General features: G+C 40.5%; 2 protein-coding genes across 2 annotated transcripts; one reads left to right on the top strand and one right to left on the bottom strand.

The window, feature by feature from the left end:
* Nucleotides 1–1,856: 1,856 nt before the first annotated feature.
* LOC136863697 (uncharacterized) lies at nucleotides 1,857–31,497 on the top strand. The gene is made up of 3 exons (XM_068227845.1): nucleotides 1,857–1,925; nucleotides 29,548–30,787; nucleotides 30,890–31,497. The coding sequence occupies exons 1-3, from the start codon at nucleotides 1,857–1,859 to the stop codon at nucleotides 31,495–31,497; spliced, it is 1,917 nt and encodes a 638-aa protein (XP_068083946.1).
* An 817-nt stretch (nucleotides 31,498–32,314) lies between these two features.
* LOC137501009 (uncharacterized) lies at nucleotides 32,315–35,457 on the bottom strand (the record flags this gene model as incomplete). The annotated part of the gene is made up of 2 exons (XM_068227846.1): nucleotides 32,315–32,323; nucleotides 33,847–35,457. Coding segments are annotated over 2 exons (1,620 nt in total), but the record flags the coding sequence as incomplete, so codon positions are not given.
* Nucleotides 35,458–72,089: the final 36,632 nt, after the last annotated feature.

Raw genomic sequence — 72,089 nt, forward strand, 5'->3', positions numbered from 1 at the left:
AGAGATAATTTTCATGCCCTTAAGGGAAAGTTTGATTAAGTTAAGTCGAGGAAGACTAGGAAGAATTTATTTTCTTAATTAGCGAGATTTAAAAGGAAAGATCATCTCGTTACTTTATGAAGGCACTCGATTTGTAAATAAAATTATTTAACTAGCTCACACGTTGGTAATGCAAATTTCTAAAATTTGAAATACTTTAAGATTAATTTGAATAGAAATGAAATACAAAGATCAGAGGTAGAAATTTGTTAGCCGCATGATTAATTGGAGTTATGGTGAAAATAAGTCATTAATAATTAATCCAAAATAATTATTCTGAAATGCTAATGACGATCATTAGGTAAATAATGCAGTGGAAAATTAATAAGAACACGATCGTGTGACAATGAAACATGGGCTAATTAAATGATGAGAAATTAATAATAATAATAATAATAATAATAATTGAAATAATAATTAATTAATTTTGAGAATTTTGAAATCAATTTTCATTTTCTATTGAGGTTCATGTTGGTGTCATTGACTATTATTAAAGACTGTAAATGACGAATTCAGTTGAGTACATCTTAAAACCACGTGTTGAGACTACTTTGAATTGGTAAAGCTTTGAACACATTTATTGTAAAACCCTCGTTAGCAAGACAGCTGTTTATGATCTTATGAAGTTCTATGTTAATTTATTTAATTCTTTCAGCCAAATATTTTGATTTGAAAAGGCAAGAGGCCTAATTTTTCTTTGGTTTCATTACAGCACAGTAAGGCTGGAGATTAAGAACACGTGTCACTCTAAATCGAGGAAGAAATGCAATATTATGAAAGTTCTATTTTGTAAAAAGAAATATCAGCCAGAATGTTTTCCTTTGTTTGTTTGCTTATGTGAATAAATGTCAGAGTGTTGTTTTAACATTTCTTTTTATCCTGCTTGGTCATCAATCCCTAACAACCCTTAAATGCCTCTAGAAAGTGATAGCCAACGATCGAACGGTCCACCTTGGGATCTCTCGCTCGATGGCTGGGCTTAGCTCGGGAAAAATGGGGGCAATATGTTGCAAATTACAATAACAATCGCTGGTAAGAGGGACGTACTATATTATTTTAATTTATTTTGTACGTCCGGGTATGGTTCACATTCCACTTTTGAAGGTGGTGGCGTGTAACTAGTGTCTTGTTCCACCGTTTGGTAGCAAGACACGCACAGGGGCCAACGAATGCACTCGTCATAGCCATTTCATAAAAACACTGTCAGCGGTAGGAGCAGACAACATGGAAAGCAATCGTCAGGGACAGAGCTATACGACTTGCTTCCTATCGAAAGAAGGTGTGACCACTGTAGAAATTCATCGGCGCTTGGCGGCAATCTGTGGAGAACATGCGCCGTCACGGAAAACAGTTTACAACTGGGTGGAAGGTTGGAAAACAGGACGCGCATCAGTGGACAAGGGAACCAGCTCTGGAAGGAATATAACAGTGTCAACACCAGCCAACATTGCCCGAGCCGAACAGACCATCCAAGGAAACAAATGCATCACATTTACGGAACAGGAGACATGCACGGGAATTAGCCGAAACACCTTGCAGCGGATCGTGTACGGCCACTTTCAGTTGGGGAAGGTGCCATCCACGTGGGTGCCTAGACTTTTGTCTGCAGATGAAAAGCAGTGGTGTGTGGACGTGTGCAAGGAACTTTTGCAACGCCATGATTAAGATCCAGCCGACCTCATGGCTAGGCTTGTGACCGGTGATGAGACATGTCTCCATTACCATGAGCTGCCATTGATCAAATGGGATTCACGGTACTGCTACGCCCACCATACTGTCCCGACTTGGCACCAAGTGATTATCACTTGCTCGAAAACATGAAGAAACCTTTGCGTGGTCGCCGTTTGCCGGATATTGCAGAATTGGACACAGCTGTCAAGGCATGGGTACGCAGCACTCCGAAGGAATGGTTTCAGGAAGGTCTGAAGAGACTGACACATCGATGGCAAAAGGATATATAGTTACAAGGAGGTTATGTTGAGAAGGTGGACGTAACAACTGAGTGTAATGTACTTCAGTTGGATGGGAAAAATAAGGTGTAAAACAATATAGTACGCCCTTCGTAATAAAATGAAATAAATAGGTCATATTTTCCTTATAGTCTATTTTTTGGTTTTCCGTACTACTATAAGGTTTGCTTAGCGAAAGTTGGTCACAATTTCAGCATACGGTTTTTGCATACAAATACATTTCGTTCAATGCTATTAATAGTGATTCTAGACTCTTTGGACAGTCGTCCAGACTTGAGACTGCCTGGTGTTGGCTGGTTGGGTATTGTAAATACAATCATTTATCCAACATAAAGTCGTATTCCTCTGCGTGTTGATGGGATTTCCAGTCTCTGTCATACCCAGGATATCATTAGTTCTTTTGTCAACTAGAAAACAAGTTAATCTGAACACGAAGGAAAATAATATATATTCTATCACATCGCCTTCTTCAACAACGTTTATTTCCACCGTGGTCTAGAGCATCGACGAAATCATCTAGGATTTGAGGCTCAGATGTATATCGTTCTGGGAGGATCTGTTCACCGCTTTCAAGGCAATCAATTTCAAACTCTCTTAATACAAAGTGTAAAGGTACATGTTTAAAACAAGTATGAAAAGCCAAACTGGTTACAAAGGAAAAGAGTTTCATTAACCGTACACTGGGGAACTGTATGCCCCAAACACATGTTTTGATAAACAAGCAGTCGTTACTCGTTAGAAGTAGTGCACGAGCTTATTGAGTAGGAAGGTCAGAGATAAGTGACGGAGGTAGGATACTATAGGGGTTGCGAACACCAAATTACTACGAATTAAAAATTCCCTGTGGCAGTCAGTGTACGGTTCCAGGAGTCTTTTCTTGTTCATGTTTTCTTGTATGTAAATATGTATACAATTTATTTCTGTTCTCAATTTGATTGTATGGGCCATCCGCTAAATAAATAAAATGTATGACAACACAAACATCGGTGATAGGGCATGGAGAGAGAGGGACACATAAGACTCTTCCGCGGGGTTGCGGCACACGAGCTCAGTTGGCAGGCAATACCAATTTAGATTCGTCTCTAATACTTACTGCAATGGACTATGCATCACAATGCAGAACCACCAACATAATTTAGCACGAGCCGCCACTGGTTAGGACATAGTTCACTCATATGCGAATAAAAAGGCGTAATCATCTCCGTATAGGCCATGCAGGTCCTGGGAGGAGTGGAAGGTAAAAGCTTCCACTATCCGTAACCTCGGCGCTTGGTGGGGTAGAGTGGTTTGCTCTACGCCCGGCAGCCTTTGCCCCGAGGAATAAACGTGATACTCATTTTGGTCTAGGCTGTGTAAACCTCAGGGCCATTGCACCTCGAAATTGGACATCTCTTTTCCTAATTTTTTCGACCTCTTGACGGGAAATCGAACCCACGTCCCTTCGGGTGAACCTAGCACGCTTTTACAACCTCGGCCAGGCAGCACCTCTCATATGCCAGTCGATGACGTTAATTTTGCCATGTGCAACAAAACGACAATTGTATTTCCCTGAACGAGATGCATTTTATCGAAAAAGTACTAAACATGCAAATTTCTACCTCTTCCGGATCATATCTCTATACCTACAACGAGGCATCCACCATCACATCTTGTTAGATTTCACTCCCCAATCTAACCGGTAAAAGTTCCATCTCTTTCCTGTCGGGGGAAGTAGTACCGTTGCATACGCTAGGATGGTGAATATTATTCATTCAATTCACTAAAATGTTGATATGTGATGGTCATCAATGTTTTGTTCTTGTGACCTATATCTGGACCAGGAGGTTGGCCATGCGGTTAGGGACGCGCAACTGTGAGCCTGCATCCTAGAGATAGTGGGTTCCAACCCCACTGTCGACAAGTCTGGATATGGTTTTCCGTGGTTTCCCATTGTCCCACCAGACAAATATTGGGGCTGTACCTCATTTAAGGCAATGGCTGCTTACTTCCCACTTCTAGGCCTTTCCTATCCCATCGTTGCTGTAAGACCTACCTGTGTCGGTGCGACGTAAATCAAATATAAGAAAATACCTATATCTGGAGTCAATTTCAGCCTTCCAGACGTTTTCGTTTTGTCAGTACTGTTGTGGATGGCGAAATAACTTATTGTTCGGCGTAGTTCGAACTCACGTCGATAGATAGAACCGTGCGCGTCAACATGACGAATGTGACAAAATAGTTCTCTGAAGGAGACTTACTTTCCTAACATGGTCCTGAGAGAGGTTTGGTGTACTTTTCATGTAAAGGGAAAATAACAACCTATATTTGGTGCCCATTTCAGTTGTTGAAACATTCTCGTACCGGACGAGTTGGTCGTGCGGTTAGGGGCGCGCGGCTATGAGCTTGCATCCGCGGGATATTTGGTTCGAAACCCACTGTCGGCAGTCCTGAAGATGGTTTCCGTGGTTTCCCATTTTCACACCAGTCAAATGCTGGGACTGTACCTTAATTAAGTCCACGGCCGCTTCCTTCCCACTCCTAGACCTTTCCTATCCCTTCGTCGCCATAAGACTTGTCTGTGTCGGTGCGATGCAAAGGCAATTGCAAAAAAATAATAATAAAAAAAAAAATTAAACATTCTCGTTTTCTCAATACCGCTGTGAAGGACAGACAGAATAGGGATTATATAGGTGGTACATGTTAAGCCAACCAACGAGTCCTCTGGCGTAAAACCAGAACACCTCGTAACACAGACTCAGTCAGTACTCAGCACACAAACCCCCTCCCACATTTCAACCCGAAACCTCCACACAAACCGTACCTGCTAAAGCCCTCCTCAAAACCCGAACCTTATACACACAAACACCAACACGCACCAAACTCAGAAACACAGGCACCGACGCACCCCCACCCACATCACGACCAGCATCGAATCGCAAACACATCCACCCTGACCCACCCAGACCTCAGAGGCCCAAACTGAACCACTTACATCTCCCACCACCTCACATCAGTACAGAACCTGAGACTGAGACTGAACAGGTACTGAACCCGGTCTCAGCGCCCATTATAATTATTGTGTGGTCTTCTTCCCCACTTGGCTCGTTTGTAAACATCATTAAACACTTCTAAAATGGCAGGGTCCGGGTGGACTAAGGAAGATGTTAATGTTTGTGTGACGTTAAAATGCCTATGTATCACAACAAAAATGCAAGAAGGGAGGCGGAAAACTCAGTCGCCGAATTTCGGTCACAAGCTCGGCTTCAAGAACGCAACGCAGAGCCTATTCTACCGTGCCCAGTTCGCGGTTTGTTTGACCAAGTAGAGTAGACCTCAGCTTAACAGCGGTCTTGAGCAGAGAGAGGGTGTTTTACTACCCTAGCAGCTCTACATTCAGGAAGCGGAGCGGCTGGTCTCCAACGTCGGCTATCCTGAGAATGGTTTCCCGCGTTTTCCATTCTTCTGCACTTAGGAGAATGTCGGTATAGTTACTTTTTGGGCCACGGTCACGCCAATCTCACTTTCTCCGCAATTCACATCACCGAGACAAATCTCCCTCCCCTGGGAGGCCCGCCCTACCCCATCAGGGTACGGAAAGTAAACATTTACCAACCCCTCCACACCCTGTTTAACGGGACCTATACACTTCGTGGGAGGTGAACTCCGAGCTCCGTTCCTCAGGAGCTTTCACAGTCCAACCGACTGGTAGTAAATGTGCAAAAACGTAAACGAAATTCCGCAAAAAATAATTTTCATTACCACAAAAGATATATACCTCCTAGCACAGGTTCATGGAGTTGCATAGTACTGCTCCCAATCACAATCAGTTAATTTTGTTCTAGACTATGTAGGCCCTACTTGAGAACTACTGTATGTACAGGAGGTGAAATTGCTAAATTTCCCCTTAATTTATGGTCGAGTATACCAAAAGATCGATCAATCAATCAATCAATCAATCAATCAATCAATCAATCAATCAATCAATCAATCAATCAATCAATCAATCAATCAATCAATCAATCAATCAATCAATCAATCAATCAATCAATCAATCAATCAATCAATCAATCAATCCTGATCTGCATTTAGGGCAGTCACCCAGGAGGCAGATTCCCTATCTGTTATTTTCCTAGCCTTTTCTTAAAAGATTTCAAATAAATTAGAAATTTATTGAATATTTCCATTCGTAAGTTATTCCAATCCTTAACTACCCTTATTTTCCTATAAATGAATATTTGCCCTCATTTGTCCTCTCGAATTTCATATTGTGAGCTTTCCTAATTTTAAAGACGCCAGTCGAACTTATTCGTCTACTAATGTCATTCCACGCCAGATGTATAGATATAGCACATATCCTGGATTCAGGAGGTTAAATAGACTGTATCGCGATTGACCTGTCTAAAGCATTTGATAGGGTGGATCATGAGAGACTACTGACAAAAAATGAGTGCAATTGGAGTAGACAAAAGAGTGACTGAATGGGTTGCTATATTTCGAGAAAATAGAGTAGGCGAAACTTTATCTGTTTTTTCTTTGCTATTTGCGTAACGTCGCACCAACACAGATATGTCTTATGGCGACGATAGGAAAGGAAAGGCCTAGGAATGGGAAGAAAGCGACCGTGGTCTTAAATAAGGTACAGCCCCAGCATTTTCCTGGTGTGAAAATGGGAAACCCCGAAAAATCATGTTCAGGGCTTCCGACAGTGCGGTTCGAACCCACTATCTCCCGGTTGCAACCTCACAGCTGCGCACCCCTAACCGCACGGCCAACTCGCCCGGTAAGACCCCAACTAGAGTATGGTTCCAATGTATGGGACTCTCACCAAGAAGAAGAACTGAAGAAAAAAAAAAGTAGCGTTACAAAAATGTTGCAAAGTTTGGGCTGGGAAGACTTGGGAGAAAAGACGAGCTGCTCGACTAAATGGTATATTCCGAGCTGTCAGCGGAGAGATGGCGTGGAATAACATTAGTAGACGAATAAGTTTGAGTGGCGTCTTTAAAAGCAGGAAAGATCACAGTATGAAGATAAAGTTGTAATTCATCATCATCATCATCTATTTACCCTCCAGGTTCGGTTTTTCCCTCGGACGTAGCGAGGGATCCCACCTCTACCGCCTCTAGGGCAGTGTCCTGGAGCTTCAGACGCTTGGTCGGGGGATACAACTGGGGAGTATGACCAGTACCTCGCCCAGGCGGCCTCACCTGCTATGCTGAACAGGGGCCTTGTGGAGGGATGGGAAGATTGGAAGGGATAGGCAAGGAAGAGGGAAGGAAGCGGCCGTGGCCTTAAGGTAGGTACCATCCCGGCATTCGCCTGGAGGAGAAGTGGGAAACCACGCAAAACCACTTCCAGGATGGCTGAGGTGGGAATCGAACCCACCTCTACTCAGTTGACCTCCCGAGGCTGAGTGGACCCCGTTCCAGCCCTCGTACCACTTTTCAAATTTCGTGGCAGAGCCGGGAATCGAACCCGGACCTCCGGGGGTGGCAGCTAATCACGCTAACCACTACACCACAGAGGCGGCTAAGTTGTAATTCACGAGGACAAATTGGGGCAAATATTCATTTATAGGAAGGGGAGTTAGGGATTGGAATAACTTACCAAGGGAGATGTTCAGTAAATTCCCAATTTCTTTGAAATCATTTACGAAAAGGCTAGGAAAACAACACATAGGGTATCTGCCACCTGGGCGACTGACCTAAATCAGATCAGTATTAATTGATTGATGTATACCAACAGATGGAATCAGAACTACAAATGGTGCGGAGTCGTTTCATCGTGTTGCTACTCAATTGTGGGACAAATATCACCGTTGTGAACTACCGTTAGTGGAGTATGTAAAAAGAATTGCAAATCGTTTCCAGTCTATCCCGCTCTACGACAAGTGTTTCATCGGGGCAAGCAGCGTGCTGCGCTGCCAGTTTTAAAGGTAAGCTGCTGTATACTTTATATTTGCGGCAGTGATTTCTAATATTTTTAGGTAAAGATATATGAAACTTTGCGGTAATGAAAATAAGTTTTGCGGTAAAGCTGTGCTGTTTTGCGGAAATGCAATCCGCCGGTCCAGCTTCTTTCGCAGGTCCGCAGTCTGGCATAACTTTCTCTAATCAGTTTTCTGCGCCCGTTGCAGAGGGGGTGTCTGACGTTTAGCCGAGATGATGATGATGATAATAATAATAATAATAATAATAATAATAATAATAATAATAATAATAATAATAATAATAATAATAATCTATATATTGAAAGAATGTACTAAAAACAGCTTTGGCAAATCCTTTTGTCCGTTCTACTGGACCGGTTTGATTCATTTCTGTTGTATTCTCTCCGGAATTACCTGCCGGTGAATCATGAGACATTGATAGGTCTCTAAGTTCAGATAACTTTGAGTAATCGTGAAATCAAAGCATTAAATGATCACTAAAATAATTGCAGGCAAGGCTTATCCTAACCCACAATACATTATGTACTTAGCAGGTTGCTAAGCGACCAACACTTTAATTAATATTCCAATACAAGTGATTATCATCCTTCGTAATGTCATTGCATGCAGCCATGTTTGATTACTACCTGCAAAGCCAGAGAATATACACTTCCTCTGATCACGGTAGAATACTATTCCCTGCTAGATACTCTTTGATTCTCTAACATTTTCCAGCTTCCAAATATGTTCAAGGGATGGCAGAGAGTTTATAATAACTTACATTCTGCTAAGAGAATAAAAGTCTACGTACAAACAGACTCCAACATGACATAGGCATTACACATTATCTGGGAAGACCTATCGAAGGATAACCTAGCTAAACTAGAAAGAAGTTTCTGCCTGTCAAAAACCGCTTCTTTTTGAGACTAACCTATGAGTAGGGATGGCAACGATTTATCGGTTTTTATGAAATACCGATATTTTCCTTTCGATTTATCGATATATCGATATCGAAATTTTGATTCGATTTATCGAATAATATATCGGTTTTTCCATTAATATATCGTTTTTCTTTGAATTATTATTTTCATTAACAACATCCGCACTAGAGAACGCCGATAATTCTGCAAGAGATGGTGCTAGTGAAGGTGGAATTGCAACCTGGAAACATCCAATCTAATCAATACCTTGCTCTGAGCCTCTGATAGGCTGTACTATAATTCGAATACAAACGGTGGAATATGTAACACAGTTGCCTCCGCATGGCAGTTTACACAGCGCGAAATACGTTCTTGTTCCAGAGTCACCGCTAGACTTCGTGTTAGCCCTCCACCATTTAACAACACAGACTATATGGAAACTGTGAAGGAAAAAGGTAAGTTTAGGTGAGATAAGCCTTAAAATTCATTATAAAAGGCGTTGATTTGTGTATTCAGCTTGTGATGAGTATATGGTTTATATTTAAACGTAAAGTTATGAAAATAGAAGCCTCCGCGAGTCAGGTGGCAGCGCGCCAACTTCTCACCGCTGGGTTTCGTGGTTCAAAACCCGGTCACTCCATATGAGATTTGTGCTGGACCGGTTTTTCTCCGGGTACTCCGGTTTTCCCTACCATCTTTCATTCCAGCAACACACTCAAATATCATTTCATTTGTCAGTCATTAATCATTGCCCCAGAGGAATGCGACAGGCTTCGGCAGCCGGGAAAATATCCTATTCTCGCCGCTAGATGGGGCTTAATTCGTTCCATTGCTGACCCGGTCAAATGACTCTAAACAGGCTGTGGATTTACATTAAGAAAATGTTTTGTGCATATTGATAAATATACAAGAGCCGAGAGAGTATTTATTGTAAACATTCTATTCACAAATGTTTATTGCGCGTGATAAACAATGGTTTATTGCTGTGCACCATTCTGCAAAAGTAAACTTCAGAAAGGTAGTGGCATTTATTTCCACGAGCAAATGTGGAACTACGAGAAAAATGGGTCTTAATTATGTCATGTCGCGGTGACGAGAAAAATAGCATGTGGCAACCTTCCTCGAAGTCTGTCGTATGTAGCGAACATTTTGAAAGCACGTGTTTTAGCATTTCTACTAAAACTAGTCGCAATCAATGCCAACACTTTTTTTCAGGGTATTTGCATGGCAAGACTAGGTTACGTACTAATACTAAAATGTTTTAATTCCTCCCCTGAAGGAGGAGGCGGGCCTCTTAGATGGTGACGCCGTCTGTGAGGCCGGGAGATTTGTTACGGCGAAGGAGATGCTCGGAGATGGTGAGGGGGTTGGCGGCCGTGGCCTGTACTAGGAACCCTCCCAGCATTTGCCTTATTGCAGAAGAATGGAAAACCACGTAAAACCATTCTCAGGAAAACCGACAGTGGAGACCAGCCGTGAGGTCCAGCCCTGTCCAGTCTCCCGAATACAGAGACGAAGAGCCACCCTTCCTCTGCTCGGTTGGCCGGTCGGAGTGCAGAGCTGTTGGACCACGGACCAGCCGTGGCCACTTGTGGGCCGAGACCCACTCTGCATTCATCGACGAAGGCTCTGTGAATACTGCAGTGTTTTAAAATATACTATGAAGTATTTTCATTTTTATTAGGATGTGTACTTTCCGGTTGCAATTATACTACCTGATTCGTATGAGCTCATCTCGAATTACTCGGTGATACATTTATTTTTCTTCATTAAACGTCATAGAAATATCACTTTCCTACTCAAAACGCAATGTTTTTTATTTGTAATGTGCTTTTATGTGCAAGTTATTATCCTAATGGCAATTGGAATCGTGCTGAGGAATGGAGGGAAAACCTCACATCCAGCGGCGACATTTGAACTGCTGCTACTTTGTCAATTTAGTACTTCAAGAGACCGTGCTTGCTGAGGCCTTTACTTATCTCGTAGGCATCGATAACACCTAGGGACGTTCCGATATAATAAATATCGATATTTCATTCGATATCGACATGCCGATATTATCCTACTATCAAAACAAAATAGCGATATATCTCGATATAAAATTATTTCTTTTCCAAAATACAAGGATTTGAAATTATATTGAAGTTCTATAAATCGGGGATCTATTAACAATATGCAACTTGTTTGAAGCCATCAAGAAATATTTAATTTGTTTGTATCTATCTGTACATAATACTGAATGATTAAAAATTTTAATTTGTTTGTATATAATTCCGAATTTGATTGATTCCTTACTTTATAAGGTAAGGCGGCAGCTAAGAATTTAAGTCCGTTAAAATGTGCAGCATGCTTGAAGCCATCAACAATGTTTTGATTTGTTCGAATCTGCTTCTATGTATTACTAAATGATTGGAAAATTTCATTTGATTTTATGTCATTCTGAATCCGGTTTGCACGTAAATTTGAATGTTTCAACAAAATAGTTAACCAAGAGACGTAAGCGTGGTAAGACCTCTGTAGTGTAGTGGTTAGTGTGGTTAGCTGCCACCCCCGGAGGCCCGGGTTCGATTCCCGGCTCTGCCACGAAATTTCAAAAGTGGTACGAGGGCTGGAACGGGGTCCACTCAGCCTCGGGAGGTCAAATGAGTAGATGTGGGTTCGATTCCCACCTCAGCCATCCTGGAAGTGGTTTTCCGTGGTTTCCCACTTCTCCTCCAGTCGAATGCCGGAATGGTACCTAACTTAAGGCCACGGCCGCTTCCTTTCCTCTTCCTTGTTTATCCTATCAATGCAATGATAAAACCATAAATACTTGCACGCTAGATGCTGCATCATATTCTTAACTATTTTCAGCCATTTCTACTAATTTACGAGGTTTATATGAACATCAAGCATTACTGACACTACTTCTTTCACTCTAAAAAAGCTATTTATTCAGGATCTATGCCTCGACTGCTGTCTTGTGGCTGCGGGTGAATGAAAATGTGTGTTATGGAAGTATAACCCTAGCAACCGTGCAGGCTAGTGGTCATCTGAAATTAGCAGCCGTTGATGGATAATTTCCATGGATAATTAAACCGCGAATTCCAGTAGCAAGATAAACTCAACCAACCAGTCGCGTGCACAGGCAGAATAAACCAATATTGATATATATGCATTGAGATCTGGTGATGATATTGTAGTTACTCTTGGGTTACGATATATCGATATCGCTTGAATATACCGATATATTATGTGCAATAAATATCGATTATCGAAAATAAGTTTTCAATATATCGAAATATCGATATATCGGTATTTTTTTTAAAACTGCCATCCCTACCTATGAGCTCACAAGACAATCGTTCTATATAGAAGAACTGCGATTAAGAATACAATTGCCTTCTACGACACAATGTCAAGCTTTACATCAAGAAATGAAGGATGAAAAAAAGCGAACATATGGATAGATTTTTACCAGACAGAAGGCACGATGACGTCAGAATGGTTGAATTCTGACTGGGAATGGTGGCATACCATAACGCGCTTCTTATTAAAAGTTCATAAAACCATTCAAGAGGGCAGGCAAAGCAATACGACTACGACAGACATACCAAGACGAGTTATCTGACCTATTTATAACGAATTCTGCGGAGCAACACGGGTCCTCTAAGTAATAATAATAATAATAATAATAATAATAATAATAATAATAATAATAATAATAATAATAATAATTGTACACCTCAACCCTGCACATTTAAAAGAAACGCCTTAAGGAACTCTATCTACCGAACAAAACGTGAAACTGCTAATACATAAAAGTTTGGACATTAATCAGGAGATGGCACTACTGAATAACTAAGTTGTTATTTTACAGTTTCCTAAGCTGACTGGATTTCTTTTTCTTTGTTTTGGTGTACATCAAGAAGGCCGAACCTTTTTCCATATATGTCTCTACAAAAACTGAGGTCATGCACTCCGGTGCAAGATGGAAAAAATGAGTGATTTAAAGAAGTTTTTTTAATGTTTTCTCAAATAAATTAACTTTCATTTATTTTGGTATTTCAAGGTTTGCAACACTTCCTTCTCGTCCCGCCAGCTTTTGAGTCTGGCCAATCAGAAATTTTCTGTATTATTTTCCAACCAATAATAGGCTTCTTGTAATTTTATATTCTGCCAATAAAAATGAGAGGGTGTGTCCGGATTTAGTCCAGAGCCTTCTCGAACCCTCCCCGCGGGTATATAAGCTGCGGATTTTTCAAGCTACCTGGTCTTATTGATCGTCGAAGTTCTGAGTGTGTATATTAAGACAGGAGGCGGGGTGCCTCATTCTTCGGAAGGCAGAGCATCGGCCCAGGTAATGGCCACCAGGTTTCTATCTCTGTAGCTATCTCCGCAAACTTGCCCGAGGGGAAGGTCCTAATCTTCAGCTATGTAACTATCTGTTTTCTAAAATGTAAACTTTCTTCCTGCTAATGTAAAATATCATAAAGATTTAAACTGTAAATCGGGGATAGATAGTGCGTTACCCTCTGGAGTCCCCCTTCAATTTATCTTGAGGTGACTAAACTTTTGTAACTGTTTCTCTTCTTGTAAATAATTAACCTTCCTTCTAGTCACCTCAGTAGCTTGGGATTAGCTTCTGAATCATCGGGCCGCGAGCCCAAGTAGGGTTGTATTCTTAGTTTTCTTGGAGCGCAAGTGTACGCCTCCATACATTTTGAGTTTGGGCCAGTAATTTAACCTGTTCTTCCTTTCCACGAAGGCCCAGTAGTTTGGGTAATAGATACTCCTGTGTAAAAAATTGTAAATTTTAGGTTGGGCCTAGAGAGGCCAGAAGTGTCAGGATTTTGTGTAATGTTGCCTTGAGTAGGCTGTAAGAAATTGGGAGCAGAGCCTCCTAGGTTGAAGATGGAGAGCAAGGAAGCTCTTTTCTGTAACATTGAGGGGTGCCTCTGGAAGGCTGTAGATTGTAACGGTTGGAGCAAAGTGGGAGATTTCTCTCCTCGTCTATCGAAACGCTACATTTGCGGCGTTGTAAACTTGTAATTTGGAGATTGAAGCTCACAAACTGTAAATTTCGTGTATCAACATTGCTTTGTACATGTAACCTTGTCATTTCATTATGTAAACATTTTTGTTAAGTTTGAGATTTAAAAGAAATATAACCTTTAATTGAAAGTTTTAATTTAATTTTGATATCGTAGATAGACCCATTAAAGCCCACACTTTCTTTCACCTCTCTCTGTTCCAAGGAATCTCCGTATAATAATAATAATAATAATAATAATAATAATTGTACCGGGCGGTACACCTCCACTCCGTTAATTTAAAATGTGCGCCTGTTGGAACTCCTCTGCTGGAGGAGGGCTGAACTTTATCTACTCTATTAATTCTCTACCTTCTCAGAAGATGTCACCATGTGGAAAATTTTGAGTTTTAGAACTGTGTCACTTTTGATGTGTTTTTGTTTCGCTTGAAGTAAGAAGTGTGAACTTTCTCTTCTAGAGGACACTACTGAAGATCTACAATAGTGCAACCTAGTGCGGAGTCAAAGAACTATTTTGTTGGAGAAAATTTAATTTCAAGAGTTTGTTCTTTGTTAAATTTCTTTCTGTCATTGTTTAAGTTGGCAATATTTACCCCTTTCTTCCCCTTGTTATGAATGTAACCAATCCCGAATTTCTTTAATTAATTTCTGACCAATCAGGGGTATCTTCCCCCAACTTGAATCTGTTGCGGGGTCCTATCCAATAAAAACGTTGTGGGCGGGTGTTTTCTTTCCCCTAACGCCTAGAACCTTCCACGAGAGGTTATAAACTGCTGATTTTTGGGTCTCCGGGCCACTTCTGTTCCATCTTTCAGTGTGTTAAGTACATAGCAGGGGGCGGGAAGCGCCTCTTTCTTCTCCAGCCGTTCAACACAAGGTAATGGCCGATTAATAACTTCTTTCTTTGCTAGCTCAGCAGTTTAACTTTCGGGGCGGGTTCTAAGCGTTCTACCATGTAACCTTTTCCTAAATGTAACTACTCTTTTATATATTCTCTTTTAAAGCTTCATATTGGGATAGAGAGTGCTAACCCTCTCGAGCTCCCACTCATATTGTTGTGAGGTGAACTTAGTTTTCTCAACCTATTCTTCGATAACGTAAAACAAGAGTTCTCTTCTTAAGTCACCTCTTTAGTATGGGATTAGCCCTTGTGTTAACGGCCTAGTGCCAAGTAGGTCTTAATCAAAGTGTACTAGGAGTGCCAGTTTGCCTCCTCCCAAATTGTCATTTTAGAGGTCATTTAATTAACCTTCTTTTTCATTCAATAGACCTCAGTAGGTTGGGTATTTTACCCCTGTGTATATGTCCTTAGAGGACAGCTTGAAGGTGAAGTTTGGTGTGGCCTGTGATTGGCTTACACTTTGAGAGCAGATTGCGCTTTTGGAATTCAATTTTTGTATGCCTCGAGGAGGCTTTACTGTGTAATTTGGAGCAAGTGCTCCAGGGTTTGATTGGGGTCTTCTGCCCCTTGGTTAAAATTTGTATATCGGAAAGTTGGGCTAGTTGCTCAAGAATTGTGAACTCAGGGCTCGAAGCCCAAATTCTGTAATCTCTGTAATTGTACATTTCAAATTGTGTTTCGGCTACTAAGTACCTGTTCTTTGTTATTACTTAATTTTGAAAAGAAAATATAACCTTGTTAAATTTTATAGTAACTTTGATTCCGTAGTTTGAGACTCATTCACGCCCGCACCTTCTTTCACCTCTACCTACCACCGAAACACGGTAACAAGTGGTAGCAGAGCGTGGTTGAATGGGTCTCAATTTAGCCCCTTTTGACGGCTACACATTGTTTTGATCCGAACTCTAACCATTTTCTCAGTTGCTGGAATTTTTTGACTTTTTCAAAATTGTTTTGTCATCATGCCAGGCCCTCGCGATGTTCCCCATCTTAATTATTTGCGCAAGGAGGAGTTGATATATGAATTGACTATTAGAAATGTACAATCTGGAGGCACGGTTGCAGTAGACACTAACAAGCTTAGAGAGTCCCTAGATTTGCCCATTTCCATCCCCAATTTGGGAGAGAAAGAAATTGATGACTCTCTTTCCACGATCGTCGAGAATATTACTGGGCTAGCTTCTGTTGTTAGTTTTTTTGATGAAAATGATCCGTCTCCTAATCAAATTAAGCGTGTGCAAGGCAGGCTATATCATTTTTCGAATAGGGTTAACGATCTGTTGTCTCTAAAACTGAATGACGTTCAGAGGAAGGAAGCTAGTACGCTCCTGGAAAATATTTCCGAATTATCTAGTAAGGTCACTTTATTGTTGACTGGGGAAGTTCCTCCCAAATCTGATCAACCCACCATTGTGAATGCAGGTAGTGAGGAAGCGCCTCCCAAGGGAGAAGTTAATAGGATAACCGTTGCTGCTCAAACTATCTCTGCCCCATTGGACAACGAGCCTGAACGCCGTGCATCGTTGAGTAACATTCGTTCTGAATTAACTTCTTTGCCATTGAAACCTTTACCTACTATGTCACCCGGGTTTAGCAGCTTGCCTCATCCATTGGCAATGTTGCTCAGAGGGATCTCTAAGTTTTCCGTTAATACCACCAGTGATGTAATTTTTTTTTTTTTTAAGATTTCTAGTTGAATTTCAGGATCATGCCCTTGTGTTTTCTCTTTCTCCATGTCAAATTTTGCAGATTATCTATCCGTATGCTATTGGTATTCTTTCTGATAAAATCGTAAGAGCCATTGCCGAGCAATCATCTATTGAGGATTTCCATGCCCATTTGCTAGCTAACTTCATCCCTGCTAGGGCTAGGTCCTCCCTTATTCAGAAGTACTATTATCGGGTACAGCGCTTGGATGAAAACTTGGCTGATTTCATACAAGACATTAAGTTTTATACCAGGGTGTTTGCTCTTCACTTCCCTGAGGATCAAATTGTACAAGCTATTGTGGAAGGGATTTCACCACCCTACAGGTCATATTTGTGTTTCGCGGCGTGCCCGCAAACTTTTTCTGAACTTGAAGCATTGGCCGTCTCAGCGGAAGGAGTTAGTTACGCCGATTCTTTGCGTGTCGCGAAAGAACCCCCTCCTTCGTTTAGTAATACTCGGCCTCCACCTCGCCGACCAGTCACACCCCGTAAATGTTATGCTTGTGGGTCGCCTGACCATCTGCGCAATAAGTGTCCACTGATCAAGTCTAGTAGGGCAAATAATGGAGCTGGTTCAGCACAAGGCTGTTTTAAATGTGGGGCTTTCTCACATATCGCCAAGAATTGCCCAAACTCGAATAGCACCCCCTCCTGCTCAACTTCTGGTGCAAATTCCACCTATGCCAATAATAAAAAGTGACTAGTGGCTTCGGCTGAGTCGACTAATCCATTTTCCCGAGACTCAGCCCCGGGTAAACAGGTTGTAAATTCAGGGAACGTGCAATTTTCAAATTCATCTTTTGAAGGTCCCAAAGAGTGTCTTAGGATTGCGGCGGATACCCCCGCACCTGTTCCTTTTCTTAAGATTGAGTTAAATAACGAGCCTATAACAGCTCTCTTAGATTCAGGCAGTGTTTGTTCGATTATTTCGGCTGAATGGTATTCTAAATTGAAAACGGTTTGTAAATTTCCTGACTATGTCTTTTCTCCTGTTCCATACGTTTCGGCTAATTCATCTCCATTAGAAATTCTAGGTTCCTTACTGGTCAAAATTCGTGTTTTTAAGTTTACATGGAAAGTTAAATTGTTTGTGGCCAAGCAATTGTCTAGCCCCATTATATTGGGAGCGGACTTTATTTCTCACACTGGTCTTGTGCTCGATCTCCAGTCTAGGTCGTGCACATTCAAATTTGCTTCTAATTGTAAAATACCACTATTAAAGTGTAATTCTGTGTCATGTTCTTCTATTTCGCCTACCCAGGATGAGATGTTGTTAGACCTTAGACATCTACCTGAGGAGCAGGCTAATAGTATTCGCAAACTGTGTCAGTCGTTTCCCGAGGTGTTCTCTGATACTCTTGGTGTTACTGACCTTATTGAATACAAAATTGAGGTCACGGATTCGATTCCTGTCCGTTTTCCACCTTATAGGCTATCTCCACCTAAAATGAAGGCTCTGAAAGAAATTATCGACCAGATGTTGAAGGATGGTATTATTAGGCCCTCTAAGTCGGCGTATTCATCGCCTATTTTTCTAGTCCCGAAACCCCAAGGAGGCTTCAGGCCTGTCATTGATTACAGGGCTCTCAATCGGAAGGTGGTGTTGCAATCTGTGCCCCTTCCTGACCTTCATTCTTGTTTTTCATGGTTTCGTAAGGCCAAGTTCTTTACTATCTTGGACTTGAATCAGGCCTATAATCAAATTCCCCTTGCCGAAGAGTCTAAACATCTTACAGCGTTTGCTACGGACTGGAATTTATACGAATACAACCGCGTGCCTTTCGGGCTCCCCACCGGAGCAGCTGTGCTCACTAGGCTACTAGATAGGGTCTTCTCCGACATCAAATTCGAGTACTTATATCACTACTTAGATGATGTCGTCGTATTTTCAGAGACTTTTGAAGAACATCTAGATCATCTGCGAGAAGTTCTCGATCGCCTTCGTAAGGCGGGGTTAACTGTTAAGTTGTCCAAGGTTGCCTTTGCTAAGCCCTCTATGTCATTCCTAGGGCATATTGTGTCACCCGATGGGGTAGCAGTCGATCATTCTAGAACACTGGCCATCCGTGATTTTAAACCTCCCAAGGACATTAAAGGTATCGCCAGGTTCATTGGTATGGTGAATTTCTTCAGAAAGTTTATTCCTAACTTTGCTAATAGAGCGGCGCCCTTAAACCTTCTTCGTAGGAAAGGCATCAAATTTGAGTGGGGACCTTCTCAACAAGCCGCTTTTGAAGATCTGAAATTAGCTCTCTGTAATGCCCCTGTCCTTGCTATGCCTGATTTCTCAAAGAAATTCATCGTCCAAACGGACGCGTCATCGTCAGCTGTAGCTGCAGTCCTTCTTCAAGAGACTGAACTAGGGAGGCGACCCATCGCCTATGCATCTAGGACTCTATCGGCTCAAGAAGCCAAGTATTCCATCTATGAGCTCGAAGGGTTGGCAGTCTTATTTGCCTTAGAAAAGTTCCGTCTCTATCTGGAACATGTCAAATTCGACCTGGAAACAGATAATCAAGCCCTAAGCTGGGTCTTAGGTAGGCCGCGTCGTACTGGTCGTATAGCCCGTTGGGCCATCCGTATTTCTGCCTTCCAATTTGATGTCAGGCATATTAGAGGTACCGAAAATGTTGTTGCCGATGGACTCAGCCGTATGTTTTCAGACGACGTTGAGAACCATGAACAGGTCGACAGTTCATCACCCCCCGAGTCCATGCTATCTGGTGTTAATGCCATCTTAACAGATGCTCCCATGCTTTTTAGGGACATTGAGAAATACCAACGTGAAGATCCGACGCTGGCTCCGATAATGGAAACCCTTTCTTCTGGGGAACATGTTGTCCCTTATGTTCTGAGGAATGGTGTTTTATGTTGCCCTTCGAGGCATGATAAGATGATGAAAGTTGTCGTTCCAGCTGTTCTTGTGCCTATGATCTTCAAGTATTATCATGAAACCCCATTAGGAGGGCATCTGGGTATCTTTAAAACTCGTGAAAAGATTCGTGAAATGTTCATCTGGAAAGGTATGGACGGTGAAATCCGTGAACTTGTAAAAGCTTGTAAATCTTGTTTGCTCAGTAAACCCACCATGTCCACCAAGGTAGGCCTTTTGTCTTCGCATCAAGCATCGCGCCCCATGGAACGCCTGTATATTGATTATGTAGGACCATTCCCCCAGTCAAAGGGTAATGCCAACAAGTTCATCCTTGTGTGTGTAGATGGTTTTACCAGATTTTCCTGGTTATTTCCGACTAAGCTGGCTACCGCTCAGTCCACCATTACTTGCCTAAATTCTATTTTTGCTTCTTTTGGTCCGTGCCAATATATTGTATCTGATAATGCTAAGGCTTTTACATCTAATTTATTTCGTAAATTCTGTTTTGACTTATCCATCTCTCATGTAACTACTTCGGCGTATTACCCTCAACCATCTCTGGCTGAACGGGTTAATCGTAATCTCAGGTCCGCACTGATTGCCTATCATCATGATGATCATTCCAGGTGGGACACGTCCCTGCATTGGTTAGCTTTTGCTTTGAATTCGGCGGTTCATGAATCTCACAAGTTTACTCCAGCTTCTTTGATGTTCAAGTTTGTTCCCAACTCGCCGCTCTCTAACCTCTGGTCTCTGAGTGACATTCTACCCGAGACAATAGATCCGGATAACATTAAAGATCTTTGGAAGAAGGCTAAAGCCAATCTTAAAGTGTCTCATGAAAAGGTTAGGGAAAGGTATGATCGTGGACGGAGACCCACCCCTTTGAAGGTAGGTGACCAAGTTATGGTCAAGAATTTTGTTCCCGCGGGCAAGCTTGCCCCCAGATTTCATGGGCCTTGTATAATTCTCGATTTTCTCACGCCGGTTACATTGTTAGTAAGCAATCCAGCCACCGAGAGGATATTTAGGGTTCACCTGTCCCAGGTGAAACCGGTGTAAATTTTGTGTCAACTTGCTTCATATAATTTGAAAGGAATATGATGGTTATATTTTTTTTTTGAGTTCAACTTTTAAGGCTTTCTGCCCCTTCTATAATATTTTGGTCTTATATGTAATCCTCTTGTAAAACCTTCCCCGATCCGTTAAACTGCCATTCTGTCCTTGCCTCGGCCATTACCACGCTCCCGTCTCCTGCTTCTATACACACTGTGGCTTAATTTGAGTAAATGCCATGGATATCTGCACGCCGCTGACCCCTCAACCTCCTCACCAAGCCTGTGCCCTCAAAGAAACATGATGGTCCAACACAATTCTGCCGCCGAGTTTTTATGTTGCAGTGCCACCGCAGCCGCGCAGCGCCGTGCAGCAACTGGGGAGGGGGATGGGCCCCCTCCTCTCCAGCGAGGACGACATGTGCACGGCGAGCCGGAGCTCTCCTCCCGGCCAAGGCTGATGTGCGGCGCACAACCTGCTACTTGCCCGCAGCCTGTATATGTTCACCGCGGGCGCGGCGTACTTCAACACCTCTGCTCCCCTCATAGTGCGGGCGAGCGGTATCTCAGGGTACTTGAGGGGTCCGAGCGGCTTCCTTTGGACGCAAGCTGCAACGGCCGGTCTGGCCATCCAACTTAGCCTACACCAACTACATGGACAGCCACTATAAGAGATGACTACACTTGGGAATTCAACAACAAATTTGGTGGACATTGCAAAATTTTTCATCACATTTTAAAAGATTATCTTCAGAAATTTGCCTTCTACAAACATAAAAACCTTACGTTACCAATTACAACAAAAATTTTGGAACTGAATTAAGCATTTCTCAAATACTTCTGCAATTTATTTTAATATCAACATCAAAACTTGGACTTTGTTTTCAAACTGACTTCATGTGAAATCCCTGGAGGAACTTTTGGGGGGGGGAGGTCTGTACCGGGCGGTACACCTCCACTCCGTTAATTTAAAATGTGCGCCTGTTGGAACTCCTCTGCTGGAGGAGGGCTGAACTTTATCTACTCTATTAATTCTCTACCTTCTCAGAAGATGTCACCATGTGGAAAATTTTGAGTTTTAGAACTGTGTCACTTTTGATGTGTTTTTGTTTCGCTTGAAGTAAGAAGTGTGAACTTTCTCTTCTAGAGGACACTACTGAAGATCTACAATAGTGCAACCTAGTGCGGAGTCAAAGAACTATTTTGTTGGAGAAAATTTAATTTCAAGAGTTTGTTCTTTGTTAAATTTCTTTCTGTCATTGTTTAAGTTGGCAATATTTACCCCTTTCTTCCCCTTGTTATGAATGTAACCAATCCCGAATTTCTTTAATTAATTTCTGACCAATCAGGGGTATCTTCCCCCAACTTGAATCTGTTGCGGGGTCCTATCCAATAAAAACGTTGTGGGCGGGTGTTTTCTTTCCCCTAACGCCTAGAACCTTCCACGAGAGGTTATAAACTGCTGATTTTTGGGTCTCCGGGCCACTTCTGTTCCATCTTTCAGTGTGTTAAGTACATAGCAGGGGGCGGGAAGCGCCTCTTTCTTCTCCAGCCGTTCAACACAAGGTAATGGCCGATTAATAACTTCTTTCTTTGCTAGCTCAGCAGTTTAACTTTCGGGGCGGGTTCTAAGCGTTCTACCATGTAACCTTTTCCTAAATGTAACTACTCTTTTATATATTCTCTTTTAAAGCTTCATATTGGGATAGAGAGTGCTAACCCTCTCGAGCTCCCACTCATATTGTTGTGAGGTGAACTTAGTTTTCTCAACCTATTCTTCGATAACGTAAAACAAGAGTTCTCTTCTTAAGTCACCTCTTTAGTATGGGATTAGCCCTTGTGTTAACGGCCTAGTGCCAAGTAGGTCTTAATCAAAGTGTACTAGGAGTGCCAGTTTGCCTCCTCCCAAATTGTCATTTTAGAGGTCATTTAATTAACCTTCTTTTTCATTCAATAGACCTCAGTAGGTTGGGTATTTTACCCCTGTGTATATGTCCTTAGAGGACAGCTTGAAGGTGAAGTTTGGTGTGGCCTGTGATTGGCTTACACTTTGAGAGCAGATTGCGCTTTTGGAATTCAATTTTTGTATGCCTCGAGGAGGCTTTACTGTGTAATTTGGAGCAAGTGCTCCAGGGTTTGATTGGGGTCTTCTGCCCCTTGGTTAAAATTTGTATATCGGAAAGTTGGGCTAGTTGCTCAAGAATTGTGAACTCAGGGCTCGAAGCCCAAATTCTGTAATCTCTGTAATTGTACATTTCAAATTGTGTTTCGGCTACTAAGTACCTGTTCTTTGTTATTACTTAATTTTGAAAAGAAAATATAACCTTGTTAAATTTTATAGTAACTTTGATTCCGTAGTTTGAGACTCATTCACGCCCGCACCTTCTTTCACCTCTACCTACCACCGAAACACGGTAACAATAATAATAATAATAATAATAATAATAATAATAATAATAATAATAATAATAATAATAATAATAATAATAATTTTTTTTTTGCTAGGGGCTTTACGTCGCACCGACACAGATAGGTCTTATGGCGACGATGGGATGGGAAAGGCCTAGGAGTTGGAAGGAAGCGGCCGTGGCCTTAATTCAGGTACAGCCCCAGCATTTGCCTGGTGTGAAAATGGGAAACCACGGAAAATCATCTTCAGGGCTGCCGATAGTGGGATTCGAACCTACTATCTCCCGGATGCAAGCTCACAGCCGCGCGCCTCTACGCGCACGGCCAACTCGCCCGGTAATAATAATAATAATAATAATAATAATAATAATAATAATAATAATAATAATAATAATAATAATACCAGGCGAGTTGGCTGTACGGTTGTTATTGTTATCGCTATTGTTATTGTTATTGTTTCAGTTGCTGATGATCAAATTCAAGTTGTATGAGAGCTTTGATAAAACGCTTCATGAAAGAGGAAATGTTCTATTCCGTAAAATTGATTTTGCGAAACGAATCAATTAGCGAAGCTGACATGACAATGCTGCTGGCGCTACGACATGAGAAGACTGTGAGGCTCGTTCGTAAACATCAACAAACACTTCTAAAATGGCAGGGTCCGGGTTGACTAAGGAAGATGTTAATGTTTGTGTGACGTTGAAATGCCTACGTATCACAACAAAAATGCGAGAAGGGAGGCGGAAAACTCGGTCGCCGAATTTGGGTCACAAGCTCGGCCGAACATAAGCCAGGCTGACGTGAAGGCGAAGATAAATGGGCTTCGAACTCAATTCTTGGCAGCACATACACATCTTGGTTCAGAATTTAGTTCATGGATGATCATCCTGATGTTTCCACAAATTTTACAAAATAATTTTACCGTGAACAACACAACTTTTTGTCACTTTTTATAAAATAAGTTGTACAACAAATTTTATGAAACATTTTATCGGAAGCAACGGGCATTGTTATTCACATATATTTTTTTTTACTATTGGCTCAACCTCGCACCGACACAGATAGGTCTTATGGCGACGATGGAATAGGAAAAGTCTAGGAGTGGGAAGGAAGCGGGCGTGGCCTTAATTAAGGTATTAAGCCTGATGAGAAAATGGGAAACCACTGAAAACCATCTTTATGGCTGCCGGCAGTGGCGCTCGAACCCACTATCTCCCGCATGCAAGCTCACAGCTGCGCGCCCCTAACCGCACGGCCAACTCGCTCGGTAACATGCTTCAGGATGTCACAGGAGTTAAGTAACGTGTAGAGAGACAGCGACACGGAAATGTCACATTTGAAGGGGCCATAAATGCTGTTCATCTCTACAAGGGTTGAACTCGCAGTCTTCAGAAGTAAGCTACAGGTATATTTGGACTTTCCTGTACACGGATGGGTCTAACAATGAAGCTGACTATTGTAGGTCGTGAGTTTGTGATAGACTAGTTTGTTCTGTGGTTAGAAAGTTGGATCGCTGCCCAGCGGGAAGTCCTGCTGTTATTAGTACGTTAACAAGTTGTTCGACTGAGCGGAGCAGTGGGGTACGAGGAAAGAGGAAACCTTTGTTTATTACTAGCGCAGGGCCGGGGGTGTTTGATTGGCACCAGAAATTGCGGTCACAGAAAGCAGGAGGTCAACAGATTAATTAATTAATTAATTTGAAGTATGTAATATGTATTGATGTTGTTTTATATGAGCCTTCTCAGGTAATTTGAATCATTATTTTGTGTTACATGTTACGGTCAGCGTATGAGTAGAAATTGAAAAAAGAATTGTAATGGAGACAAAATCCATTACAGTATTTAAGCACAGTCAATCGCATACACCAAACTAGAAATACTAGCACAAGACTACTACCCTGGGTACATAGGCCAGACGATATCATCATCATCATCATCATTATCATCATCATTATTATCACCTTCATAATCATTATCATCATAAGAATGACAAAATGCATTCTTGCTCACCATGAATGGAGAGGGGCCTAAAATGTGCCCTCTACATTAGCAATCTAACCACTAACTGACTGGAGAGACGCATCCAGTGGGAATATCGTATGTGATCGAAACGCAACAATATCTAAAATAAATGGAAGATGAGAAGGGCGAAGACAATATCTTTAAGTAAAAAGCAATTCTTTGCCAGAAAAAATCCATCATGTAGCATACAGTTTGGTCAATAACCACACATCTAGTTTAGACTATTTAAGTCTTTTCAAAATTAGGTAACAATATATGCGGAATTTCAGTACTGAACTCTCGATTATTGGAAATACAGTTAATAGTTACAGTGTAGTCCGCCTCTGTGGTGTAGTGGTTAGTGTGATTAGATGCCACCCCCGGAGGACCAGGTTCGATCCCGGCTCTGCCACGAAATTTGAAAAGTGGTACGAGGGCTGAAATGGGGTTCACTCAGCCTCGGGAGGTCAACTGAGTAGAGGTGGGTTCGATTACCACCTCAGCCATCCTGTAAGTGGTTTTCCGTGGTTTCCCACTTCTCCAGGCAAATGCCGGGATGGTACCTAATTTAAGGCCACGGCCACTTCCTTCCCTCTTCCTTGTCCATCCCTTCCAATCTTCCCACCTCCCCCCACAAGGCCCCTTTTCAGCATAGCAGGTGAGGGCGCCTGGGCGAGGTACTGGTCATCCTCCCCAGTTGTATCCCACGACCCAGAGGCTGAAGCTGCAGGACATTGCCCTTGAGGCGGTAGAGGTGGGATCCCTCGCTGAGTCCCAGGGAAAAACCGACCCTGGAGGGTAAAGAGATTAAGAAAGAAGGAAAGAAAGTGCTTAGTAGTACTTAAAAATGAAAGTTATGCATGAATGGTTTAAAGTTATCATAATGAAGCAGTCGTTGTTACATGGAACAAACAAGAGTAACACTAGCAAAATCCAGTTAAAATTGGGTCGTTCCAATCGGTGTCTGCCTGTCTGTCTCCATCGCCCCCACTTCCCTTCCACTGCACTGGAGCTCAAAGCCAAATACAACAGCGCTGTGGGCTTTTCCATCCAGCGCGTGGAGACTACTGTCAGATTAATTACGAAATCACATTGTGGACTGAGAATGTGTGAATTACATACCACGAAATGGATGTTCAGACTCATGTACTATCTACTCACGACCATTAAGCTTACATAAGATAGGGTAATTATAGATTTAAAGACTTCGAAATAATCAAATTTGGGGGAGTCTGCTAGATATAAAAGCTTTCAAGCGTAGTCTTTGTTTGTTTTTCTCTTCCTACTGTGTGTCTTCAGTCTGTAATATACAGATGCTATTCCTAGTTTTTGGAAGTGGTGATATTAATGCTGCTTGGTAAACGGAGTCATTGCAGACTTATTCCGTTCTTACACTGCGAATGGGATAGTCGTGCCAGGAAACAGCACTATATTAAAGTCCGACTCGTTGGCTGAATGGTCAGCGTACTGGCCTTCGGTTCAGAGGGTCCCGTGTTCGATTCCAGGCCGAGTCGGGGATTTTAACCTTAATTGGTTAATTCCAATGGCACGGGGGCTGGGTGTATGTGTTGTCTTCATCATCATTTCATCCTCATCACGACGCGCAGGTCGCCTACGGGAGTCATATAGAAAGACCTGCACCTGGCGAGCCGAACCCGTCCTGGGATATCCCGGCACTAAAAGCCATACGACATTTCATTTTTACTATATTAAAAAAACGAATCGCCAATGAGAAAAAAATCACAGGATGGAGTCAAAAAAGTTGAGAACGGCAGTCTTGAAGATCTAAAACAGTCTTCCTTCCACCACTTCATATGAAATAACGTCCGATGAGAGAATTCGTCAAAGAATTACCAAAGGATGCAGTTTTGAATAGCTTTGTGAGTAGTTTCCGGATTTACCTTAGGCAAAGCTAAAATACATTTCTTGGTCTTGACGTCAGAAGACTTATGAAGGCTGACAATTATGAACCTGTTGTAACCAGTTTTCTTGAAGTACCCAAACTACATGTGCATTACAGCAGAAGTTTCGGAAAACTTCCTGAAGTTAAGTTGTAACATGAGCATAAAAGTAATTTTCCCCACTCACACCTTGACTACTTTCCTGAAAATCTCGGTGCTGTCAGAAAGGAACAGGGTGAAAGATTTCACCTAGACATTAAGGAAATTGAAAGAAGGGGTCAGGAATGATGGAACGTTAACATGATAGCGGATTACTGTTCGATGTTGAAAAGTGTCAATCCTCACGATTTCACAAGAGGAAGACTAGTGGGAAACGAAAACGCTACTATAAGGACATTTATCATCATCATCATCTGTTTACCCTCCACGTTCGGTTTTTCCCTCGGACTCAGCAAGGGATCCCACCTCTACCGCCTCAAGGGCAGTGTCCCGGAGCTTCAGACCCTTGGTCGGGGGATACAACTGGGGAGAATAACCAGTACCTCGCCCAGGCGGCCTCACCTGCTATTCTGAACAGGGGCCTTGTGGAGGGATGGGAAGATTGGAAGGGATAGGCAAGGAAGAGGGAAGGAAGCGGCCGTGGCCTTAAGTTAGGTACCATCCCGGCATTCGCCTGGAGGAGAAGTGGGAAACCACGGAAAACCACTTCCAGGATGGCTGAGGTGGGAATCGAACCCACCTCTACTCAGTTGACCTCCCGAGGCTGAGTGGACCCCGTTCCAGCCCTCGTACCACTTTTCAAATTTCGTGGCAGAGCCGGGAATCGAACCCGGGCCTCCGGGGGTGGCAGCTAATCACGCTAACCACTACACCACAGAGGCGGACATAAGGACATTTAACCCTGTATTAATACCGGGTGTCCGCCTCTGTGGTGTAGTGGTTAGTGTGATTAGCTGCCACCCCCAGAGGCCCGGGTTCGATTCCCGGCTCTGCCACAAAATTTGAAAAGTGGTATGAGGGCTGTAACGGGGTCCACTTAGTCTCGGGAGGTCAACTGAGTAAAGGTGGGTTCGATTCCCAGGTCAGCCATCCTGTAAGTGGTTTTCCGTGGTTTCCCACATCTCCTCCAGGCGAATGCCGGGATGGTACCTAACTTACGGCCACGGCCGATTCCTTCCCTCTTCCTTGTCTATCCCTTCCAATCTTCCCATCCCCATCAAGGCCCCTGTCCAGCATAGCAGATGAGGCCGCCTGGGCGAGGTACTGGTCATCCTCCCCAGTTGTATCCCCCGACCTAGAGTTCGAATCTCCAGGACACTGCCCTTGAGGCGGTAGAGGTGGGATCCCTCGCTGAGTCCGAGGGAAAAGCCAACCTTGGAGGGTAAGCAGATTAAGAAAGAAGAAGTAATACCAGGTGATTCAGCCGCGCCTGACGTTTTATGCTGTTAGGCATCCCACCGAGCGTCACTGGTGTCGTTATGGTCCATTCTCCTTTGCCGGGCACCAAGCAACAATAGCTTTATAATCACTCACTGCACCATTACCTTTGCAAAAACATATTATACCAGGGCTGGCCACAACGACGCTCGCGAGCCGCATGCGGCTCTTGAGTCAGTCTTATGCGGCTCTTGACACCAACCTTAGAGTTAAATTAAATGATATATTTAACTCTCTTGGAGCCAGGCGGTACTGCGAGCGCCCGCCCTTTAAATTGCCAGAGCCGATGAGATCGGCCTTTAAATATCCGTGCGGAAGTTGCCAGAGCCGATTACATCGGCCGGCTGAAAATTCTGTGATATACATACTTTTTTGGCAGTCTATAGTGACGTGCATACTTTTGTGACAACCTGTAGTAAATGGGCTACAAGATATTGTGTGCCTGACCTTGCTTTGGAATTTCTAAGAGGGTGTTCTAGCTTTCACAAGAGTTGTTTCCTGTGTTTAGAAATACCGCTAACCGGTCAGTACAAGATTGCACTCGACGTTAGCCCCTGACGGGACGTACTCGGGCTCCACCTGAATACCACGGCCGAACCCTTACGGAGCAGGCCGAAGATATCCGAACAGCGCACAGGCTTTGAATTGACAATGCAAAAGAACGAACTGTAGGAGATCTGCAGAACGAACGAACGAACGAAACTGAACTGAACTGAACTATAGTAGTGTAGTGTTTATTAGGTACACTACGAATTCATACGAAGAGAACCGGGCAGTGACGATTTCGTGTTGACAGCGGGAAAGTGTGTTTGTTGACAGCGGGAAAGTGTGTTTTTTGTACGAGTGGTTTGAGTGTATATTTTCGAATATCTACTTGTGCATAGTGTTCGCTACTGTACCTGTGTGATTAGTGTATTTCGTTTGGTGTGCCCAGCTATAGTGTGTATTTAGTTACGTGCCGCGTGTGTAGTTTTTATTCAGTTAGGTAGGCCTACTTACATAGCGTTATAATGAGCAACGTTAAGCAATACTCGTGTTCTGAATGTGGTAAAAGCTATGAGTATAATAAAAATCTTAGGAAACATGTTTCTAAAGCCCATCCAGAGAAACTAGATGAAATTGCGCCTTGTTTAAAGGGCGAGACATCTCTTCCGCACCAGTGTAAATTTTGTGATAAACAATTCACACACAGTTATAATTTAAAACGCCACGAGCGTCAGTGCCACACAAACTTAATTGGAGGACCTGAGACAGAGGATAAACAATTTCCTTCTTTCTCAAGCTTCCTAGATTGGAAACAGCACATTGAAAGCCAAACATGTTCACAGTATGTAAAGAAAAGGGGTTCTTACACTGCAACAGATAACACAAAGAGACATTACTATGTGTGTCATCGATCAGGCTTTTTTGTGTCTGAAAGTAAAGGCATCAGGCACCTGAAGCTTCAGGGAAGCAACAAAGTTGATGAGATCTGTCCAGCAAGTATTCGACTAATTGAACATGAAAATGGAATGTGTGAAGTAAAATATGTTCCCACTCACAAAGGTCATCAAAATGATCTAAGCCATCTTGCCCTCACAGATGTAGAGAGGAAAACATTAGCAACAGATATTGCCAACCAGATTCCCTTTCAAGCTATTCTGGACAAAATTCGTGAATCTGTAACAGACCCAAAGCTTGAAAGAATTCATTTAATCACAAAACAGGATTTGTATAATATTGAGCGTAGTTTTAACTTGAGCTCTAAATCTGTCAGACATCAGGAGGATGGTACAAGTGTTGAGGCCTGGGTCAATGAAGTAAATTCAGGTGACAGTCCCTGTGTATTATTCTATAAACCTCAGGGGACCACCAGTGAAAAGCATCCAAACCTCAGAAGTGATGACTTTGTTTTAATTATTATGAACAGTGCTCAGAGTGAAATATTAAAGAAATATGGTAGTGACTGTATATGCACTGATGGAACACATGGGCTTAATAGCTACGGGTTTGAGTTAATAACGCTTTTAGTTCTGGATGACTTGAGACAGGGCTTTCCTTGTGCATTTCTGATTTCCAATAGAAGTGACCAGGAAATATTGTCTCTATTTTTCACCTACATTAAGAATGAGGTTGGTTGTGTATCCCCAAAGGTCTTCATGTCCGATTTGGCAGAAGCCTTCTACAATGCTTGGAATGCAGTCATGGGACCTGCAACCATGAGATTATTCTGCTCATGGCATGTTGACAGAGCATGGAGGAAGAATATTCAGACCAAAGTAAATGGGAGGGAAAAACAAGGAAATGTTTATAAAATTCTGCGAACAATAATGCAAGAGACAGATTCAGTTGCTTTTGAAAGAATGCTTCCTGCCGTAATGAGTAATTTAACAGATGATCCTGACACCCACGAGTTTGCTGTATACTTCCAAAATAACTACACAAGAAATGTAAGATCCTGGGCGTATTGTTACCGCCTTAATAGTGGACTTAATACAAATATGCACATTGAGAGGATGCATGGTGCAATTAAGTACATATACTTGCATGGGAAAAGCGTGAAGAGATTAGATAAGGCGATATATGCATTAATGTGCTTTGTGAGAGACAAGCTCTTTGATAGGTTAATTGTGCTGAATAAGGGAAAACTGACAAGTAAGATGAAGGACATAAGACGGAGACATAAATGTAGCCTTGAGGTCAACAAAGACTTGATAATGAAAGAAGATACTCATTGGACAGTACCATCATCTTCAGATATTATGCAGGTGTATGTTGTTCAAGAAAATGATATTTCCTGCAACTGCAGTTTAGTATGCGATGACTGCAACACATGCATTCACCAGTATGCATGTACGTGTATAGACTCCAGTGTGAAATGGAATATGTGTAAACACATTCATTCCATTTGCCAACTGAAACAGACCCAGGCAAATCAACAAGCAAGAGAAGATGACAGCACTGAACATCCAGTTCTGAATGTTGAAAGAGAAATTGTTGTTGACGAGGAAGCAGAAATACTGGCTCAAGTAAGCAGGAAAAGACCACCTGAAGAATATCTGCAAAATGAGAAAGATAAATCAAAGCAGAGGCTCATGGCTGTAGTGGATGGAATTTCAACCCCTCATGAAATGGAGGTCTTGAAACGGCACACAGTATCTTTGGAAGCAACAATTAATGCAGTACGCACTCAGGAGAGGCATGCACCCTTCCCCCAAGAGACTGATTCTCAGAAGAGAAATATTGTGCCACAGAGGAGATTGTTTTCAACAAAAAAGAAGAGATCACCACCACAACAAACGCTGACTAAACCCGAAGATACAGAAGTTGAAAGCATTACCATTTCACTCCTTCAACAAAATTAGGTTTGGGAGTGAATGGGCTGGTCATGTACATACAACCATTAATAGTGATAAAGAGTGTGTTTATTTTGTGACAAGAGAAGCTTCTAAATAGAGTTTCATAATAATTTTTACATATACTCTTATTTGGTGCTTTCACTTTTATGTGTATTTCCTTTGTTTGATTTACATGTTAACAATAAAGTAAAGTGAAGCAAGCTATCAGGATTATATCTCATAGGACTATCCTGCTGTAAAAAAAGGTAAGCATCGAATACAATTTTTTTTTCAGAAATCTAAAATAATAATAGGAGGTGGAAGGCTGTGTTAATTGCATGCTATAGACCTATATTTGTGTATAATATAAGGGGGTGTACTTAATTCAGAGAGGCTAACAGACTGAATGCTGAAAGGCATAACTGTCTATGATGGTGTAATGTATGTTATTTTAATGAACATCAGTTTTTATTATATTGGTAAGGCGAGTAGTTATATGCTTGTTTACCCAGTTTGCAACTGAGTAATTATGATATGAAATGAAATGTGAATAGTATAACTAATAACACGGCTTTCTTAATTTACAGGTCAAGGCAGTAAAGTGTTTGGAAGATGTTGTACTGGCGGATACTTTTAAAAATTTGAGAGAAAGACAAATAAAATTATGTGTTGTCCTGTTGCCATAGCTGTTCAGATCTATTAGGTAAGGTATATTTGTACTGTATTTGTGTAAATGGAAGTATGAATCCCGAATACCTGTTACTGTTACAAAAACTCTAATTTTGTACCAATGCATAATTTTTTTTCATTTTAGGTTGAAACTTTCCCTAAGATTTTAGAGGTCTTAGGCATCCTGCAGGAGATGTAATGCTTCAGAAAAGTTACCATTCCATTCTGCTGTTGAGTACAGAAAGTCAAACTCTTCTGGTTTTGAAGAAAGGTGAAATAACCCAATTTTGAACATTTCAATTATTAGTAATCCCACCAAAAATGTTTGGCAAATGTGTCCCACACTGGAAAGGTAATTATGAACCCGATGGTCAATTTTCAAGTTTCCTAGCAGTGGCATCAGTTCAAAATTTGTATGGCTAAGAATGTATCCCAAGGGAAAAGAGCTGGAGTTTGTGGAAGGAATTTTGAATCCTCACTTGTGTTGAATGTGGAACTTATAAAGACAGTGATGGCTTGCAGTAGACTTATCCTCAAAATGGAGCTGTATTGCTTCCTGGTGCAGTCCCAACTTTGTTTCCAAACAGTTTGCAGTATTTGTAAATATCTATTCTGCTTACCAGCCAAGATTCTGAGCTCATTGAGAAAATTTATTTCTGGAATAAGAAATGGAAGAACGCCACTGACAGCAAGAAGACATAATTGGGAACTTTGAATTGCTTTCACTAAAGTTTGAATTGAGACTATTTAGTGAGCCAGAAATATGGTACTTTGGCAAATGTGGTTGTGTGTTATCAGTTGGACAGTGGTAAGTTTCCTACTGTTGAAGTATGTATTACTGTGAATATCGATTTAACTGTGGAATTGTACAGTGATGGCTGTATTATGCTTGTTGAAGATCTCTCTGATATTATGGGTAGCATTGGATAAGGCAAGTGGTCACAATTTGAAAATCTGGTATTGAAATATGAAAACAGGCAATGTCAGGCCCCTTGCAAATATTCAAGGATTTCATTAACAATAGTGATATATAATGGAAGATATACATGACCAAGGGGCTATGATCAGAAAATGTGATGTCGTCATTGACAAATTTCATCGTTTGCTTCTGTCAGAAAATGATAAGAGTATTCAGTTCACATAATGATGTGTACATTTTTTTAATTTATGCAGTCAGCTTGTTACTATCGTACATTAAGAGCAAATTCATTTCTGACACTACCACACCCCAGAACATGTGAGCAATGATTTTCTTGAATGTTATTTGTTTAGAATCCCAATCAAAACTTCGGTTTGCTAAAGTCTGCCATTACTAAACTAAATACAAGTGGAAAACATGTGGCTTCTCTTGTCACAAATAAACACACTCATTCTCACATTGCAGCTGTGATGCATAGTATACAGGCTATTTATTCCCAACACTAATGTTGCTGAAGGAATAAAATTGTAATGGCTAAATGGGCTTAGTCAGTGTTTGTTGTGGGGGGTGATTGTTCTTTTTTTGTTGAAAACAATGTCTTCTGTGGTACAATATTCCTCTTCTTAGAAGCATTCTCTTTGGGTTGTATTGTTTCCAAAGATGCTATGTGCAGTTCCAAGACCTCCATTTTTTGTGGTGTTTAAATTCCATCCACTAATATATATATATATATATATATATATTTTTTTTTTTTTCAGATATTCCTCAGGTGGTCTTTTCTTCCTTACTTGGGCCAGTTTTTCTGCTTTTTCATCACCAAGTTCTTTTTCAACATTTACAACTGGGTGTTCAGTGCTGTCATCTTCTCTTGCTTGTTGATTTGCCTGGGTCTGTTTCAGTTGGCAGATGGAATGAATGTGTTTACACATATTCCATTTCACACTGGAGTCTATACACGTACATGCATACTGGTGAATGCATGTGTTGCAGTCATCGCATACTAAACTGCAGTTGCAGGAAATATCATTTTCTTGAACAACATACACCTGCATAATATCTGAAGATGATGGTACTGTCCAATGAGTATCTTCTTTCATTATCAAGTCTTTGTTGACCTCAAGGCTACATTTATGTCTCCGTCTTATGTCCTTCATCTTACTTGTCAGTTTTCCCTTATTCAGCACAATTAACCTATCAAAGAGCTTGTCTCTCACAAAGCACATTAATGCATATATCGCCTTATCTAATCTCTTCACGCTTTTCCCATGCAAGTATATGTACTTAATTGCACCATGCATCCTCTCAATGTGCATATTTGTATTAAGTCCACTATTAAGGCGGTAACAATACGCCCAGGATCTTACATTTCTTGTGTAGTTATTTTGGAAGTATACAGCAAACTCGTGGGTGTCAGGATCATCTGTTAAATTACTCATTACGGCAGGAAGCATTCTTTCAAAAGCAACTGAATCTGTCTCTTGCATTATTGTTCGCAGAATTTTATAAACATTTCCTTGTTTTTCCCTCCCATTTACTTTGGTCTGAATATTCTTCCTCCATGCTCTGTCAACATGCCATGAGCAGAATAATCTCATGGTTGCAGGTCCCATGACTGCATTCCAAGCATTGTAGAAGGCTTCTGCCAAATCGGACATGAAGACCTTTGGGGATACACAACCAACCTCATTCTTAATGTAGGTGAAAAATAGAGACAATATTTCCTGGTCACTTCTATTGGAAATCAGAAATGCACAAGGAAAGCCCTGTCTCAAGTCATCCAGAACTAAAAGCGTTATTAACTCAAACCCGTAGCTATTAAGCCCATGTGTTCCATCAGTGCATATACAGTCACTACCATATTTCTTTAATATTTCACTCTGAGCACTGTTCATAATAATTAAAACAAAGTCATCACTTCTGAGGTTTGGATGCTTTTCACTGGTGGTCCCCTGAGGTTTATAGAATAATACACAGGGACTGTCACCTGAATTTACTTCATTGACCCAGGCCTCAACACTTGTACCATCCTCCTGATGTCTGACAGATTTAGAGCTCAAGTTAAAACTACGCTCAATATTATACAAATCCTGTTTTGTGATTAAATGAATTCTTTCAAGCTTTGGGTCTGTTACAGATTCACGAATTTTGTCCAGAATAGCTTGAAAGGGAATCTGGTTGGCAATATCTGTTGCTAATGTTTTCCTCTCTACATCTGTGAGGGCAAGATGGCTTAGATCATTTTGATGACCTTTGTGAGTGGGAACATATTTTACTTCACACATTCCATTTTCATGTTCAATTAGTCGAATACTTGCTGGACAGATCTCATCAACTTTGTTGCTTCCCTGAAGCTTCAGGTGCCTGATGCCTTTACTTTCAGACACAAAAAAGCCTGATCGATGACACACATAGTAATGTCTCTTTGTGTTATCTGTTGCAGTGTAAGAACCCCTTTTCTTTACATACTGTGAACATGTTTGTCTTTCAATGTGCTGTTTCCAATCTAGGAAGCTTGAGAAAGAAGGAAATTGTTTATCCTCTGTCTCAGGTCCTCCATTTGAGTTTGTGTGGCACTGACGCTCGTGGCGTTTTAAATTATAACTGTGTGTGAATTGTTTATCACAAAATTTACACTGGTGCGGAAAAGATGTCTTGTCCTTTAAACAAGGTGCAATTTCATCTAGTTTCTCTGGATGGGCTTTAGAAACATGTTTCCTAAGATTTTTATTATACTCATCGCTTTTACCACATTCAGAACACGAGTATTGCTTAACGTTGCTCATTATAACGCTATGTAAGTAGGCCTACTTACAGTGAAGAAAAACTAAATAAACATGCGGCACGTAACTAAATACACACTATAGCTGGGCTCACGAAATGAAATACACAAAATTCATTAGTTTGATGATGATGATGTTTGTTGTTTAAAGGGCCCTAACAGCTACGGCACAGCCCAAAATTCACTAGTACAGTAGGCATGAAATGAGAGAAAATAACCACTGTCCACAAATTCAGATTAACTAAATATAAATACCAACCACATGAAGAAACTATATATTTGCTGATAAGAAGCATAAGTGCTGTGGTTTTGGCAGGAAACAATGATAAAAGCAATATATGATAGACAGCAGTGGGTAGAACAGAATGGCTTGGAATTGACAATGGACGAAAAGAAGAGACTGTGTTGTCACATTTCCCATTAATTATGGTGAGAGATGACATCATAAAGGCAGCAAGTGAAGATTATGGAAGGGAAATAATGTTTGCGGATGAAGTTGTGATCTGAGGAGAAGGTGAAATGAAATGGCGTATGGCTTTTAGTGCCGGGAGTGTCCGAGGACATGTTCGGCTCGCCTAGTGCAGGTCTTTTGATTTGACTCCCGTAGGCGACCTGCGCGTCGTGATGAGGATGAAATGATGATGAAGACTACACACACACCCAGCCCCCGTGGCAGAGAAATTAACCAATCAAGGTTAAAATTACCGACCCTGCCGGGAATCGAACCCGGGACCCCTGTGACCAAAGGCCAGCACGCTAACCATTTAGCCATGGAGTCGGACTGAGGAGAAGGTGAGGAGGAGGTACAGAAACAGCTTAATGTACTAAATAGAAAAATTGAACAAGTCAGATTTGAGGATCAACGTACACAGTGATGGTGTTTTTTGTTTTAAGAAGTACATATCAATGTAGAGATTAGCAAGACAATAGTTTTGAGTAGTGGAAGTAAAGAATGAAAAGGAGCTGTCAAAATTGGGGACAGAAATAATGTGTGTTGTGATAGTAGCCAGTTCATTATTTACTAGTGCAATGTAAGTTGAGGACTGTGAGGTGGTAACTAGGTTGAACTGGTAATTCATTATTTGAAAGTGGTGTAACTGAAGAACTGCTGTCATATTATGTTATTTTGCATTACCAGTACTTGTAATTGCTGTAACTGATAAGCTGTTGCGATAGTAGGTTTATTTACTGGTGTAATGTAATTCATGGACTGTTGAGGTAATAGTATGTTATTGTTTATTACTTACTAGAAAAAATGTACAATAGTACTTTTGAGGTTATTGTCCATTATTTAGTACGGGTTCTTTCACTCAAAGTAGGGCCGGCCAGTTGGTCGGCGCAGCACACTGGGTAGATGGGCGAGCTGAAGCCAGAAATGTGTAGATGCAGGTGGAGGGCATTTTTAACATCTTCTGTGATAAGGTGAAAAATGATTTTACTTTGATTCTGCATTATAATGTGTGCTGTTATTTACATGCGATTCATCAGGCGCTCTTCCATCCCCAAGCTTAGCGAGTTGCCATGTGCTCGTCTGAACTTCAGCTCGCCCATCCACCCACTGCACTGCGCCGACCGGCCCCACTTTGAGTGTAAGGCCCTGTAGTACAATGTAACTGATGAGATTATTGTCCATTGAGGTGATACTAGGTTATACCAGCAGTTCATTATTTGAAAGTGCTTTAACAGAAGGACTGTTGTGATAGTTAGTTATTGTTCATTACTTGAAAATGCTTAGCTGTTGTGATACTAAGTTATTGTTCCTTGGTAGATGCACCAGTAATTGACACTTCAATATATATATATTTTTTTTTTCAATAATCCAGGGAGAAGATTTTTCTAAGCAAGTCACACATTATTTTTATGTACCATCAGATAGATCTCTTTGTGCCCAACTAGATGCATAAAAAGAAAATATTCTTGTTATCAATAATTATTCCTTAAAATTAATTTTTAAAATGTGTGTTTTCGTACCTATGGCTGAAACTTCATTTTTCATCATCTCCTAAGGCTGATACTTTTTTGCATCTATTGCTGACACAGCATATATTGTATGATATAAAACTAACCCCATGGCACTACAGCCCTGAAGGGCCTTGGCCTACCAATCAACCGCTGCTCAGCCGGAAGGCCTGCAGATTACTAGGTGTCATGTGGTCAGCATGACGAATCCTCCTGGCCGTTATTCTTGGCTTTCTAGACAGGGGCCGCTATCTCACCGTCAGATAGCTCCTCCATTCTAATCACGTAGGCTGAGTAGACTTCAAACCAGCCCTAAGATCCAGGTAAAAATCCCTGACGTGGCCGAAAACTGAATCCACGGCCTCCAGGTAAGAGACAGGCACGCTACCCCTACACCACAGGGCCGGCATATTGTATGATATAGCAAAATAAATTACCCTTTTATCAACTAATAACATTACACATAGCCTGTACGTTGTAAGCAGGATATTTCTCCCTAGCCTTATACAGAACAACAGTTTTTGGTACCCCCTATTTTGAAGCTGCCATATTTACTGGCATTCCTCATTTCACCTCATACAATGCAGCAGCCATAGATGACTGTGGGTACTTTAAAAATTTACTTTGTTGAGGGTGCATTTTATATCACTACCTGAGAGATAGGTGTGACAACATTTTTGAGATATAAACAGCTTTGGGTTATGGTTTATATCAGCTGCTTACATCTGACACATGGGTCCAGCTTCAGATTCCCTTATTGGAGAATCGCATAAAAAGAAATATACCTAGTTAGTATGAATGTATGTCCAACCTTTAGTCCTGTTTCTCTGCAGGGGCGGTATGAAAATAGATGAATCTCTGTAGTGAGTTTTTACGATTGGATGCCCTTCCTGATGTCAACCTCATTGGAGGAGTTATTGGGATGAAATTAATGACGTGATATATGGTAGTAAGAAGGGAGAAGGTGAAACCTGGTGTCGGCACATACCCTACTCCTGTGGAATAGCACCAAGGGTTCTGCTCAGGGTGTCATGTTGCCATCCGCCGAATGAATCTCCATTCAACAGCGTCGTGTGCCCTCACTCCATATGAGCACTGTGGAGACTTTTGGCATTTAATCCAGGCGTTTGGCATTCAATCTGGTGATTAGAAATTGTATACCACCACCTCTCCTACCCTGCTGTCAACATTCTGATGGTGACATTTTTTTCAACCAACGGGACTCGAACCGGCCAACCATGGTGTCAGACCATATAGACTTCATGCCTTAACGATAATGGCCATCGTATCTATATCTAGCTATTACACAATGATTGTTTCTAATTGGAAACAGACCAAAGTAATGATTTGACCCTAAGCTGACACCAGTGTCAGGTATAGGTATTAGGCCCCAGTATGGTGTATCAATGTCTGACCCGTGACAATTTGTAACTTTCACTTTAGCCACCATATGGAATTCATTCACTGAACATATGTACTATCAAACATTGATTTAACTTTCAGAACCCATATAATACGTTACTTACTTGTGCTAACCTCATTATGAAAAATGCTAAGGTCCCTCCAAACTTGCGGATCTAGATCATAACTTTAATTACTACAACTCATGTTTTCTTCTAAAGAGAAACATTTCAACTACAAACTGATGCAAAAAGAAAGAATGAGTGGAGATATTGTTATTTTTTAATATCTTAATTAAGTTAGGCTGTCAGCTATAGGTACAGGGTGAGGCATAGGTGCATCTACCCTTCTCTGAAATTGGTGATAAGAACTGAGGGCTATGAAAAGAAGCAGTAGTTCATATAGGAGTGAGGCTAGGCTGCATTTTGTCCCCTCTTCTTTTTAATGTTTATGTAGAACAGGCAGTGAAGAAAATCAAAGAGGAATTTGGAATGGGAATCGTATTCCAAGGAGAGGAAATCAAAAGTCTGATATTTGTCAATGATATTGTCGTTTGTGAAGTCTGCAGCAGATGTGGAGAAATCGCTAAATGCTATGGACATAATCTTGGAGAAGCGATACAAGATGAAATTAAATAAAACCAAACCAAAATTAATGGAGTGCAGTGAAACAAAAGTTGACTGATGTAGGAAATATTACATTAGGCACCGAAGTCTTAGAGGTAGATGATTATTGTTATTTGGATGGTAGAATGACTAATGATGGCAGAAGTAAGGAGGACATAAAATGCAGACTAGCACAAGCAAGAAAGCCCTCTTTCAATAAAATAATTTTCTCTCTTTGCACATTTAGATCAGAATTACAAGGATGTTTTTGAAAACTTTCTTCTGAAGGTTGGCATCATACACAAGTGAAACATAGTCCATAACTAGCTCCAAAAGAGAGAAAATGCAAGCTTTTGTAATGTGGTGTTACAGAAGAATATGACAAGTAGATTAGGGTAGATGTATTACTCGCAAAACTTTTAGTGATACCTGGACTCCCTGGTGCTGAATCGGTAGACCTCAGCAAGCTTCGAGATTCGTATCGGGAACCTTTCAACACAAACTATGAATCGCCGTGAGACATCTGACATACACTTTACGTACTAGTAGGCCTACTGTTGTTGTTTACTCAGCAAAGCTAAAATATAGAATTCATGTGTGTGACACAGTTGTTGGCTTGCGATAATAAAGGTTTAGAAAAATTGCTATCAATTGATCATACTACCAGTATCGATTCAATTCAGATTTTATTTCCTTTCAGTTGGCAGTATTACCAGAACCGGGCTAGCACCCTCCTTACTCTTCACCCCCGTACAAAGAAGTATCAGTAAAAGTTTCGCCAGTAATAGTAATTATGTAGAAATGAAAAAGTTAGCAGAAGATAGGGTGTCATATAGAGCTGCATCAAACCAGTTATGGACTGATGACCCAAACATTTGAAATTGTGGACTGTTTGCAATAGTAGTTCATTGTTTCTTATTTTATGGACTGTTGTTATAGTAGGTTCTTATTTGGATGTGCTCTAACTGATACTGCTGTGATAGTAGGTTATTGTTTCTTATTTTTATATGCTGTAATTGATACTGTTGTGATAGTAAGTTAATGTTTCTTATTTTTATGTGCTGTAATTGATACTGTTGTGATAGAAGGTTATTGTTCCTTATTTGAATGCCCTATAACTGGTGGACTTTTGTGATAGTACCGGTAGGTTACTGTTCATTATTTGAAAGTGCTTTAACTGATGGATGTCATGATAGCAGGTTATTATTCCTTATTTGAAAGTGTTGTAAATGATTGAGTACGGTATTATTGTGATATTAGGTTATGGTTCATTATTTAATGGTACAATGCAATTGATGGACTGTTGAGGTGATAGAAGGTTAATGTTCATTACTTTCTACTACAATGTAGGCTATCTGATGGACTTTTGAGGTTATAGTACGTTATTGTTCATTACTTGAAAGTGCTTTAGCTGATGTATGTTGTGATGGTAGGTTATTGTTCCTTATTTGAAAGTGCTGTAACTCATGAACTTTTGTGATAATAAGTTACTGTTCATTATTTTAAAGTGCTTTAACTGATGGATGTTGTGGTCGTAGGTTATTGTTCCTTATTTGAAAGTACTGTAAGTTATGGACTTTTGTAATAGTACGTTACTGTTCATTCCTTAGAAGTGCTTTAACTGATGGATGTTGTGATGGTAGGTTATTTGAAAGTGCTGTAACTTATGGGCTTTTGTAATAGTAGGTTACTGTTCATTCCTTGGAAGTGCTTTAGCTGATGGATGTTGTGATGGTAGGTTATTTGAAAGTGCTGTAACATATGGACTTTTGTAATAGTAGGTCACTGTTCATTACTTGAAAGTGCTTTAACTGATGTATGTTGTCATAGTAGGTTATTGTTCCTTAGGTATTTGAAAGTGCTGTAACTGATTGAGTATTATTGTGATATTAGGTTATGGTTCATTATTTAATGGTACATTGTAATTGATGGACTGTTGAGGTGATAGTAGGTTAATGTTTATTACTTTCTAGTATAATGTAGGCTATCTGATGGACTTTTTGTGATAGTAGGCTATTATTCGTTACCTGAAAGTGCTATGACTGATGGAAGTTGTGATGGGAGGTTATTGTCTATTATTTACCAGTACAACATAGCTGATGGGCTGTTGTTTTCATACTTGGTTATTGCTTTCATTCAGAAGTGTTAAAAGTGATGGACTGTTCTGCTGTGCGAAGGAAAAAGGCAGTATTTGTAGATAAAAACATTGAGTTTTTGGTAATGTTGCAATTGTGTCAATGTTCTGCATCATAATACCACCTTAAAAAGCAGTGATATGATTTTTTCATTCAAAATATAAGGAAAAATCAGTTTTTGCTTTTGCATTTTTTTTTGACATCTACAATGACAGAATGTACAGTAGTTAGTAGAGACTGCACTGTAAGAAAGCAGTACCTGTAGAAGTAGGGCTACTGCATTTAAAGGTTGTATTTTAATTATGTGCTGAACATTCGTAGAAAGCAGTAAGTATGGTACTGGTTCCAATGTAAAAAAGCAGTGTCTGCACATTGCTACTTTGTTCATTTTACTGTTGGTAATCATTCTAGTATAGGCCTACAGCTGTGTCAAAAACTAAATCTTCCTGCTTTTTTTTTTTTGGTAGTAAATGTGTTAATTTCAACATCATCCTTAAGTAGAAAGGGATGCAAAAGTGATTAAATTTTGATCTTAATATTCTCAATTTTCAAAATCAGGTAGTTCCTGCCTTTTTCCTTAGCATGATCATGTTGAGGTGATTGTAGATTATGATGAACTGTTGAAGTGATGGGTTATTGTTCATTATTTACTAGTACAATATAACTGATGGACTCTTGAGGTGATTGATAGTAGGAACCGTCCTTAGATGCAACTCCATGTCGAGGGGGCAACAATGCTTCCCACAAGTCCCAGAGTACGCTGTTTATGAGTGTAGTATACATTCCAACCCAGGGTTACGAGAAAAGACCTCAACTGCATTGAAGGTGGAGTAGAAGAGGGGTTTCCACAGACTTTGGGAAGGGACATAAAAGAAAATAAGGAGGTTTTGATGCTACAGGAAGCAACCCCTCCATATGGCTTTGGGTGCTATGGCTTAATAACCTGCACAACTAGAAAGAACATTATTACTAAAACATGAACAAACAGAAACCAGTTGGATAATAAGGAGATAACTTTCAACATGAAAACGGAAACTCCTCAAGTTGGAATGTGCGGACAGTGTGGCATGTAAGAAGACTTACGGAGGTAACATATACAATGGATTCGGTGAAGTGAGGACTGAGGATAGGGAAACGCTGCTATCTCAGGGAGAGAGCAGCGCAGCAAGGGAGTTGGATTTTGGGTTACAATCAAACAAGGAAGAGCCTGCTAGAGTTTTATCCAGTCTCAGCAAAAGCCATAGTGGCTTGTTTTTCATCCAGAATAAGACCGGTCATCATGGTGAAGTGCTACGCACTGACAAAAAGAAGAGAAGAGAGGAAAACATCAGTTGTACAGCAAGCTGCACTGAACCCTGTGCAAAAAGAAGAAAAGGGACATCTTTGTCATGAAGGGAGATCCGAATGCTGGAAAGGCATGACATCTGTAGAAGAAACAACAGTGCTGAACGACCCGTCAAATTATACAGCAACAGACTGTAGCACCATTTCTCCTCACAGGAATTACCAGGTGACGTGGGTTCCCCAGATCACAATATGGGGAATCAAATCATGCCACTGTCAGTAAAACCACAAGTACCTATTGTAACGATCACTCACCTATTTTCGGCTACCGTCATCTGGAACTCCATCTATGTTCATATACTCGCCGATACTTCATTCATCTAACCGGCCTTGGACTTTCTCTGCTGCCTCGCCATGCATCCGTCCTGGTGAACTGCTGACTACACACCGAGTCTCCTCTGGGTTACGTCATCCACTACGTCAGTGTCCTATATTTCTCGACGTTTTGTGTACTTTTTTCCGGAACTTTCTGCAGCGGTATAAAGGCTTCCCCCACATACTCGGTCTTCAGTCCAGCACTGATTCCGAGTGTGGTTGGAGGGTCGTCTGAGGACTTCCCAGTATTTGCTGGGAAGCTCCACTTCTTTTATTTGCTGTATTGGGTGAGCAACAGAGTATTTATTTTATAATTACCACTATTATTCTTCTCCTATGGATTTTGGAGTTATCTTCATTTCTGTGGCCGATTTTCTTTTAAGCCTGATATGAGTGATATTGTTCCTTAACAAATGAACATCGAGTAATATGCAATTTCAAGAGTTGGTGAGTGATTGAACTTGTGGCCTGGACGGTACAACTTATCACATAAAACTGTTCCTGCATTTGGCAATGTTTATACTCAGGCGACTCCCATTATTGTGATCCCCGTCCTTGGTCCTTCCCGTGCCTTTCTTCTCCCTTTGTTTACTTTTTTGGAAATCTGTGTCCATATTCTCCGAGGCTTATAGGTTACCATGTTCATTTGATTAGTCACATATTATAACTTGTAAATGGTCTAGGGATTCTATTCTAATGTACGTCATTCACGATGAGTGTTTTCTTTTGTGTGTCAGGTTACAAAATTTTGAGTTGTAAAATTTAAAATTAATTCCCTTTGTAGAAACAATATACTATTTTGATTAACCTTTTTTCTTCTTATTATTACATCCACTAACCTCCCATTGGTCCCAGCTCTTTTCTCCTTGAACGTCTTGTCAAAAAATCTTAATCAACCAATACGTTGTTGCTATAAATCGTCACACTATATTAGATGGAAGAAACAAGAGAGGAGCAGATGTGGGGAGCGACCATCACCTGGTGACAGCTACTATCCAACCAAAGAATGGTGGAACCTGGCGCCAGCAAGGAAGGACAAACTACAACTCGCCCAACTCAATAATGAGGTGGTCCAGCAGGATTTCTCGACATTAGCAAGGCCAGTACAATTTACGAATTTCATCGTATAGATCTATATTGATACATGGAACAAATTTAAAATGGTAAAGCTCTACGGTTAGTTAACATTACTACTGGTCCAGTGAAGACAAATGTGGAACTTCTGCAGATATCCTACTTCCAATATTCATTGGAACCACAAAAGGCTACGTATGGACTGGAAGAAAGTTCTGCTGATCAAGCTGCCAAAGAAAGGAAATCCCACCGACTGAAACAAGTGGCAAGATAACAGTTGCTTTCCCATCCCAATTAAGGTCCTTCACGAGTGGTCCAAAAACACATCAGGCAGCATGTGTTCCAAAAGCTGACAAAGGATCAAGGAGATTTCAGAGAAGGCCACTCAATGTATGGACCAGATAAATACCCTTGCAAATCCTCATGGAACAATCCACAGAACTCCACTCATCACATAGTATTCATTGACTTTAAGAAGGGCTTTGACAGCACTGTGAACACAAAGATTTGGAAAAGTGTGGAAACGTTCAGAATCCTGCAGGAAATGTTCCGAATTCTGCAGGAAATTAGCAACATTTTAAGAAACTGCACTTGTTAGGTCCAGAATCAAGGATTGCTGTCTGAACCCATCTCGGTCACCTGGTGTAAAATAAGTACGTTTGTTGTTGCACATTCTGCACCTAATGGAGCTTGATCTTGTAATGAAATGACACTGAAGGAAAACAGAGTTACACAGTGAGGACCAACAGATCAGTTAGAAGATTTGGACTACAGATAATGCTAATAAATCAGTAAGGCAAAAGGCACTTTGCAATAATGCAACCTGTATGGAAATCAAGGAATCTCCTTTTTATTACAGAGTTGTGAACATTCGAACTCAAGTCTGTCCAACTGTATGGTTGTGAAACATGGAGACTAATCAGGGGCAACCTCACGACTTTTGTAAACAGATGTCTTTTTAACATCCTGACGATATGGTGGCTGCATGTTATTTCAAATGCAGATCTGTGGAGAAGGACAAAGGAAATTGATATCAACGCTGAAGTCCGATGCAGAAAATGAAAGTGGATTAGGCACACACTAAGGAGCAACACAAATCTCTTTGACAAACAAGGGCTAGAATTGAATCTCCAGGGCACCAGATGCAGAGGCAGACCGAAGATGATATGGGTGAAAAGCTGTATGAAAAAAGTGACTAAGGAGGCACAGAAAACTTGGTTATGGATCAAAGCCACGACACACAACAGAATCTGGCGGCAAAAGTTTGTTGATGCTTTATGCTGCACATAAAAGCTATAGAATTTGATGTTGGTGATAATGTTCTTTGCAATGTATTTCAAAATTTTAGTCAGCAATATTCTGGAGTTCATTCACAAAGATTAAGAACTTAGAATATGTAGATATTTGTGAATTAAATAGGGGTGGTCTTGTGCACCTAGTAGCTAGGTCAGTAAGTGTATAGTTTCATGCAACATTTGATTTAAAGTGACTATGAACATTGTGCTTTGAGTGTTTCAGATGAAAAGCAGTTGTTATTTCAGTTAGTAATGAGTAGTTTGGAATGTTGTGATATGATGATCATGCTTGTTTAAAGGGCCCTAACATCTAGGTCATCAGCCCCAAATGTTGTGATATCAGTGTTAGATGAGATATGTGTTTTTGGCGTGTTGTAAAGAAAAGGGTTTAGAATGTTTTGAAATATATAGTCAATATGTAAGTAACTACACAGAATTAAGCAATCACTGTTTTCAGGATTTTAATGCAAAAAGTAGGAAGTTATGAGCATCACTGTAAAACTCTTGTTTGTAACATTGATAATTAATCCTATATGGACCACACACACACACACACACACACAAACAAAGAAAAAAAAGGAACATGTGATACAGATTTGAGGTCCTTTATTTAATCATGAATAAACACATTTAGGCATATAAGTTACAAACTACTATTTATTTCTTCCTGAATTGAAATCCTCAGAAGTACTATTCTGAAGGATCACTAGACATTATGGTGGAGGTGGTGCATGACTTGGTGGGTATAATTATTTTTAACTTACTTGCTTTATAGTTGACCTTTCATAGGGCAGAAGGTTGCGAGTTGAAAAAGAGGTAAAGCTTTTTTGTGAGATCTATTTAAGAGAGGGCATACATAAAATATTACATTTGGAAATTTAATGTGCTTGGACCTTTTACAGTAGACTCGTGGGCTGTACCACTGTCTGTTTAGAGCAAGAGATTATCTTCAGGGTGCAGTAGTACAGTACTGTACCACCTTCCTCTACCAAAGTCTTTCTCATCAAAATCAACTGCAATATATCCTATTATGAATACCTAAGTATTTTAGAATAGGTACTGCTAGTTAAGAAAAATATAAGTGATGTTTACATTTGTTGAAAGAATCATACAAGAAACAGTATCAAAGTCATGATGTAGGAAATTCAGGAGACAGAACGCTGTAAGTCACTTAATAAACAACAGCAGTCTCATACTTGGCAGAGGAAGGAAAAACTTATCAGCAACTCACTGTTGGCCCTGTCTCTGGAAGTGGGTGAATAATTTGTACAAAACTCAAGGCTGCCACTCAGTATTGATATACTAATTTTTTTCTAAAATAAAACAAAAAGAAACACATTGCTTATCTTCTTCACAAAACAATCTTTACAGCACCTCTTATGGCAATCTGTCATTTGTCCTTAATTTCTATCAGAATACTGCCATAATACAATAACAAAGAAGCACAATAATATGAATAATAGATAAATAACTGAAAAGGTTTACTATGAACCATTAAATTGCTATCTTTTCTGGAAAATGTTTCTTATAAGACAAGACATCCATCTAAGTTCTTCTGCATACATTCTACTTCTTTATATACTAGCTTTCTCTTGTTTTAAAGTTATCATTCCATGAAATTCATTCCCTGAGCAACCTTTATATTGACAAGACCCTTTATTACACAGCTTTCTTTAACTTCAATTTTACTTCTTCAAAAACCTTGTCACTAGTTGTCATTTCTTCACTTTTATCTTTTAAGTTTCTTGAAATATTAAAAGTTCTTCAGTATTTAAGTTGCATTTCTTATTTACTTTTTAAATTTTGATTCACTTTTCTTCCTCTCCATCAAGTTCATTTGATGCTCATTTTTTCCTTTCTGGATGAGCAGTGTAGCAAGAGTGAGTAGATCTTGTCATTGTCAGTTGCTTGGTTGTGACCAGATCAATTGTGGTTTTACTGCAGTAATTTTTAAAAACATCCTGAATATTTATTCTTGTATTTAATATTCCTGGTGACATGGGTGATGCTTTATCATTGGTCAAATCTTGGCTCATCTGAAAGAAAACTCTCTACATCTGCACTCCCACAGGATAGAGTGAATCATATCTTAATTGTATCTGCTACTTCAGGATATTTCCTTTTCCCACATGCAAGTTTTGCATTGATATGAGGTTTCTGGTTCTTTTAACTTACAGATTATTAATTTGCCTTAGCTTTCTCGAACTTAAATATCTTCCATTCATCTTGAAGGATACTATCCGTGGAGGAAACTGTAAAAGTGACTTAATTAGAGACGGCGAACAAATTCGTTATCTTGGAACTACCTTCAGAGATACTCTAGTGTTCGACGACTGCTGTAATGAAAGACCTTCACAATAAGCTCCAACTTCTAACATCGTCGCCACTGCTTAAGGAAGACCAAAAACTCATAGTACTGAATTCCTCAATCTGTCCCACCCTGATATACCCTTTCCTGACATGCATACATACATACATTATCATTATAGACTGTTATGCCTTTCAGCGTTCAGTCTGCAAGCCTCTGAGAATTACTAAACGTCGCCACAATCCTCGATTTGCAACTAGTGTTGTGGCCTCATTTAGTTCTATACCTCTTATCTTTAAATCGTTAGAACCGAGTCTTAACCATCGTCGTCTTGGTCTCCCTCTACTTCTCTTACCCTCCATAACAGAGTCCATTATTCTCCTAGGTAACCTATCCTCCTCCATTCGCCTCACATGACCCCACCACCGAAGCCGGTTTATGCGTACAGCTTCATCCATCGAGTTCATTCCTAAATTAGCCTTTATCTGCTCATTCTGAATACCCTCCTGCCATTGTTCCCACCTGTTTGTACCAACAATCATTCTTGCTACTTTCATGTCTGTTACTTCTAACTTATGAATAAGATATCCTGAGTCCACCCAGCTTTCGCTCCCGTAAAGCAAAGTTGGTCTGAAAACAGACCGATGTAAAGATAGTTTCGTCTGGGAGCTGACTTCCTTCTTACAGAATACTGCTGATCGCAACTGCGAGCTCACTGCATTAGCTTTACTACACCTTGATTCAATCTCACTTACTATATTACCATCCTGGGAGAACACACAACCTAAATACTTGAAATTATCGACCTGTTCTAGCTTTGTATCACCAATCTGACATTCAATTCTGTTGAATTTCTTACCTACTGACATCAATTTAGTCTTCGAGAGGCTAATTTTCATACCATACTCATTGCACCTATTTTCAAGTTCCAAGATATTAGACTGCAGGCTTTCAGCACAGTCTGCCATTAAGACCAAGTCATCAGCATAGGCCAAACTGCTTACTACATTTCCACCTAACTGAATCCCTCCCTGCCATTTTATACCTTTCAGCAGATGATCCATATAAACTACGAACAGCAAAGGTGAAAGATTACAGCCTTGTCTAACTCCTGTAAGTACCCTGAACCAAGAACTCATTCTACCATCAATTCTCACTGAAGCCCAATTGTCAACATAAATGCCTTTGATTGATTTTAATAATCTACCTTTAATTCCATAGTCCCCCAGTATGGCGAACATCTTTTCCCTCGGTACCCTGTCATATGCTTTCTCTAGATCTACGAAACATAAACACAACTGCCTATTCCTCTCGTAGCATTTTTCAATTACCTGGCGCATACTGAAAATCTGTTCCTGACAGCCTCTCTGTGGTCCGAAACCACACTGGTTTTCATCCAACTTCCTCTCAACCACTGATCGCACCCTCCCTTCCAAGATGCCAGTGAATACTTTGCCTGGTATACTAATCAATGAGATACCTCGATAGTTGTTGCAATCCTTCCTGTTCCCTTGCTTATAGATAGGTGCAATTACTGCTTTTGTCCAATCTGAAGGTACCTTACCAACACTCCACGCTAATTTTACTACTCTATGAAGCCATTTCATACCTGCCTTCCCACTATACTTCACCATTTCAGGTCTAATTTCATCTATTCCTGCTGCCTTATGACAATGGAGTTTATTTACTATCCTTTCCACTTCCTCAAGCATAATTTCACCAACATCGTTTTCCTCCTCCCCATGAGCTTTGCCGTTTGCAACACCACCATGATGATTTCCTTTTACATTGAGAAGATGTTCAAAATATTCCCTCCACCTCTCCAGTGATCCGTGGGATCTATTATGAGTTCACCTGAATTACTCAAAACACTATTCATTTCCTTTTTCCCTCCCTTCGTAAGATTCTTGATTACTGTCCAGAAAGGTTTCCCTGCTGCTTGACCTAGCCTTTCCAGATTATTACCAAAATCTTCCCATGACTTCTTTTTGGATTCAACAACTATTTGTTTTGCTCTGTTTCTTTCATCTACGTACAAATCCCTGTCTGCCTCGGCCCTTGTTTGGAGCCATTTCTGATAAGCCTTCTTTTTACGTTTACAGGCTGCTCTCACTTCATCATTCCACCAAGATGTTCGCCTTTTCCCATCTTTACACACAGTTGTTCCTAGGCATTCCCTTGCTGTTTCTACTACAGCATCCCTGTATGCCACCCATTCACTTTCTATATCCTGAACCTGCTTACTGTCTACTGTTCGAAACTTCTCACTAATCATATCCATGTACTTCTGTCTAATTTTCTCGTCCTGGAGATTTTCTACCCTTATTCGTTTGCAGACAGATTTCACTTTCTCTACCCTAGGCCTAGAGATACTTAGTTCACTACAGATCAGATAGTGGTCTGTATCATCGAAAAATCCGCGAAAAACTCGTACATTCCTAACAGATTTCCTGAATTCAAAGTCTGTTAAGATATAGTCTATTATGGATCTGGTGCCCCTAGCCTCCCATGTGTAGCGGTGAATAGCCTTATGCTTGAAGAATGTATTCGTAACAGCTAAACCCATACCAGCACAGAAGTCCAGCAAACACTTCCCATTCACATTAGCTTCCATATCTTCCCCACATTTACCAATCACCCTTTCGTATCCTTCAGTTCTATTCCCAACTCTCGCATTGAAATCACCCATTAGCACTATTCTATCCTTGCTGTTGACCCTGACCACGACGTCACTCAATGCTTCATAAAACTTGTCAACTTCATCCTCATCTGCACCCTCACATGGTGAATACACAGACACAATTCTTGTCCTAATTCCTCCCACTGACAAATCTACCCACATCATTCGCTCATTTACGTGCCTAACAGAAGCTATGTTGCGTGCAATGGTATTCCTGATAAAGAGCCCTACCCCAGACTCTGCCTTTGCCTTTCTAACAGCCGTCAAGTACACTTTATAATCTCCTATCTCTTCCTCATTATCTCCCCTTACCCGAATATCACTTACACCTAGCACATCCAGATGCATCCTCTTTGCTGACTCAGCCAGTTCTATCTTCTTTCTTCCATAAGCCCCATTAATATTGATAGCTCCCCATCGAATTCCATTTCGTTCGCCAAGTTGTTTCCAAGGAGTCCCTCGCCTGTCAAATGGGAGTGGGACTCCATTACTTCCATAGGTCCGAGGCTTGCTTAAAGTGTTCTGAGCTCGGTTAATTCATGAAGCAGGATGCTGCCCTACTTGCACATAGTCCAAGTGAGGATCTCTCTTCTAACGGGTTATGGACCACCGGTGAATTGTATAGTCCTAGCCGCCTGAGCACAAGGAGGGCCAGGACTCAGAATATGTCCGAGATGCCCACTCCCATTCCATAGCAACTGGTATCCCGACTCTCAGGACCACTTACTAGGCCACTCAGCCGTTGCGCATGGTTCACGAACTAGGACGTGAGTACAGTAACTCACAAACATGCAGTTTCAAGAAAATCGCACAGAAATTCTTATCCGATAGCGATAAAATGATTAAAAGTGCAACAAAGGAGATATTGCAGTTGCCAACGGATACTCCAGATGGCATTCTGTACACCGAAAAGAAATACAAAGGACTCACTCTTTTTAAAACCTCATGGGAAGTTTACCTTTAATGCATTAATGCCTGTAACATCTTGCTTAAGACTAAACACCCACTCGGCATCGCTTCAAGGGATTCTCACGTGGAGAGTCGGGAATGCATAGAACGCCTAAAACTAACAAACGCTGATGTCCATAAAATAAACGCCAAGAACGGCTTGTACGATACTAAGAAGATCCGGCAAGAGCTACGAGAACGTGAATTCACCTCCTGGTGTTCACTGCCGCAAAAAGGACTCTGAGTACAACTGTACAAAATGTACACACCAGCAAACTCTTGGGTGCAAGATCATACCGGACTGTCTTGTAACGAGTGGAGAGAGGCTATAAAGATGACTGCTAATGTTTCTGTGGTGCGCTCGGTGCCAGGCAGATCCCTGGACAACAACCTCTGTCGGCATTGCCACGGAGAGAAAGAAACTCTTGGTCATGTCCTGGGATTCTGCACACGCAGCATCACCAGATCAGATCCCTCATTGCCGAAGAACTAAGAAAGAAGGGATTCAATGTACATGAGGAGATACACTGACTGGCCATAAACGGTAGTTCGCGGAGAATTGACATCATAGCCTTTAAAGACAGCAGCTCTCAAGGATTCATATTAGATCCGACTGTCAGATTCGAGCACCATAGCAGTCAGCCAGAGGAGGTTAATCTTCAAAAGATTAACAAATACAAACCCACTATCCCTTACTACAAATCTAAATACCACCTTCAGGAAATAGAAATAATAGGGATAATGGTTGGAGTTCGCGGTACCATACTTTGTCATTTTGTCGCCACATGGAAGCGCTTCCAACTTCCAGTGAAGCTCATCCCCGAAATTGCGACCCTTGTCCTCCGAGGCTCCATCAAAATCCTGAGACACCACCTCTACAGCTACAGCTCTGGAATGCCACATTAATTATACTGTTCCTTTATAATTTAGAGTTTTCTTCAATTAATAGATCTGTACAGAAATTTGATATGTTTTACCTTGTCCTTAGTGGCAGCCTGTAAATACAGGACGTTGTTCCTAATTAAATGGAAATATTATTATTGTGAAGAATATAAGTCGAAATATCAATGGAAAGAACTTTGCAACCTTCACCATATCTACACAGCAGTGATGTGAATTTTTCTCCTTAGGTTGTAAAAAACAGGTATGTATTAGAAAATATGCAGAAATAGATTCTTCCCCCCCCCCCTCTCCCACAAGATGTTTGCAACTGGTGATATAGTGTTCCTGTACACTTTTCAGAAGAAAAAAGGGCTTCATTTTTTGGCAAGTCTTTCACAAAGTAGTAACAACTACTACTTAGCATTAAAGAAGGTTGCATAACTGAAATATCTCCTCCTTACCCCATGCTGTATTCGGCCTCCATAATACATCAGTCTTGCAAACCTACAAATGATATAGTAGCCAAGATTCTTCAGCTCATCATACAGAAACTTGAATAAACATTCTCTCTATTTTGGAAAGTCTCAGAGAGTAATCTGAACACCAAGCTTGATACCTGCAGTCACTTACGTGTGGCCAGTATTCAGGAGATATTGGGTTCGAACCCCACTGTCGGCAGCCCTGAAGATAAGTTTTCCATGGTTTCCCATTTTCATAACAGGCAAATACTGGGGCTGTACCTTAATACAGCCGCTTCCTTCCCATTCCTAATCCTTTCCCGTCCCATCATCGCTGTAAGACCTCTCTGTGTCGGTGCAGCATAAAGCAACTTAAAAAAAAAACATTTTTTTTTTAACTAAACAAAGCTGCACTAGGCATAAAACTCAATTCACCCTTGTATGTTACATTTTTAAAAAAGAAAATACCTATCAATTTGTAGTTTTCCAGTTGATGTTAAGGATCTACAAATTGTACAGGTATGTTTGTCGTAAAACTCACAAAATATTTCTGAAGAGCGAGACTCAGTTCTGTCTGTTAGAATGTGGTAGAAATTATTCAGTTCTCATGATGCTGTATGCATTTTTAAAAAATAATTTTTCAGTCAGTAGTTATCAAAGTTCAAAAGCAAAATAATTTTCAGAAAATTACAGCACTTATACTTCCCATTGAATGTGGCTGTTGACAATCCCAGCGAAAACTTACCTTATTTAAAGTCCACCATTAATGGTACCACATTCAAGTGAAAAATATGTGGCTTAATTAATGGGAAGTTTCTGTATGTACAGGAGAGTACAGTCTACACTGGAGGTGTGCTAAATGGGTTTGCTTAAATTATCAGCAGCAGCAAAAACTGTTGGGGCATCTTTAGTGCCTCTTTATTTATTTCACTTAAGCAAACTGTATCCCTTACTCCTGTAAATATCACAGGTAAGGACCTAACATCCTACGCAAGTGAAGCCTGTTGTAACATGAGGGCTGAAATTTGTGTGATAATAGCAGACAATAACAGAGTGAACCATGTAATGTTTAAGGACTTGTCAATATCTGCAAGTTATGAGTGTCATCTCTCAAACAATTTCAAAACTTTCATTTTTGACAGTGTGTTTATTTTAAAAATTATCATAATCAGCTGAGCTTAACCAAACAGGCTCTGCAAAAAGCTTTAATGTTTCCATCATTTTATTACTATGACAAATTAACAGCTGCCAAGTTCTCAGATATCAGAAGCGTGTACCCAAAGAAAGTGGTTGTTAGCTGAGAATGGCTCCCAAACTAAACTTCAGAATAGTTTTTCCACATAGGTACTCTTGAACAACAATTCTTGTGCAATTAATAACTTCTTTGATAAACTACATTTCCTATGATCAAACAAGAGTGTAGAACAGAGTAAAGAACTGCAGATTTTCTGCAAACTGTGTCTCGGTAATGGAAAATAATGAATATTTAAAAAAGTTATTGCGTTTCCCTCTGGGAAAATCAAATGGACATAAATGTCTTTCAATAAAATGTGTGATGCTATGTTGCCTAGCAACCATGCAGGCTGTGATCTGAAGTATTGATGGAGAATGGACCATGACATTAAGATCCATAGTTTGTGCAGCTCTCAAGGTAATGTCGCCAGCTAACTTAATGTCACACATTTTGTTACATAACAGTATTACATTACACAAATGTTTGAATAACCCTCAACTGTTAAGTCCAAATGTGTGGTTTATGGTGAGCGTTACTGTAGACATATCCTAGTGTGTGAACCATGGACAATGGCTGAGTGGCAAAGTTAATGGTCCTCAGAGTTGGGATACCCATTGCTATGGAATTGGGGTGGACATCTTTGACATGTTCTGAGCCAGGACCCTCCTGTTGTTCTGGCAGCTAGAACTATACAATCAACCGGTGGTCCCTACCTCCTATAGGAGAGATTCTCACTGTGACTATGTGTAAGTAAGGCAGCATCCTGCTTCACAGAATATACCAAGCTCAGAATATTTTAAACAAGCTTTGAACCTATGGGAGTAACTCAGTCCCCCTTCTATTTGACAGGCGAGGGATTCCTTTTAAACTTACGTACTTAGTTATGTCCTTTTACTCTTTTGCAGATCATAGGGCTTTGACAAAGGAGCGCCAAAGTATCCAATTTTGAGCTAGGGTCTTCAGTTCTCCAAAGGTCTTCCCTTCTTGTTTTGCCTCCTCCATCACACTGTGTCTCCACGACTTCCTGGGTCTACCTCTCTTCCGTTATCCTTGGGGGTTCCAAAACAGAGCCTTTCTCTCCACTGCATCCTGCTGCTTCTGCAGTGTGTGGCCGATCCATTTCAATTTCCTCCGCTTTATTTGTGTGCCAATGAGCTCTTCTTCTGTTTGTTTCCAGACATCTTCCTTTGAAATTACTTTTGGCCAAAAATGCATTTAATTCTCCTTTAGCATCTATTTATAAATACCTGTAGTTAATGAGTGATCTCTGAGGTAACTTTCCCGGTTTCACAACCATAAACACTACTGTTTTTACATTTGTTCAAAAAATGCAAAGTTTGGTTTTTATTGAGATTTCTCTGGCCCTCCATATCGGATAGAGTTGTATGAATGCCGCATTTGCTTTGTGGATTCTCATTTTGACATCAGCAGCTGCTCCTCCATCCTGTGTAACCACACTGCCAAGATATGTAAACTCTTTCGACTTCTTGAATGTCTTCATCACTGACAATGAATTTCTGTTTGCTCTTCACATTGATATTCATTGCTTTTGTTTTCTGGGCATTTACCTTGGAATCTACTTGGCAAATAAAATGGAATTCAATGCGGATCCATCAATATCAATGAGGCTTATGCAAGAAAGAAAGTAGAACTGGCAGAATCAGTAAAGAGTGTGCATCCGGATGTGCTAGGAGTTAAGGATATTCAGGTAAGTGGAGATAATGAGGAAGAGAGAGATTAGAAAGTGTTCTTAACAGGTGTTAAAATGGGAGGGACTGTTAATCAGGAGTTCTATTGCACACAACATAATTTTAGTTAGGCTCGTAAATGACAAGATGACTTGGGTAGATTTAGCCGTTGGAGGAATTAGGATGAGAACTGTCTGCATGAACCGTGGCAGCTAATCACACTAACCACTACACCACAGAGGTGGTCGATTCAATACTATTCCATACAATAAAACTTTCACCAAAGGAACAATATTACGCATTTACTACAATTAAATAAAGTTCGGTGTGATTATACAATTAAAATCATTTACTATTTGACTACACACTAAGAAACTAACAGACACTAAAGAGACTGCCAGACTGAAGAATGCACGTGGCAAGCAGGTGAACCATACCTCAGTGTTCATGACCTTGGCAAAAAATATACCCTTGCTACCCTTCCTCATAGCACATGCAGTGTCCACTACTTGCTGTGGCGGTATACAAATCAGTTATCCGGGACGAACGACATTCTGTGCGTATTTCCTCTAATAATTTTGTTTATAATTAAATAAGATGAGGGAAAAATTAGCCAATAAGACAACAGGGCTTGTACAAATTGCTTTGTTTAAAAATAATTTCTATAATTCCTAGTTTCAGCTGGCTAAAATGGAATAAAAATGTCATCTTTTATCCACAAAGTGAGGGGGCAACTGCCCCATCCCCCCCCCACAATCGCCGCTACTGCCCTGTATAAAAAGGAAGACGGGAAGAAATGCAGAATTTATAGGGGCATCACTCAACTTTCTCACTCAAACTTTTGGAGAAGATAATTAAAAAATGAATTAGGAATATAGTTGAACCGTTATTGGAGGAGGAGCAACGCGGGTTTAGGAACAACTGAAGCACTGCGATCCTGATATTTGACATCAGAATGATAACGGAGAAGCACTGGGAATAGGCTATGTTAAGAACTTAGTGATGGTTTTTATGGACATCGAGAAGGCCTACGAGTGTGCCTAGAGAGAAAATCTGGGAATACCTAGAAGGTATAGGTCTGCCAGACATCCTGACTGATAAAGTAAAGATGCTCTATCAAAAGTGCTTAACCTGTGTCCAAATATTGGATGGAAGATCAGATTGGTTTGAAACCAAACGAGAAGTCCAGCAGGGAAGTACCTTGTCACCACTCCCGTTCATCATTGACATGGATTGGATCATAAAATCCAACAAAGAACATTGCAAAGAGCCTAACACTCTAATATTTGCAGATGATGTTCTGATCTGGGGAGAAAATGAAGCAGACGTACAGGAGAACCTAAATCCCTGGAATGGCAATTTAAAGAATATGGACTAAAAATCAATAAAACAAAAGGTCTTTAAATGACTATCAACAGTAATGGCACAGATTCAAACAATTTCCTGGAGGGAACTCTATTGCAGTCTGGTTCTAACTTCAAATAGGCTACCTTGGAAGAATCACTTCAAAAGATAACACATTAAATTAAGAAATACTTACTAGGGCTCGGAAATCTTCTCAATTTTATTTTCAAGTGAGAAACCTACTCTGGGATGATAAAATACCCCAGAAAGCAAAACTGACCATGTTTCATACCTACTTCATTCCATTTCTCACATATGGACTTAAAAAATGTACCCTGCATAACAAGGCAAATAGTAAAATCCAGTCAACAGAAATGAAATTCATCAGAACAATGAACCAAAAGACCAGGAAGGACAAGATTAGAAATGAAGCAAATAGAAAGGAGGCTGGCATCAAAATGCCTGCTACGAGCTTTTTTTTTTTGCTAGTTGCTTTACGTCGCACCGACATAGATACATCTTCTGGCGACGATGGGACAGGAAAGGGTTAGGAGTGGGAAGGAAGCAGCCGTGGCCTTAATTAAGGTACAGCCCCAGCATTTGCCTGGTGTGAAAATGGGAAACCACGGAAAACCATTTTCAGGGCTGCCGACAGTGGGGTTCGAACCTACTATCTCCCAAATACTGGATACTGGCTGCACTTAAGCGACTGCAGCTATCGACCGAGCTTTTAGGAAGAGGCAGGCTACAATGGTTTGGACATGTTATGCAGATGGACAGAACGAGAACAGCAAGGAATTATTTTGACAGAGAAGTGAAAGGGGGAGGTCAAGGAATTGATGGACAGACAGTGAAATCGGAGGTCAGCAAGAGGAATGCCAAGTGGGAAGATATAGAGGAACAGAAACGAAACGTTAACAGGATGAAGTAGCAAGCGCTTGCACTCCACACCCGGGAAACTGGAGCTTGAAGATGATGATGTATGGATGTAAGAAATTTGTAAAATTTACTTTGCACAGGAATCCTCTGGAAACAAATTTCAGTTATGCAAATGACACCTCACTATTCTTTCAAATTTCTGATCATGGCTTAACAGTTGCAGAACACTCAATTTGAGCTATGGCACACTAATGACTGACACTTTCAGCAGTACTACCATGTACCAACAGGGAAGCTGCAAACCAACAATCTTGAGAACAGATTTTGCTGTTACCTGCAGCTTTCAGGAAGGTAATTATCATATATCAGTCACACAGTTCATGGAGTGTGATAAAAAAAATCATACCATGGTACATCATGCTCGAAAATTTCATGTGATTTTACCTTTTTTACAATAGAAACAGGAGTGTACCACTGACCCTTTAAGATGAGAGATTATCTTTAGTGCTGTCACCCAGTTGGCAGATTATACTTTCACTAGCAATACTGTTATAAGTCTCAATTAATTCAGTATATGGTATTGACAGCATTATCTTCTCAACGTAAAAGGAAATCTTCCTGGTGGTGTTGCGAACAGCGAAGCTCATGGGGAGGAGGAAAATTATGTTGGTGAAATTACGCTTGAGGAAGTGGAAAGGATGGTAAATAAACTCCATTATCATAAAGCAGCAGGAATAGATGAAATTAGACCTGAAATGGTGAAGTATAATGGGAAGGCAGGGATGAAATGGCTTCATAGAGTAGTAAAATTAGTGTGGAGTGTTGGTAAGGTACCTTCAGATTGGACAAAAGCAGTAATTGCACCTATCTATAAGCAAGGGAACAGGAAGGATTGCAACAACTATAGAGGTATCTCATTGATTAGTATACCAGGCAAAGTATTCACAGGCATCTTGGAAGGGAGGGTGCGATCAGTCGTTGAGAGGAAGTTTAATGAAAACCAGTGTGGTTTCAGACCACAGAGAGGCTGTTAGGATCAGATTTTCAGTATACACCAGGTAATTGAAAAATGCTACGAGAGGAATAGACAGTTGTGTTTATGTTTCGTAGATCTAGAGAAAGCATATGACAGGGTACCGAGGAAAAGGCATGTATGTTGACAATTGGGCTTCAGTGAGGATTGATGGTAGAATGAGTTCTTGTTTCAGGGTACTTACAGGGATTAGACAAGACTGTAATATTTCACCTTTGCTGTTCATCGTTTACATGGATCATCTGCTCAAAAGTATAAAATGGCAGGGAAGGATTCAGTTAGGTGGAAATTTAGTAAGCAGTCTGGCCTATGCTGACGACGTGGTCTTAATGGCAGATTGTGCCAAAAGCCTGCAGTGTAATATCTTGCAACTTGAAAATAGGTGCAATGGGTATGGTATGGAAATTAGCCTTTCGAAGACTAAATTGATATCAGTAGGTAGGCTAGTTGTTTTACGTCGCACCGACACAGATAGGTCTTATGGCGATGATGGAACAGGGAAGGGCTAGGAGTGGGACGGAAGTGACCGTGGCCTTAATTAAGGTACAGCCCCAGCATTTGCCTGGTGTGAAAATGGGAAACCACGGAAAACCATTTTCAGGGCTGCCGACAGTGGGGTTCGAACCTACTATCTCCCGAATACTGGACACTGGCCGCACTTAAGCGACTGCAGCTATCGAGCTCGGTCAGTAGGTAAGAAATTCAACAGAACTGAATGTCAGATTGGTGATACAAGGCCAGAACAGGTTAGGGTGTGTGTTCTCGCAGGATGGTAAGTGAGATTGAATGAAGGTGTAGTAAAGCTAATGCAGTGAGCTCGCAGTTGCGATCAACAGTATTCTGTAAAAAGGAAGTCAGCTCCCAGACGAAACTATCTTCACATTGGTCTGTTTTCAGACCAACTTTGCTTTATGAGAGCGAAAGCTGGGTGGACTCAGGATATCTTATTCATAAGTTAGAAGTAACAGACATGAAAGTAGCGAGAATGATTGCTGGTACAAACAGGTGGGAACAATGGCAGGAGGGTAGCCAGAATGAGGAGATAAAGGCTAATTTACGAATGAACTCGATGAAGCTGTACGCATAAACCAGTTTCGGTGGTCGGGTCATGTGAGGCGAATGGAGGAGGATAGGTTACTTAGGAGAATAATGGACTCTGTTATGGAGGGTAAGAGAAGTAGAGGGAGACGAAGATGACGATGGTTAGACTCAGTTTCTAATGATTTAAAGATAAGAGGTATAGAACTAAATGAGGCCACAGCACTAGTTGCAAATAGAGGGTTGTGGCAACATTTAGTAAATTCACAGAGGCTTGCAGACTGAATGCTGAAAGGCATAACAGTCTATAATGATAATGTATGTATGTGTAATACAAGGTAGTGGAACTGAGGCTGTACTTGTATTTTGGTATTGCTGATCTTGAAGGATACCCTATATCCATTACGGTAATGGTTGGCGAATTTGCTTGAATCTCATTATCTCATGCTTGGCAGAAAAAAATACCCTTCCATATCAGCTCACTGTCAGTTCTGTCTATGGAATTACATAACCTCTTCTATGATAACCTAGAGGTACTGAGTTTGATGGGATTATATTCAGCCTTCTCATTGTCACTTTCTTCTGACTTCCTGATATAGATTCAAGCAAATTCACCAATCACTAATGGATATATCCTTCAAGATCAGCAATACTGGAATACAAGTACAGCCTTAGTTTCACTACCTTGTACTATAATTAATTATCTAGGCTAATTTTATCAATCCCATAGGTCTATACTGTATTAGTTGAGACTTATAGTGAAAGTATAATCTGCCACCTGGACAACAGCACCTAATGCAGATCACTGATTATTAGTGCAATTCTTATTGATTAATCAAACTGTATATCGGTATCTAAGGTAAAATAGGGCAGTCATTCCAATATATAATTTGAGGTTATAATACTCGATGCAATATTGAACTGAAATATACAATATAAACGTCAAATATAATATTAAAAACTCTTCATCTGAGCCATGGCATTCTAATGACCGACACTTTCAGCAGTACTACCATGTAACAACAGGGAAGCTGCAAACCAACAATCTTGAGAACAGATTTTGCTGTTACCTACAGCTTTCAGGAAGGTAATTATCATATATCAGTCACACAGTTCATGGAGTGTGATAAAAAAATCATACCATAGTACATCATGCTCGAAAATTTCATGTGATTTTACCTTTTTTACAATAGAAACAGGAGTGTACCACTGACCCTTTAGGATGACAGATTATCTTTAGTGGTGTAGCCCAGGTGGCAGATTATACTTTCACTACAAAACTGTTATAAGTCTCAATTAATACAGTATATGGTATTGATAACATTAGCCAAAAGATTAATTAATTATAATACAAGATTGTGGAACTGAGGCTGTACTTGTTTATTGTTGATCTGGAAGGATAGCCTATATCCATTAGTGGTTGGCGAATTTCCTTGAATCTCATTATCTCATGCTTGGCAGAATAAAAAGAATACCCTTCAATATCAGCTCACTGTCAGTTCTGTCTATGGAATTACATAACCTCTTCTATGATAACCTAGAGGTACTGAGTTTGATGAGATTATATTCAAGCTTCTCATTGTCACTTTCTTCTGGCTTTCTGATATAGATTCAAGCAAATTTGCCAACTACTAATGGATATATCCTTCAAGATCAGCCTTAGTTTCTCTACCTTGTACTATAATTAATTATCTTTTGGCTAATTTTATCAATCCCATAGGTCTATACTGTATTAGTTGAGACTTATAGTGAAAGTATAATCCGCCACCTGGACAACAGCACCTAATGCAGATCACTGATTATTAGTGCAATTCTTATTGATTAATCAAACTGTATATCGGTATCTTAGGTAAAATAGGGCATTCATTCCAATATATAATTTGAGGTTATAATACTCGATGCAATATTGAACTGAAATTTACAATATAAACGTCAAATATAATATTAAAAAATACACAAAAAAATTATTTACATATTTATTTATATAAAGCCTGTACATTTTCAAAGACTTGGCTTGCTTTAAACGGGCAGTAGCCTAGATCACATGTACCACTCGGAGATATAACAACAGTAACTATCATTGAGCTCCAGAGACCGAAAGCACAATCAAATATCTTCTCACAAGACATTCTCAACGCACGAGTCACATTTATATACACATATGCTAATACTCTGAGCATAAAGTAATAGATATAGTGATGTGAAGCTGCAGTAGGTGACGTAGGTGAAAATAAACATACAGCAATGTTCTTCAGAATAGTTCAGTTCAGATCAGTTCGTTATCTGAACTACTCAATGCATGATGGCGGAGTACGCCATTCGGAAAGCTTCGGCTTTCTCCGTAAGGCTTCGGTAAGGCTTCAGAGTGGAGCCGTAGTACGTCCCGTCAGGGGCTAACGTCGAGTCAAGATTGCTCCTTGCAGTGAGTGGATTCTTGACAGCAGAATGGCAAGTAGTTCACGTGATATATTTTCAGCAGGTATTGATGACGATAAATTAATGGAATATTTGGAACAATGCGAAGTGAACGCGGATGATTTATCGGATAGCGATAGTGAATTTAGTTCAGAGAGTAGTGATGAAATTATACCAGACACGCCCCCGGGATCACCACAGCTAAAGAAGAGGCGTTTATTTGTTTCTAATGGCAGTAAGGCTACTGTGAATACTGTTGTTGATGAAACTAGTGATGACGAAGATGATGATGATGATGATGATGATGATGATGTCTCTGGAGAACATTTTGTGGAAATTTCTCCCAATGAACCTGACAACGTCCCTCAGTCCCCTGTTTCGTTCATGGAACTTCCTGGACCTAAACATGCCCCTGCGCCTGATTCTCCGCCCATATCATACTTCAATTTATTTTTCACTTTTTCTCTGCTAAACCTTATAGTCACCGAGACCAATCGCTATGCTGACCAACTCCTTACTTGTAATGAACTGTCACCTAATTCCCGCTCTCGATGTTGGAGACGCACTACAATTGACGAAATAAGGGCGTTCATAGCTGTCATCATGAATATGGGACTAATAAGAAAACCTACCATTGTTTCGTACTGGAGTACTGTAGACCATTTCATTACCCCTTGGTTTGGTGAAATGTTCTCAAGGAATAGGTTTCAGCTTATTTTGAAATTTTTTCATTTAGTTGACAACAGTAAGCTTTCTCCTCCTGGCTCTCCAAACTACGATCCCTGTGCTCGATTCCAGCCTCTTGTAGATCATGCTAATAGGCTATTTAGACATCATTATACTCCTCATCAGCAACTTTCCATAGACGAAAGTTTAGTTGGAACTAAATGCCATACACAACTACTCCAATACATGCCGAATAAGCACCATCACAAGTGGGGGATAAAATTTTGGATGTTGTGTGATGCAGTTAGTAAGTATTGTGTTGGTTTTTATACCTACCGAGGAGCAAGATCCACTGAAGACAGAAACGAAATCAGAATTAATGGACTGGCCTACACTGTAGTGACCAAACTCATGTCCCTAGGGAATTATTTTATGAAAGGTTTTCACGTTTACGCAGATAATTATTTTACGTCAATCCCCCTTGCAAAACATTTATACTCACTTGGAACATTTATTACCGGCACTATACGAAGAAACAGGAAGGGACTACCAGATGCTGTGAAAAAGCCATTTAAATTAGTTTGTAATAAATATTTCAGACAGGGGCCAATTTTACTAGTGGGATCCAAACAGAAAAAATCTCAGAAAAATCAGGTGGTGCTTATAAGTACACGCGGAGCTGCAATAGAAACAGAAGTGCCTGCAACTGCTAGAAACATTAATCAACCCAAGAAGAAACCTAACGTGATCTTAGACTATAATCGTTATATGGGTGGCATTGATACAAATGACATGATGGTGTATTTTTATTTAGATGAACGTAGAACTTTGAAATTCTGGAAAAAAGTTGCATTCAATATAATTTCGAGAATGGTCTTAAATGCTTATTTGATGTATTTAGAAAACTGTAACGGAAAGAAAATGACTAGGCTCCAGTTCTACTCCAGTATAATTGAATCTCTGAGTACTGAATGGTTTGAGAATAGACAAAAGATTATCACGAATATTCCCGTGTGTGGCGTAAAACTTTTGTCAGGTACATTAGAAAGACGGTGCGTTGTATGTAGCTCTCCGCAACAGAGAAAGAGGTCGCGAACTGTGTGCATCAAGTGCGATAAAGGCCTGCATACTAAATGTGCAGCTCTTCATAAATGCCCTAAATAAACAAAATATATTTAAACTTCTACTTGAACAAAAAACAGAGATTTTATATGAGGTTGCGTTACGCTTTCTATTGTTCCTAATAGTGTTAGTGATAAGTGATTAGTGTTAGTGATAAGTGATTAGTGTTAGTGTAAATAACCTTAAGTGCTTCAACAGTGGTCTCAAACTTTGAACAACATTATATAGCGGTGACGAGTCTTCTTATCAAAAATTTTCGGTGAGTAAATTTATTTTGTCATTTTCCTTCTTTTTTACTAGTGACATAGTAAATTTGTGTTTGCATTTTTTGTTTTTCTTTTTCTCGTTCAGAGCAATTATTCTGTTCATAAATGAATTTTCTATCATTACGTAAATGCCGGTCCCCACGGGTCAAGTGTAGTGTGCCTGCCTCTCACTCGGAGGTCATGGGTTCGATTCCCGGACAGGTGAACGGTTTTTACCTGGGTCTGAGTGTTGGTTCGAGGTCCACTCAAACTAAGTGATGACAATCGAGGAGAGATCTTAGCCTAAGAGAGCTACCTTGGTCTAGAAAACCATGAATAATGAACGAGAGAATTCGTCTCACTGACCATGCGTCACCTCGTAAACTGCAGGTCTTCGGACTGAGCAGCGGTCGCTTAGTAGACCAAGGCCCATCAGGGCTTTAGTGCCATAGATGTTTTAATTACGCATATTGTATTGTACTGTATTGTAAGATGTTTTTAAAAATAGATACTGAAACAGAAAACTAGAAAAGGGGATTTCCGATAAAATAAAAACTATAATCTCAACTATTATTTTTTACTTTTTAATAACTCAGAACTATTTTTATACAATCTACACCACGTATATAAAATTTATCCTAAGTGTTTGCCATACATCGATATATACATGAATGTTATCGGTGAGTAAAATTGTCTTATTTTCATTAGGGACATACGTTTGAATTTTAATTTTTATTTTTTTATTTTTCACGTTCAAAATAATTATTTTATAGAATTATATTTGGAAATAAATTCTGCATTTAGTCGTATATTCTTTTGTATCGTAGATGATATTTTCAAAGTAGATATTGAGAGAGAAAGTGCAAAAATGTTTTTCTCTTCCTAAAAGTAAACGTTATCGACAACCATAATATCAACAATAATACTTTTTAATTATTTATATCACTCTAAATCAGTTGTTTATTTTATGTAGTCGACGTGTAGAAAATTTCTTGCCGGTATTTGACATACACCGGTAGATATACGCGAATGTTAAAATGCACGTAATTCTACTAAAAACGGCCTGGCACTTTACAGTAGTAGAGTGCAGGCGGAGCTCTGGCCTCTTCCAGCTGCTAGTAAGCGGCCGATCAGATCGGCTCCTGGCTCCAAGAGAGTTAATGGAATCTAACGACATCTCGCGGCTAGCGTCAGTCAGTAGCAGTGATGTGCGGCTTAAGGTTATTAGCGCTGTAGGTCAGTGGTAAGACATGGGAAGTGAAGATAGTTCCGGCGCCTTCCACTTGATGGTGCTTTGAGCGGGAGAGTGTGTCAGTGAGCCAGTGTCGTGAGGTGAAGCCAGTCGCGTTCACGTATAGGCAGTAGCGAGTGTCATTACTTTTCTGTGTGCTGTTGTGTGCTGTTTCAATACAGTATCGAAACTCGCTACTGCCTATACGTGAACACGACTGGCTTCACCTCACGACACTGGCTCACTGACACACTCTCCCGCTCAAAAGCAATATCTTCCTTGTAAAGATATTTCTGAATTGGCCCAGACTGTATTTGGCTTTCATAGCAAGTTGAAGCTTTTTGGGCAAAACCTTCAAACTAAAACATTTTCTCACTTCGAATGTTTGAAGAAAATTACTGAAAGCCTTCCTGACGTTCAGGTGGAAACTGAAGATTACATGAGTAAAATGTCTGGCCTTGCTGAAGAAATCAATGGCAGATTTAATGATTTGAGATCATTCCTGGAAAATCCTTTTTCCGTTGAGTTGTGAGCGATGGCTGTCCTGTTTCATCACCAATAACAAAGGATACAGCAGCTGTAGAGTTGAAGCTACAAGAACTGAAAGAGGACGAAGGATTAAAAGGACTCAAAACAACTGGCACCTCTACCATAGAATTTTGGAAGAATGTTCCAGAAAAAAAATACACACTAACAAAACAGTGTGCCAAAAGACTAATCTCAATCTTTGGGACTACTTATGTGTGTGAATCACTGTACTCAACGATTAAATTAATTATCTCTACATATAGTCCGCCTCTGTGGTGTAGTGGTTAGCGTAATTAGCTGCCACCCCCGGAGGTCCGGGTTCGATTCCCGGCTCTGCCACGAAAATTTGAAAAGTGGTACGAGGGCTGGAACGGGGTCCACTCAGCCTCGGGAGTCAACTGAGTAGAGGTGGGTTCGATTCCCACCTCAGCCGTCCTCGAAGTGGTTTTCCGTGGTTTCCTACTTCGCCTCCAGGCGAATGCTGGGATGGTACCTAACTTAAGGCCACGGCCGCTTCCTTCCCTCTTCCTTGTCTATCCCTCCACCAGGCCCCTGTTCAGCATAGCTGGTGAGGCCGCCTGGGCGAGGTACTGGTCATTCTCCCCAGTTGTATCTCCCGACCAAGAGTCTGAAGCTCCAGGACACTGCCCTTGAGGCAGTAGAGGTGGGATCCCTCGCTGAGTCCGAGGGAAAAGCCGAACCTGGAGGGTAAACAGATGATGATGATGATGAAATCTACATATCGATCTGAACGAACTGATGAATATTTAGGTGAAATTGTGCGAACTGCGCTTACCAATTATGAGACAGATGTCAAAAAACTAACAGCTTAAATGAACATTCAGAAAAAAAAGCACTTCTCAAAAGTAAAATCTCGTTCCTTGATGTGAACCTGAAAAATAATGTTCTGTGTAGTGTAGAAAATAAATGTCCTTCATTTGTTATACAATGAAAAACGTGTCTTCATTTTATACACCATTTTCTAAACATGCTCCCAATTTTTTGTCTCCTAAATTTGCGGCTCCCAGAAGTAAGGTTAGTGGCCACCCCTGTATTATACCGTATGCGACAGGCATTTACACAATGCATCAAACTGTCATACGGTTATGTAAAAAGTACGGCCCAATTATTAGTTCTCAGTAGGGTATGAAATGAACATTAAAAGCGATTGGATACTGATAGAAAACGTGTGTGCATTTGTGAAGCGGAAGTAGTAGTCCATCTAGTAGGCTTTCTGGAAACCTACCTGCTGGAGTCACCGTGGTGTCATAGGTTAAGTGTGGTGCTATTAATGTAGCTGGGTATGATAGGTGGATTCGAATCCCACTGGAGCATGTACATTTTGTATTTCGAGAATCATCCACAGAACCAATGTATCCGAATGCCCTCACATCGTGGGCTAATTGATTAATGAATTGAAATGAAGATGAAAATCCACAGCCTGTTTCCAGTCATTCGATCGGGTCAGGAATGGGATGAATGAAGCCCCGATATAGCAACGAGGATAGTAATTGTGCCGGCTGCCGAAGCCTGTCACACTTCTCTGGGGCAATGATTAATGATTGACAGATGAAATGATATTGGAGAGCGTTTCTGGAATGAAAGATGACAGGGAAAACCGGAGAAAAACCTGTCCCGCCTCCTCTTTGTCCAGCACAAATCTCACATGGAGTGGCCAGGATTTGAACCACGAAACCCAGCGGTGAGAGGCCGGCACGCTCCCGCCTGAACTACGGAGGCTTTACAAAAATAAATAAATAAATAAATAAATAAATAAATAAATAAATAAATAAATAAATAAATAAATAAATAAATAAATAGCCTGAAAGGTTATCAATCCCCGAGTATTTGCTTCAGAAATGCAAGTGGTAAAATTGGCCTTAACATTGCCGAGAATTGTGAGATTCTGGCTAAACATTTCGAACACCTGCTGAACTGCCCTGAGCCAAATCATAAATTAAATTTTTCAGAAATTCACAAAAATCTAGAAGCTGATTCACCTCCAACAACGGAAGAAATTAAGGAAACATTAAAAATTCTTAAAAATAACAAAGCTAGTGGGGAAGATTTCATAACAGCTGAATTTTTAAAATGGGCTGAACCAAAAATTATAGAGGATTTACAAATAATCTTTGAGGAAATTTGGGAAACAGAAAAGATCCCAGAGGATTGGAAAGTGGCTCTAATACACCCATTACACAAGAAGGATAACAAGCAAGATGTCAACAACTACAGAGGTATATCTCTCTTGCCAGTTGCTTACAAGATATTCTCAACAATACTACTAAACAGAGTAAAATCGACACTGGACAGTCAATTGGGTGAATATCAAGGTGGATTTAGAGAGGCAAGGTCTTACTTCGAACAGATTTTCAACCTGAAATCTATAATTCGACACAGATTAATAAAGTGCAAAGACATAGTTGTAACATTTATTGACTTTAAAAAAGCTTTTGACTCTGTTGATAGGGAAACCCTAGATAAAGTAATCCGTGAATTTGGAGTTAAAACTAAATTGGCAAACCTAATTCGTGAAACACTTACATACACTATCTGGAAAGTAAAATTTATGGGTGAAATATCTCGACCTTTCAAAATAGATACAGGTGTCAGTCAGGGCGATGGTTTATCTCCACTCCTTTTCAATTGTGTCATGGAAAAAATTGTAAGAATTTGGAATGAAAAACTGAAAGAATACAAAATATTGCCACTTGTGCAGGGGAAAAAGAACAAAGGTGTTGCAATAAATTGCCTAGCATTTGCAGATGAATTTGCCATACTTTCAGAAAGCCTTACAGATGCAGCAATGCAAGTCAATCTCCTTGAAAAGACAGCCAATATGACAGACTTGATAATAAAATAAAATGTTTGACGAATATAAAAAGTGCCCCGAAGTTTTTAATAACGGATATTAGTCAAATAGAAAAGGTAAAGAAATTCAAATATTTGGGTGAGACAATTATTCAAGAAAATCGTTAGGAAAAATCTGCTATAGAGGAGAGGATACAAAAGATGGAAAGAGCTTACGGTATAACTAAGAATACTTACAACAAAAAGTGCTTATCAACAAAACTTGAAATAAAGCTCTACAACACAGTAGTGAAACCAGAATGCCTGTATGCCAGCGATGTCTAGTACTGAACTACAAGCTTGATAAATTAGAAATATTGGAAAGAAGAATAATAAGGAAAATATTAGGTCCTCTAAGAATTGAAGAGTTTTGGGAATTAAGAAGTAACAATGAAATTTACCAGAACATAGAAAACATATCAGAAACAATAAGAAAAAGGAGATTGCTATTTCTTGGACACATGTATAGAATGGATGACAATAGACTAACTAAACGAATCTTCAAGTACCTTTGGGAAAAGAAATCAACCACCACCTGGATTCAAGAAGTCAAGATAGACCTAGAAAGGAACAACATACGATGAGAAGAATTATTGGAAAGAAAGATTTTCAGGAAGAAAGTATTACAAATGGAAGGATTCCAAGGGAGGAAGGAAAAGAAAACAGGCACAAAGTGGACTGAAGACAGGAAAAAGAAGCACAGTGAAACAATGAAAGAATACTGGAAGAAAAGGAAAGAAACACTAAGCAGGAAGAATTGAAATTGTAACGTGGTCCTTAGAAGGCCGGAACGCAAGAATAAATAAATAATAAATAAATAAGTCCGCCTCTGTGGTGTAGTGGTTAGTGTGATTAGCTGCCACCCCCGGAGGCCCGGGTTCGATTCCCGGCTCTGCCACGAAATTTGAAAAGTGGTACGAGGGCTGGAACGGGGTCCACTCAGCCTCAGGAGGTCAACTGAGTAGAGGTGGGTTCGATTCCCACCTCAGCCATCCTGGAAGTGGTTTTCCGTGGTTTCCCACTTTTCCAGGCGAATGCCGGGATGGTACCTAACTTAAGGCCACGGTCGCTTCCTTCCCTCATCCTTGCCTATCCCTTCCAATCTTCCCATCCCTCCACAGGCCCCTGTTCAGCATAGCAGGTGAGGCCGCCTGGGCGAAGTACTGGACATTCTCCCCAGCTGTATCCCCGACCAAGAGTCTGAAGCTCTAGGACACTGCCCTTGAGGTGGTAGAGGTGGGATCCCTTTCTGAGTCCGAGGGAAAAGCCGAACCTAGAGGGTAAACAGATGATGATGATGATAAATAAATAAATAAATAAATAAATTTATTTATTTTGGCACCATTCTAGACCATTAGGGCTGCTTATGTGGATGTTTTATAAGGAGGGCTAGGCGAGGATAGAATAGTTGGGGTTTTGAATCCGCTTGACTGAGCAATAGTCTGTTAGCGCAGTAAGTAGCTGCCTCTGTGGATCAGCGGTAGAGTGTCGGCCTCCGGATCCCAAGATAGCGGGTTCAAACCCGGCAGAGGTAGTCGGATTTTTGAAGGGCGGAAAAAAGTCCATTCGACACTCCATTCGTACGATGTCGGCATGTAAAAGATCTCTGGTGACACATTTGGTGTTTACCCGACAAAATTCATTAAATCTCAGCCATAGACGCCCAAGAGACTTTCGGTTTACTCTGTCTGCCATCTAGTGGGAGCTTAGAGTAAAAAGGAACGTCGAAATTGACGAGCAGACAGCCAGATGGCGTCAAATTGAAATGTCTGCACACGGTAGCTGAGGCCATACGATTATTATTATTATTATTATTATTATTATTATTATTATTATTATTATTATTATTATTATTATTAGCGCAGTAAGTGTTCGAATAGATGGCTTTCTACAGTAATGCACGTTTCAGCCCGCCGTTGAACTGCCATTCAGGCTCTTTGTAGCGTTGTAGGTGTTACGGATTCACGGGCTTCCGTAGTAAGGTTTCGAAGGCTTTCAGGATTTTTCGGCTGCTAAGCCTACACTACATCCTTCAAATGGCGTCATAGGAAGAAGTCCATTCGCGTCAAATCGGGCGATCTAGCAGGCCAGATGACAGGTCCTATCCTTCCTATCCATCGACCGGGATGTGTATGTAACATTCAGGTAGTTGCGAACATCTGTGCATACTCACCCAGCGGCACATCCTCTAGCAGCAATGGTAATTGGTCTTGAAGAAACCGTAGGTATCGGGCTAATGATCCTCAAATAAATATGGTCCAATTAGGTGATCATCCAGTATATTGCACCCATAATCGAATGAGCCTAATGGAAATTATAGTTAAATTATTGAAATTCGCATATGTGAACACTGCACAGGCAGGGAAAAGCTAGCAGTCTCACAAAGCGACATCCAGGAGCCGTGTTGGCTGGAAGTACATCCGTCAAATATGCTTTAAGTCACGAACAGGAAATAGCTAACTAAAAGCCTCCGTCTAATAAAGTTTTATTGCACCGAAGACCGCAGACCTCATATCTGGTTTCTCATGGGAAATCGGCAATATGGAATGTGCCCATCCCTAATGTGCGACAAAGA

This window comes from Anabrus simplex, chromosome 5, assembly GCF_040414725.1.
Source record: "Anabrus simplex isolate iqAnaSimp1 chromosome 5, ASM4041472v1, whole genome shotgun sequence".
Classification (NCBI taxonomy): domain Eukaryota; kingdom Metazoa; phylum Arthropoda; class Insecta; order Orthoptera; family Tettigoniidae; genus Anabrus; species Anabrus simplex.

What these genes read in the sequence shown, in the direction of transcription:
- LOC136863697 (XM_068227845.1), top strand. Translation starts at nt 1,857, where the DNA reads ATGAAGAAACCTTTGCGTGGTCGCCGTTTGCCGGATATTGCAGAATTG. An exon ending in ACACAGCTGTCAAGGCATGG is followed by an intron (nt 1,926 to 29,547) that starts GTACGCAGCACT and finishes TATGTGTGTCAT; the next exon opens with CGATCAGGCTTTTTTGTGTC. An exon ending in GAATAAGGGAAAACTGACAA is followed by an intron (nt 30,788 to 30,889) that starts GTAAGATGAAGG and finishes CATCATCTTCAG; the next exon opens with ATATTATGCAGGTGTATGTT.